At 42.1% G+C, this 72,089-nt stretch overlaps 4 protein-coding genes across 4 annotated transcripts; 3 read left to right on the plus strand and 1 right to left on the minus strand.

The window, feature by feature from the left end:
• Nucleotides 1–932: 932 nt before the first annotated feature.
• Nucleotides 933–29,809, minus strand: myg1 (myg1 exonuclease). The gene is made up of 7 exons (XM_079509865.1): nucleotides 29,448–29,809; nucleotides 28,763–28,875; nucleotides 24,001–24,160; nucleotides 21,218–21,367; nucleotides 16,614–16,736; nucleotides 14,798–14,979; nucleotides 933–1,793 (listed from the first exon to the last, which is right to left on the minus strand). Exons 1-7 carry the CDS (start codon nucleotides 29,709–29,711, stop codon nucleotides 1,604–1,606), a joined length of 1,182 nt encoding a protein of 393 aa, XP_079365991.1. The 5' UTR covers nucleotides 29,712–29,809; the 3' UTR covers nucleotides 933–1,603.
• A 4,359-nt stretch (nucleotides 29,810–34,168) lies between these two features.
• LOC306929669 (uncharacterized protein) lies at nucleotides 34,169–39,966 on the plus strand. The gene is made up of 2 exons (XM_079510293.1): nucleotides 34,169–34,416; nucleotides 37,128–39,966. The coding sequence occupies exons 1-2, from the start codon at nucleotides 34,320–34,322 to the stop codon at nucleotides 38,354–38,356; spliced, it is 1,326 nt and encodes a 441-aa protein (XP_079366419.1). The 5' UTR covers nucleotides 34,169–34,319; the 3' UTR covers nucleotides 38,357–39,966.
• Nucleotides 39,967–43,020: 3,054 nt separating this feature from the next.
• Nucleotides 43,021–47,860, plus strand: LOC306929636 (uncharacterized protein). The gene is made up of 2 exons (XM_079510249.1): nucleotides 43,021–43,377; nucleotides 45,547–47,860. The coding sequence occupies exons 1-2, from the start codon at nucleotides 43,281–43,283 to the stop codon at nucleotides 46,611–46,613; spliced, it is 1,164 nt and encodes a 387-aa protein (XP_079366375.1). The 5' UTR covers nucleotides 43,021–43,280; the 3' UTR covers nucleotides 46,614–47,860.
• A 5,607-nt stretch (nucleotides 47,861–53,467) lies between these two features.
• On the plus strand, nucleotides 53,468–57,123 carry LOC306929298 (uncharacterized protein; the record flags this gene model as incomplete). Its single annotated transcript, XM_079509740.1, has 2 exons — nucleotides 53,468–53,638; nucleotides 56,060–57,123. The coding sequence occupies exons 1-2, from the start codon at nucleotides 53,542–53,544 to the stop codon at nucleotides 57,121–57,123; spliced, it is 1,161 nt and encodes a 386-aa protein (XP_079365866.1). The 5' UTR covers nucleotides 53,468–53,541.
• Between the last annotated feature and the right edge of the window lie 14,966 nt (nucleotides 57,124–72,089).

Consider the following 72,089-nt stretch of genomic DNA (forward strand, 5'->3'; position numbering starts at 1 on the left):
GCTATGGGGTGATCAGCCAATCACAAGCCAATGTTTGTATTCACTCAAACCCGGAAAGCTGGGCATAGGAGGGGCTAGTGCCCCTCAAAAATAACAGTGAGCTAGTACATCCAGTACAGTAGACCTATGCTGATACAGATCAACAGATGTCATCGAAAAAGTAGAATAAAGGTTGATATCGGCAAACAGAGGCTTAAATTAATTTAAAAAATCACACCCGTGTGAACTGAGTGGTGCAAGTTCTTATATAGCCTGATCAGCTGTGGTCTGACGTAATGTCAGTGACCATGGTAACCATGCTCACCTGTGCACGGACACGTACACAGACATACAGACAAAGCTGGTTGTTGGAGTGGTTTGCACCACTCAAAAATAGAGGGTGGGAAAAAAGTGACTACTAAGCCCGATTGCAAAAATAGCCAATCTACAAACTCACAACACATCAAGATGCGTTGTGAGCTTGAACTGTAGATTTTTAAAAAAACCTTTCACCTGTAATGACATGCCCCAAAAAGGGAGGCCTGTGTTAAAAGTGATTAATTAATGCATGTTTGCAGAAAGAAGTGTCAGTTTAAAATCAAATTAATCTGCAAGATAACATTCAAATGTATAGAAAATAAGAACAAAAGACCAGAATGTAGACGCCTCTGCAAACCGATTTCAGCCTGGCTCTACACAGGACCCATTACATCAGGACCACGCTGATTAAACCATTTGCTTTCAACAGACCACACTGCCCAAAACGTTCCTTTTTGTGGACATTTTCTATAGCCTTGGGTTTTCCTTGTCCCTGTGCCCCATAATCCCTATTTTTAGTGTGTCGCCTCAAGGGCAGGTTTACCAGCTGCCAGGCTGACTAAACTGTGGAGGCAATTGTATATAATCCCACTACAAAAAAACTAAAGAAACGAACAAATCACTGGACCCAGCCATATCACCCAAATGGTCTTTTATTATAAAAGGACACAACCACATGTAGAATACATCTATGCATGTGGACAAAATGTCTTGAATTGTTGCCAATCTGCAGTACAAGCTCACAACACGTCACATTTGTTTTCCTCCTACATAACGAATAAACAAAATTATTATCGGATTCTTCGTCTAGTCTCTATTATAATTCTGGTCTGCAGTTGTTGCACCAAAGCACCTACTTTTACTTCTACTCCACTGGTCTCAGAGGCAAAAAAAAATACTTTTACTCCACTACTACTTTATTTGAAAACATTAGTTACTTTGTAGATTTTGATTATTATAACAAAACATACCACTTCAGCCCTATATACATTTTGGCCATGTGAAAATAGCCCATCTACAAGCTCACATTGTGAGCTTGTAGATCTGCAATTTTCACAAGATTTGTATCCATTTGAAAACTTGTGAAAATGGGACATTCTGCATATGAGTAAGTTTACTTTTGGTACTTCAAGTATATTTTGATACCAATACTTTTGTAGTTGTACTCAAGTACATTTTTGAATTACGGACATTTACTAAATTGCGTTATTGATACTTTTACTTAAGTAGGGACATCTGAGTAGTGTTCTTCCAGCCCTGATCGTGTGCTGACTGTGCAGTGCGTTGCGTTGCGGTGAGGTGCTGGTCAGCCGCTACCGTTGGCAGGGGGCTGGGCCGCAGCCTGCAGGGTTCTCCGGGCCATCTCCAGGGCTCCTTCCTGCGTCCCGTTCCCGCCAATGAAGCCTCCGGCGTGGACGAAAATGCAGCCTTTGATCCCGCTGAGCTTGGACAGCTCGTCGTCCCGAACGCCGCGCCACTCCTCCAGCAGGGACAGCCTGGAACAGGGAGAAGGGGGGGGGGGGGGGGGGGGGTGCGGGGGAGGATGACAGATGGGACATGATGATGGTGGTGAGGTCACTTTTGGTCCAGTGTTGATTTTAGTTTTAGTCACAGTCTCTTGAATAGTTTTCATTTACCATAGTTTGTCACATTTTATTCACCTGGAATGTTTTAGTGTTAGTCTAGTTTCAGTCGACTAAACATCATAAGATTTTAGTCGACTAAATCTACAGTTGATTTACTTGACTAAAATGTATTTTGGTGGGCCTTGATGCCCTCGTAATGGCTCATTTTACACTTGCTGAAGTGAAAATAGCCGATCTGCAAGCATGCAACCAAGTGTAAAAGGACTTGTCTTTTAGTTCTACTGGATCTCTTCTCCACTAGTCCCTTCCTAACATTTTAGTCTAGTTTGTATTTGTTGACGAAATTGTCAGTATATTTAGTCTTAGTTTTTTTTAGTCATCATAGCTTAGTTTTCATTTAGTTTTTATCAGTGGAAAAATGTAGTTGACGAACATTTTTCGTTATAGTGTTAGTCAACGATATCAACACTGATGGTGATGATGGTGATGTCACTTTTGGTCTCCCGCGTGCCAACACATATGGCCCTATCATGCTCCAGAGCGGCTGGCCAACGTTGAAGCCGCCCCACTCTACTGGACAAAGCTGGAACTGCAGGCGGTTTAAAGAGCGTGCAGCTGGGGTTTAACACGGAATCGATTCAGGCGCCTTCTGGCGAGTTAGCACTTCCGCATTTTGGACACTAAATATTTGATGTACTCCGGCAGTAAATGTATTAATATATGCACTGTATATCTAGTGTATATATAGTGTTTGTTATCAGACGTTGCTCCTTTCTCTATTCTTATGAATAGTTTTAAATATATTTAATATTTGTGCTTTAAAAATAAATCACCAACTCTTTTGCACCTTTAAACGTGTGATGTGACAATAAACTTGAAATTGTTAAGTCCCCCACCCCTCCAAAAAGAAAATGGTGGATACATTTAGAAGATATTCAGTTTATTTCTCTCTGCTACAGTAGCTTCATGTTCATGCAGTCAGCCCTACACCCACATTTATTGCTGTATATTATATTAATAAAAATGGAATTGCTGCCATTATTCTTCTATAGCAGTGGTTCCCAAGATTTTCTGGACCTGGGCCTACCATAATATTGTGTAACTCATTTGACCACTTCACATTGCAGCTAGTCAAAGAAGGGCGGGCTGCATTTTCAGAGGATGCTTATTTTAACGACCAATCAATGGATTGTGCTCCATCTTGGATCAATGGAACTAATGTTGTATACTTTAAGGCAGTGGTTCTCAAAGTGGGGTGCGTGGACCCCCAGGGGTACTTGGCGGGTTCCAGGGGGACCCCAGCAGAAGTAGTTAACAAAGCTTCAAAATAATTTTAACCACTTTATCCATTAATATGTTGGCTATTATAAATAGCACATCACTTCGTGCTGCGCTGCAATCATCTCTTCTGGGTCAAAACATTTTCAGATGGGGCGGGTCCACAGCCAAATGCATATCAATTTGGGGGTCGTTGACTTGAAAATGTTTGAGAACCGTTTTTACAAAAAAATATACTATAATTTTTTTAATTTGTTATATTATCAACACAATCTTAGTGCTTTGTCAATTATTTGGGGGCCCAATTGCAACATCCTAATGGCCCCGCAGCCCACAGATTGGGAACGGCTGTTCTACTGTATATAGGCTATAGGGTAACCTGACATGGAAAGCAGGAAAGTCCGATAATAATCCCTGTTAACCTTAAAAGAATCCACCGATCGATAGCTTCCCAGTAGGACAATAGAAAACAAGCACCTAGGAAAGGTCAGTGTTAGTGCGGGTAATGAGGGGATTAGGGGAACGTGTGGGAGGGGGGAGGTTCCGTTGTTGTGAAAATGACGACAAGCCGATTCGGCCAATCTCAAAGTAAGCATGCAATTAGTAAACGAGCTTCTCGTTAGCGCAAACGCTGCGAGAACTACTGAGCAACATTTAAATTAGTCCCTCACAGAAAACTGCTTTCACAGTCACTCGTGGAAAGGCATGTTGGCACTGAAATTAAGCTAACGATGCTGTGCATAAGTGGGTCATTGTCGGATGGATTCCGTTCCGTCTTCCTCTCCAATTAAGACAACAATATGAGTCACTTGTGTACAACGTATAAGAGGAAGTTAGTTTTGAGCATTCCACTGGCTTGCTGAATCACAAGCCATGACACCATACAGTATATCTGACCCGAGTGACCTCACAGATGGTCTCTTTCCGATGCTGGCCCTGTAATAAGTGTGTGCCAGCCAACAATATCACAGAGAGCAAAAGAAAAACACACAAGAAACAAGAATGACTCAGTCATAACTACCAGGTGCAGAAAGCTCTCGTTTATGCACATCTACAGTATAAATCAGTGTGTGTGCTGAAGTCTCTGCCTCAGCTCACAGCTTCCTGTGGCGGGCGCTCAGAGGGTTTTATGCCTTTCAGACTATGGGTTTTATGGGTAAGTCTCCCATTGGCTTAGAGGCAGCCTAGAGACGAGGCCGCCAATCATGAAAAAGTGTCGAGTACGGTCGCTACTAGGTAGTAGCAAATGTAGTTCAGGTGCTTTTCAAGCACCTGGCAAAAAAGAAGCTAGGTTTGATGTCCTAGTGTCCTAGTTTGTAGCACACAATCATTTTTTTAATGCATCCTATGTGACCATTCACCCTGCGGTTTGTTCACTAGGGTTCATCATGCTATTTGCTCCTGCACTGGGCAAGTCCCTCTGGGAAAGAGCGTCTGCTGAATGCCTAAGGTCTAATTTGTGAAGTCACAGCAGTGAACCATTGAGAATCAGAAACCAAGGGTGAATATCTGCGGGGGTATAATTTCATGCTTGAGTTGGGCCAACAAACAACATTGGATACGCCTTAGTCAAGAAACAACCCCTACCGTCTCTCCCCTTTCACATTTTCATAGCAATGAAATACCAAAAATATACTGGTTGTCCTCCAGGTGCATTTGAATGGAGCCGGCGCATGCCGTGCTGGGAGTTAGCGAAGCAGGCCGCCTGGAGAAAGAGCCATCTGGACAGCTCCTGCATCTCATTCCGTCAACAAGTGCCCATCATGTGGGGCATCTTTGAAGTGCTTCACAATCCAAACGCGTACCTGTCTATTTTAGCTGGAAGCGAGGTCACCCTAAGCGGCAGACAGCACTTGATGAGATTGCCCAGCGGAGTGGAAAAGGTTGCCAACGAGACAAGAGTGACAGAGGCAGTAAATGCAGGCTACAGTTGGGTGCCACCGATATTGTCCCTTATCATTTGACCCATTTAGGCCCGACCTCAAAATTTTAAAAAATCCTTCTAAATCCTCCAGTTTTTTTAAATAAATATTTTCACGATTTTTCAAAAATAGCAGACCTACAAGCTCGTAGCGCGCCACTCGGTGGCGCGCTATGAGCTTGTAGATCTGCTATTTTTCAATAGCTAAATTATAACATGATGTTTAAAACACCAAAAGGGGTTCCCGCCCAAAATGGGTTAACTGTCCTTTTGCGCAGATCACGCAAACCTCAGCAAAAAGAAAAGGACAATATCGATGGCCTCCAACTGTATGTCGAATTTATACTTGGTTGCGCGCCGGTGTTACACACCGAAAATAGCCGATCTACGAGCTCACAAAGCGTCGCAGTGTGATGCGCTGCAAGCTTGTAGATCAGCTATAGTATTTCCGTTGCACACGACACCGCATGAGGGAGAGATGGTGTGGAAGGTGAGAGGTGGCCGAGAGAGTAGAGAAATGTGAAAGAGTTACGAGATTATGACAAGTGTTACGCCAAGAGCAAAATGGTGAAGTGAGAGAGGGTCGACGGATAGACAGTAAACACTAGGGCTGCAAGTATCAATTATTTTCTTAGCGATTATTCTATTGATGAGACCAGGATTATTGCATGTTTTTTGTGAACGTATATTTGTGTGAGACACGGGGAGAACCAGCAAACTCCACACAGAAATGCCCTTTCGCCAACCACACCTAGGGTATGGGCACTCACTGATGCCGGGGAGGAGAGAACACGCCACCAACGCCCCCAGCGTGAATCGAACCTGGGACCTTCTAGCTGTGAGGCGACATCGCTACAGACTGCGCTACCGTGTTAATATTGAGCATTTTTTATAATCGATTAATTTGATCAGTTCGATGGAGGGAAACAGGGCGGGGCGACGATGTTGATGACATCAGTTTCTCCCCAATCTGGGAACCCATCGGCAAAATTAATAATAATTTTAAAAAACAGCGCCCTCAGCTGTTTGTTTCCTTTGAATTTGCCTCTGGGGGCGTCGCCCAATGTGGATGACAGGATGTTTCCTCTGGGGGCGCCGCCCAATGTGGATGACAGGTTGTTGCCTCTGGGGGCGCCGCCCAATGTGGATGACAGGATGTTTCCTCTGGGGGCGCCGCCCAATGTGGATGACAGGATGTTTCCTCTGGGGGCGCCGCCCAATGTGGATGACAGGATGTTTCCTCTGGGGGCGCCGCCCAATGTGGATGACAGGATGTTTCCTCTGGGGGCGCCGCCCAATGTGGATGACAGGATGTTTCCTCTGGGGGCGTCGCCCAATGTGGATGACAGGATGTTTCCTCTGGGGGCGCCGCCCAATGTGGATGACAGGATGTTTCCTCTGGGGGCGCCGCCCAATGTGGATGACAGGATGTTTCCTCTGGGGGCGCCGCCCAATGTGGATGACAGGATGTTTCCTCTGGGGGCGTCGCCCAATGTGGATGACAGGATGTTTCCTCTGGGGGCGTCGCCCAATGTGGATGACAGGATGTTCCGGTGGGGCGCTTATGTTTTCATGCCACTAATCCCTAATGTACTCACGCTCAAAATATAGGGATTTACTTCCTTGTGCACAAGAAATGAAGCACTGATCACTCCAGGGGTTTGCCACATTAGCACACACACACACACACACACACACACACACACACACACACACACACACACACACACACACACACACACACACACACACACACACACACACACACACACACACACACACACACACACACACACACACACACACACACACACACACACACACACACACACACACACACACACACACACACACACCCCTGGGCAACGTGCCATGCCATATATATATATATATATATATATATATGAAAGAGATGGAACGTAATGCTGATGGGAGTGCAAGCTAGTCGGGAGCGTGGCATGACATGAAATGGAAAGAGAAATCATCTGACAGAGTAGCCACTACTGGTCAGGCGCAAGATTGATTCAATTTGTTCGCCAAGCCTCCCCGCTGAAGTGTATAATGTACCCAAGAGGGCTGTAGCCATCTTCAATCAGCCCATCTCTTCAGCGCACAAGAGACACGTCAATACGAGGATAATCAGAATGGACTGTCACGGACAGAGAGGGAAAGAAGCAGGTACTACCATCAGTACAGCAGTACTGTAGAACAGGGGTTCTCAACCCGTGGGTCGCGACCCCTCGGGGGGTCGCCAAATTATTTTGGGGGGTCCCCAAATTATTTAAAAAAAAAGAAACTTTTTTTTTTTCTTTTCTTTTTTGCAACTGAATGGCTGGAAAGTGGAAATGAAGAGTTTACATATAGTACACATAGTACATGCATACACCTTCCCTAATGATGATTATATCTGGTTTCAGTATTTATTTATGGTGTATTGTCTCTATTATTAAGGTTATTGTAGCAGTCAATTTATATTGGGGGTCGGGAGGGGGCAGGGCGGGGGTCCCGAGACATTGCCAAAGCATTTCCGGGGGTCCCCGGCCAAAAACGTTGAGAACCCCTGCTGTAGAACACGGACAGAGAAGGAAAGAAGCAGGTACCACCATCAGTACAGCAGTACTGTAGAACACAGGACAGAGAGGGAAAGAAGCAGGTACTACCATCAGTACAGCAGTACTGTAGAACACAGGACAGAGAGGGAAAGAAGCAGGTACTACCATCAGTACAGCAGTACTGTAGAGAACACGGACAGAGAGGGAAAGAAGCAGGTACTACCATCAGTACAGCAGTACTGTAGAACACAGGACAGAGAGGGAAAGAAGCAGGTACTACCATCAGTACAGCAGTACTGTAGAACACAGGACAGAGAGGGAAAGAAGCAGGTACTACCATCAGTACAGCAGTACTGTAGAACACAGGACAGAGAGGGAAAGAAGCAGGTACTACCATCAGTACAGCGGTACTGTAGAACACAGGACAGAGAGGGAAAGAAGCAGGTACTACCATCAGTACAGCAGTACTGTAGAACACGGACAGAGAGGGAAAGAAGCAGGTACTACCATCAGTACAGCAGTACTGTAGAATAGGCTTGGGCGATATAGATTTTTTGATATCGATATTGATAACGTGAATAATACCGCGATAATCGGTATTATCGGTTTTATTAATAAAACATTAATATATCACACTGACGGGCTGATTTCCCCTCTCCTCTCCTCTCCTCTCCAGTCAAAATGTCCCCTCCCCTCCCCTCCCCTCTCCTCTCCTCTCCAGTCAAAATTTATTTTTGGTTTCCTACATTTAGTTATTCATTATTATTGTTTCAAAACATTTATTTCAAAAAGCATTCCCAAAAACGTGTATGAATTAAAAACTAAATTCAATGATTTCTTTCAGAAATTTCATGAAGAAATCAACGAAAAATCTACGAAATTCCATAAATAAAATGTTGTAAAATGTTTAATAAGTAGTGAAAATAGCCGATCTACAAACTCACAATGTGGCGCGAAGCGACGTGTTGTGAGCTTGTAGATCTGCTATTTTCACTAGTTTGGGTCCCGGGGAGATAGCAAATTTCTCTTTTGTGAACCACTGCTATAGAGACTTGTATAGCAGATGCTCGCAAGAACGTGGGTTCGATATATATATATATTCGTACACTCCCAGAGTTAAGGGGGGCCTTCAGTAACATTTAAAAGTTTGAAACCCACTGGGATAGAGTGACTCGCTGCATGTGTCATGGCTGCTCCTGGTGAAAGCCCTCACTGTGAGGTGAAAAGAAGTGACGGGTGACTTTGTGACACTGTGTATCGGAGGAGACATGTGGTCGTCTACCTACTCCCTCCGCAGACCAACAAGAGGGCTCAGCAGTGACTGTATACATCGGGGAATAGGCAATGAATAGGCAAAAAAGAAAAAAACTCCTGGGACCTACATTTCTTGTTTGGATAGCACATATTAGAAATTGTTAAAGGATACTTCACTAAAAAAACAACGGATTATTCAATTTCGAAAACTACACAATCGCAATTTCTGTTTTGTGTACCATGTGTCTGTGTTGTGTAGAAGAAGGAAATTACTTCCTGGAAACCATCTGAAAATAAAATAAATAAAACAATAATTACTACTGTGATAATGCATGAGTGAGTACGAGCTGAGAATTGAAGTTGATGCCAATAAGAAAGCAAGCGTGTATAACAATGTTTTCTCTGCGTGACTGTGTGTGACAAAGCAAATCACAAGAAATGCAAATGCCACCAAGATCAACTCAATGCCCCCGCTTTAAAGATATTCCTTCAACCACCCACAACATTCTCTGAACATCCCCTAGGGGGGGTAGTGTGTGACTAGACTAGAAACCCTTCCATAATTGGGACTGTATGAGGGTTTTGTTGACTTGCATATCGACGCTACCCCATTCTCCCACTACCAGAATCAGAATAGGGTCCACGTGGTGTCTGGTTGCCAGGGCAGAGCTTACCAGCACTCCACACTTCCACAGACTACTCATAACGTACTCTGCCTTGGGTCTAGGCTAAATATACCGCCCTCAATGTCTTCACATATTGTACAGTTAATATAAAAGTATGCATTATTCAGGCACATTTGTTTCATCCACCTCTTTTGCCCATTAGGACCACTCTACGCAACGTCGTCAAACAGCGACGCGCACCTGTGGTAACATCATTCCACAGGCCACAGGTTTCTGTGGATGCTGAAATCCACCTCAAGCACAAACCAGGATTGATCTCATTGGTGCCTGTGCTGCTGAACCCATTTTGACCTGAGATCAGATTCTAAAAATGTCTTCTAAATCCTGACGGTTTTCTGAAAAAGCTGTGTTTCTATGTCAGTCGTTCTTCGATTTTTCAAAAATAGCAGACCTACAAGCTCGTAGCGCGCTATGAGCTTGTAGATCTGCTATTTTTCAATAGCTAAAGCATAACATAATGCTAACACCAAAAGGGGTTCCCGCCCAGAATGGGTTAAACAAGCTGACAATATGACAGCTAGGTTCATACCAATGCGTGGTTACCCAGCTAGTGGATTAAAAATCACACCCGTTTGAAGTGAGTGGTGCTGTACTGTACTGTACTGTACTGTACTGTACTGTACTGTACTGTACTGTACTGTACTGTACTGTAAACGCTATTTTCGTGCTCGGACACAGCCAGGGACACAGGGACAGAGCCAGGGACACAGCCACACACATAGCCGTCTATAGGAGTGGTTGCACCACTCACAAAAAGAATACAACATGGAACTTAACAAACCTCAGGAAGACCTTCTCAAAAGAAGTGAGAGAAAGGGATAAAAAACACATCTCATCACTCGTGGCGAAGGCAAAGGGTCGATCTGCCATGCAGAGGAGACCAACACGACCTACTGCCATGCAGAGGAGACGATCTGCCATGCAGAGGAGACGATCACGACCTATTGCTAAACCGCCCTCAAAACCACCTCTTCAATATTGCTTTCCATGGCTGACTCTTTCCACTCTATCCATTGATTTTATTCTTTAGTCTTGTTTTATTTGTTGCTTTCTCTTGCCCCCCATGTAAAGCGTTTTTGGGTACTCAGAAAAGCACTATATAAATTTGAGATATTATTATTATTATTATGATTTTTGTATATTGCATTCATTAAAGACACCTTGCCCTGATTATCTGTATACGGTCATGATTATTAATAATAATGGTTGAATGATGTGGTACATTTGTGATTTTGAGAGCACCTGTCGCCTTAAAAAAGCTTTTATTTTTAAAGGTGCTAATTGTTCTTGGTCCACCATAGATTAGACAGCCTAAAATGATGCTCTCTCTCTGATCAACACTAACAGTTTCCCAACAGTGGGTCGGGACCCATTTGTGGGTCACGGACCGATTTTTATGGGTCACAACTCGAGTAAAAATCAAATTCTATTTTCCTACATTTAAAAAATATATTTCAAAAGATTTTTTTTTTTAATGAAAAAATGAAAAATACATTTAAAACAAACAAACTAAGAAATTCCATAAATAAAAAATATTTTCACTAGTTTGGGTACTGGGCAAATGTCTAATCTCTCTTTTGGGTCTCGGGCTAAAACGTTTGGGAACGGCCTGGGCCGTGGCTCAGCGGTCCAGGCACCTTGGCCGGTAGTCCGAGTCTGGCAGTGTGCCGCGGGTTCGACTCCCGATCCCGATGGCCTTTACTGCATGTCACTCCCCCATCTCTCTCCCCCATTTCCTGTCAGCCTACTGTCTGTCTCTCTATAAAAAAAAAAATATATATATATATATATATATATATAAAAAAAAAAGGTGAAAGCCGCAAAAAAAAAACATTTAAAAAAAACAAGAAAAAATAAAAAGAATTTGGGAACCAACTGGTCTAGGAGACTGAAAAGTTGCTTTTGCTTCCCATTAAAACTGCTTCTTTTTGAACAGCCACAGTGCATAAATACAGGTGAAATCGTTAAACTGACTGTGATGCTAAATTGAGTCCATTTGCTGGGGGACACCCCCTGGAACCCCTTGAGACCTACTGATATAAACAAACATTCACCATCCATCCACTGGGATGCACAGGGATGGGATTTACATCAGCCATCAACACAGCTAACACCACCACAATGACTACAGGGCTCCAGGGGGGATGACACTGATGAGGCATGAACGGGGACACACAAGAAACAATGTCCCTATGGAAGACGCGACGGAGAGGGACGGGTGTAACCAACAGTCCCTATGGAAGACGCGACGGAGAGGGACGGGTGTAACCAACAGTGACACGAAGATAGGTGATGGCAATCAACTCATGAGTCACTGCTGTCTTTTGTTGTTCTTGTCAAACCCCTCCATTGTGCGAAAAGACAGCTTCTTTAATATGGTTTAATGAGTTTGGGTAAAAAGCGAGAATAAATGACTTCTTTAGGGTTATGGAGGACTTGTTTATGAAGGCGATGAATGAAAACGCTCTACTGAGATGCTCATCTGAAAGAAGGAGAAGAAAAACAGTGATGTGTGCCATTTGTGCTGGAGAGAAAATAAGTAATGCATGAGTGAGTGCGAGCTTAGAATGGAAGCTACACAGTGAGTGCGAGCTTAGAATGGAAGCTACAGAGTGCCGATGAGTATTTAAATGGAACTGAGGGCTATTTGGGAAAATATTCTTGGCCGTGAATGAGTCAACAGTCTTTGTACTGTAAACCCTGTACAAATGACAAATTATTAATAAAGCAACTATTTGATGATAATAATAAAGAAAACGTATTGCTTAGTTGGGTGTCGAATCCACCGCGGTGCAGTCGGCATTGTCGGGCGTCTGTAGCAGTGGTTCCAAAACTTTTTAGCCCGTAACCCCTAACCAGAAATTAGACCTTCTCCCAGGACCCAAAATAGTGAAAATATTTTCACTACTTCCTTTTTTCTAATTTATGGAATTTCTTAGATTTTTATTTTATTTCTTCATGAAGTTACTGAAGAAGAAAAGAAATCATAGAATTAATAAAATAAATAATTATTGTTTAATCCATGTAAAGTTTAGGTTTTTTTGGGAATGTTTTTTTTTTATGTTTTGAAATTAGAGCTGGGACTCGATTAAAAAAATTAATCTAATTAATCAGAGGCTTTGTAGTTAATTAATCTCGATTAATCGCATTTTAATCGCAATATTCAACCCGAGAACAGTGAGAAACCTTTTTTTTTCAAATGTTTTTTGGTATCCCAGTGAATACTGACTACGGGATTCCACTCATTTTCAACATTTTACTGTCATTAATATACCTTAGAGTTGTTGTGTGGATATAATAAGAAAGTCCCCCCCATTCTGTGTTGCCTAGAACTGGAGGTCTGAAAAAGATCTGTCTGAAATAAACAGTAACATTATGAAGTACATTTTTGTGATGTCACTGAGATGTGTTACTGTTTATTTCAGACCTCCAGTTCTATAGGCAACACATAATGGGGGGACTTTATTATTTCCAGTGCACACAACTCCATAGAAAAATGTTGAAAATGAGTGGTATTTAAGCAATACAACTTTTTTATCCCAACAGATAAACAAGAGCAGCAAGTGCCTATATAGTGTCTTCAGTGTGTATATGAATACTCAAATGTGCTTTACATGGCGGGGCATGAGAACAAATAAAAACAACTTTATTATGGGGGAAACATTTCACATGAGGTTGGGGCTGACCCACGCTTGTCGCTTGCTACTTCAGTATGTTTCGCATCGAGGACAGCTTGACAGCTTCGTGCTGTGGTGAAATCACCGTGCGTCTCCGGTGGTCTGTGAGACATGTTAAACTGAAGCAGCTAGCAAGCCTAGCATATAAGCTAACGTTGGTCATAAATGGATCCTTTCCCTCTGACATTGCACACAGCCATGCCGCTATCCACGCGTCCATCCGATAGCTTTTACATCTAAATGTCCCATCCATGGAGCAAAAGCGATATAAGCGGCTTCTTCATTCGATTAATTTGGGTTTGGATTTTGGGCTTTCTGACGGAGCTGTAGCCTGTAGTGTAGAGTGAACAACAGCTGCTGCTGCTGCTGCAGCTCGCGTGCCGCAGCCAATTCAGTACTACTAGAAACACAGTGAGAAACGTTCCGCGGTGAAAAAAAAAGTGCGATTAAATGCGTTAATTTTTTTTAACGCGTTAATTTTTCTGTAGTTAATTAATCTCAATTAACGCGGTAAAGTCCCGGCCCTATTTGAAATAAACCAAATTTAGACCCAGTGTTTGGGAACCAGTGGTGTAAGGTATACGAACGAACACACAATTGGCTTGTGTTCCGCGGAGGGAAGCCGGGCGGGGAGGATTGGACTTGAAACACAAGTCAACTGTTTGTGAATAAACAGAAAGGAAACAAAAATAAATGTCACAATACTCAAAGAAATGGGGTTACGTCCGTAACCTTTCAACCAAAACCATGCGTCAATTCATTTCATGATAACAATTATGTTCACCATAGGCTTAAGTTGCAACGAATGTTCCAGATCCACGCAACACACACGCAACGTGAATGTTAATGAATGGAGTGAGTCCGTCTAACCGAGTAGATCAGCTCTTAATTAGTTTCCAAACAAAACAATAAACAAAATAAGCGCTTGAAATAAAAAGAGGTGAAATACCACCGCTCCGTGTGTGACAGCTGACGGACAGAAACAGGTCAGGATGCAGGGATCGTTGTTTGTGATATTTTTGTACTATCTTTCCTACATCTGTGTATTTATAGCCTGTATATTTATAGTCTCAATGCACTTTAACTTTCATCTGGATAATTCCTCACTTGTATGTTCCACGTGAAAAACATGTATGAACTAATGATTGCTGGCTGTGTGACATTGGTTAATTAAGGGCCTGCCCCCTGCACCCTGTGTGTACTTAAGCCTTACTGTGTTGCCCCCTCGGGCTATGACCTGACGAAGATGTAACTTACACATCAAAACGTTGTCGCTTTTTATTTGCACCCTGTTATAATAAATCAAGGGCCTAAATCGTCTGAGCTGCTCCAGTGCCTTCTTGTTCGCATGTTATCTGTCCTGCTTCTGAGATGCACCAGACTGGCCTGTTATAGGCTAGAGGCGCGGTTGGAACTCCCTTCTCCATTTAAACCATGTTAGGCTGCAGCTAAAATGAATATCAAATATTAAAATATCTAAATTCAAGCAACCCAACACTTCAACAAGATTGCAATATCTCGAGTCAACGCCGTTAGCGTACTCTACCTGTTCTGGAAGGTGTTGGGCCCGGCGGGGACACACTGGACCCTCCACTGTCCATTCTGGTCTGGATAGAGGACAAACTTGATGGGGGTCTCCACAATGAGCTCCTTCTCCAGGGCAAACAGGTGCTCCTTCCAGGGACAGCCTCCCTGGGAGAACACCACCACCTCTCCACTGGGATCCACCTGGAGAGGAGTAAAGTAACCAAGTACACTTACTTCTACTTTGCAGTACCGATACTTTTGTACAGTAAAAAATGCGAGTACTTTTTCCTCACAATTTCAATTCAATTCAATTCAATTCAATTCAAAGGGCTTTATTGGCATGAGAAAACATACGTTTACATTGCCAAAAATATGTACATTTGAACGTCAGAATCTTCAATAGATCAATTTCTATGTTGTACCAAGATCACTGGATGCAGGTATAGTGCAGGAATATACACAATGATTAGTCTTTAGGGTGGTTGTGTTCCGTTTGATATCCTTCTCCTATCACAGCAACTCACGAATCTTGCTGCTGTGTTTGCACATTGTTGTACTTCGCCCAGCAGATATGGGAGTTTTTTGTCATTGGTCATGTTTTCAAAATCTCCGTGTGTGGTTGTAATCTGTGGGAAGTATGTGTCTCTGATGTCTTGGTACAATGGACAGATGGTTAGGAAGTGTAGCTCGGTTTCCACATGGTATATCAATGTCAACACAGTGAACACACTATATCAATGACAACCAATTTATACTTTGTTGCGCGTCGGTGAAGCAAAGCCTGGCAATATTAATACATAATCAGCTGATTGCAAATGTTTGAGCTAAGCGGGATTGTTTTTGCACAATCATTAGAACTAGACCTGTACGTGCCCGTTGGCCACCGGCCTACTTGGGAACGATTCAACTTGGGAACCTAATAACCGTTGTCATAGCACCCGTTTTAACCATCTGTCTGTCCCTTTTGTGCCCATACTGTAAATAGAGATCTCTGTAGTATGCAATACCCGTTGTCATACCACCCATTTTAACTGCCTGTCTGTGTCCCACATGGAGATCAAATCAAATCAATTTTATTTGTATAGCACATTTAAAAACGACTCATCGTACAAAAGTGCTTCACAGGTCAAAGAAAAACAATACGATACAGTGCAATACAGTACATCAGTGAAACAATAAAATAAAATGATAAACAATGCATAGTTATGGTACAGTAGTCAAGAGAGACGTTAAGAGCAGTTAAAAGGCAGTACGAAAAACGTATCCTATGTATAAAGTGCAAGAGTATTAGGGGGACTGGAAGGCTTGAGAGTAGAGGAACGTTTTGAGCCTAGACTTAAAACTCTCAGTGGAGAGATCTCTGTATCTGTCTGCCTGTATCTGAAGATTGCAAACTGACTGAAAAGTGGACTGGTTAAGTAATCAATTGTGTGTGTGTGTGTGTGTGTGTGTGTGTGTGTGTGTGTGTGTCATTTTTATGTGGTTAACACCCCATCAAGTTTTTATTAATCACAGCATATAATGTGATGGTTCATGAAGTATTATGATTGTGTTTACGGTCATGTTTAGATTTATATCACACACCATATGCACTCATGCAAAGTCACCAAAATAAAGCATTTGTTCGTGATTACGTATGCCACAAATAACTTGTTATAAATCTAAAACTGTAAACACATTTGGAATGACTAAGACTGCATGATCATGGAGATTAATTCAATAATTCATCATTCCAAATGTGTTTACAGTTTTAGATTTATAACAAGTTATAACATTAACATTATACATGTTGATAAATCATGTGCTTAATGTTTGCACTGTGTCCTGTCCAGTACCTGATGTCTCTTCTTCATGGCCTCCTCCACCACGGTGCGGGCCGGAAGCCAACCGTTCTGGTAGAAATCCACACGGTCCAGAAACTCCTCCCCGACCAGCGCCATGGCCTTCTTGAAGCCCTCCTATGGAGACCATATGTGACATGGAACACACCCACAGAAGCAAAGTAGTGTTGATCTTGACGGCAAATCTGTATTTTAGTTTGGTCATGGTCTTTTGAATGAAATATTTATTTAGATCATTTAGTCACATTTTAGTCATCTGAAATGTTTAATGTCTAGTTTTAGTCGACTAACTATCATACAATTTGTCGACTAAAATGTATTGATGACGCCATCAATACGCCAAAATACATTTTTGGCAGATTTTACACTTGGTTGCATGCTGAAAATAGCCGATCTACAAGCTCACAAGGCGACATTTTTCGTCACAGTTTTAGTCGACGAAAATCACGAAATCAACACTGAAGCAAAGACACACATGCATATCACAATGGGTGCATGGGAAGTGCCATATTACAAAATGATACATTTACATTCAAGTATTACTGCGCCGACAACATAGATAGTACATTGTTGCATTCATATAAAACTGAGGTAGAGCTTTTAAGTTATGGGTAAATTTGAACCCAAATCCATTTGTACCCTACTGTATGTCTTATGTATTTCTCTGTGACATGTTGGTGTCTCAAAGTGAAAGGGATGATGCCAAGCTCATTGTTTTACACCGACTTTGATCCCCTCCCTTCAGAACAATGGGATTTAGGCTGAAAATCGATGAAATCTGTGTTCTTTTAGCCCTCCATTTACATGCATCTCCATTTTTAACACAAAATCTACACATACTGGCATAACAGAAATAGTAGGTCTACTGAAATATTATTATTCCCAGCGTGCAGCAGTCTAGTCTTCAGCAGATGTGTGATTGAAGCGACGTGGCAGCAGTCATGGATGCGGGAGATGAAATGCCATTATTCAATTACCACAAACCTAGCAGCGCTGGAGTTCGCCGGGTCAGTTTTGCCACCAAGCAGATCTAGATGTGCCTCCATCAACATATTAAAAAGGAAACCCTTTACCCTCTGCCACGCAATCTAGCATGGCGGAAGCTAGGCCTGTCCCAATTATTACATAATAGCCTAATCGCAATTATTTGAGATGATCACAATTATTTTTGCAATCGTTTCTATGTAGAAAAATGTCCATACATTTCAAAAACAAATAGCAGAAATAGCACTTTGGGGCGTGTTGTAAGCTTCTAGATCTGCTATTTTGATTTGTTTTTGGAAAGAAAACAATATTAAACATTAAAGGACAACTTTTGTTTTTTTTCAACCAAGGTTCATGTTTTAGGTTGTTATTAGAGAAAGTAAAAGATGAATGTTGTTTTTTTTTTTCATTTGCTGCTTTCTTTCGTTTTAGGAATTTTAGCTGTTTTTGACAGGGGGGGCGGGGGCATTCGAGCATGGGGCTAAATATGTATTTTTTTACAAAATATTATGCCGATTTCTTTTTTTATTATTTACTATAGTCCTAATAAACCCCAGGAAATTACATCTGGCCTAAAAAAAAAAATCACAGGATCTACTGAATGTGAAGGTAGCCTACTGGGGGGAAGCCACACTGTGTGTCATAGGCTCAATATGTCAGTTTGACATATTCAGTATACATCGTGATCTTTTGTGGCCAGATGACATTTCCTGGGGTTTATTAGGACTATAGTAAATAATAAAAAAATAAATCGCCATAATATTTTGTAAAAAAATACATATTTAGCCCCATGCTCGAATGCCCCCGCCCCCTGTCAAAAACAGCTAAAATCCCTAAAACGAAAGAAAGCAGCAAATGAAAAAAAAATAACACTCATCTTTTACTTTCTCTAATAACAACCTTGGTTGAAAAAAACGAAAGTTGTCCTTTAAATGTGTCAGTTATTTATTTGTATACTGATGAATTGTGTGCAATGTACATAATCTTGACTGTAATACCTGTACTTTTAACAACCAGAATCGTGTTAAAAGTATTCAATCAATCAAAGCAGCTATTTACAAATACTACCACACCCCATTTGAAATGTCAGGAAGATATTATGGTATGAAAAAATAGATACTGCCCAAGCCTTCTTTAAATATAATTATGAGAAGTAAAGAGTAGTAAGGTAAAGACAGAGGGACGACATGCGACACTGCTGGCAAGGCTGGACTCCTATCAATAGTAATAATATAGCCCAGGCGGTGGCGTAACCGTCTGGGCACCCGACTGGTAATCCAGTCGCAGTGTGCCGCGGGTTCGACTCCCGAGCCCGACACGGCCTTTACTGCATGTCTTCCCCCATCTCTCTCCCGTTTACTGTCAGCCTACTGTCTGTCCCTTCAAGAACCAATAAAAGGCGTAAGCCGCAAAAAAATATCTTAAAAAAAACAAAAAACAAAAACAAAATAGTAATAATATAATAATAATCCTGTCTATAGGCCTATTTACCATTCTTGCAGCTCTCATGCGGTTGACACATGTTGCACACCCCTCCCACCCTCCTCCAACACAACACAACACAACACAACACAATTATATGACAGCAAAGACAAACATCCGAGTTAAAACGCCTGGGGTTTCCGAGGCTATGCAACTATAGACAAATCCACAGAGGGGTGCCCTTGGCACAGCCATAGCTGAGGTGCAGCATTAAGCACAGCATGACACCTCAGTATTGTTTGCAGGCCAATGCTCCGTGGATACATCTATAAATGAATGACAGACAGACAGACAGGTTTTAATGTTCCAGACAGACAGGTTTTAATGGCGCAGTCAATAAACATTAATAGCTTGTCTGTTGCCTACAGCTGCCAGCTGTGTATCAAACCCTCTTTATGCGTCCCCTCTTGATTCGTATTGACTATGGATGAGCTGATTCAACCAGGCAATATGTAGTGTGTGTCACACCTATATAGCTCTGAATTGTCCTACAACACCAACGCTAGCTCCAGTGTGAAGCGCGCGCGCACCCCGCGCGCACCACACACACACACACACACACACACACACACACACACACACACACACACACACACACACACACACACACACACACACACACACACACACACACACACACACACACACACACACACACACACACACACACACACACACACACACACACACACACACACTCTCTCTCAAGTAATGCAGTGGCCTCCTCAAGGGTAAATTTATATGGGAGAAAAAGCTACATTCCCCTTCCCCAACATACACACACATGGCTGATGGCCATCAGAATGTTCAAACCATTCTGCAACAACATTTACATAACCATGAAGGATGGGAGGAAAATGCACTACATTTCCTTTAAAAGTAATAAAACATAGAAGATTATAATTGCAATGAGTTTTTTGAGGTTTGTGTTGAGTTTCCAAGAGGTTTTGCTTATATATAGTTGTGGCGTTCCCCTAACACGTTGGATGCCTAAAATGTACACGTCTTAGCAAATAAAACCTTGTGGTAGATAATGGTGGTTATAGGGGCCGATACTACCCTCAAGTACTCGTACTCGGTACTCGGAACCTGCCCCGATACGGGTCGGGTCGAACCAGCCCCGACCAGAGTACCAAAACATCCAATTGACACTAGGCTGAACGAATGCAACGGGAGCAAGTCTGACACAACACTGCAGCAAATCGCCAAAAATAGCCGATCTACAAGCATAAATGACAACTGACAAGTATAGATCGAAGATCCATCTGCAACTATGAGAAAAAGGGGGTAAAATAAGTGGTTACTCAACAAAAATAAAGTACTCATATCGGTACTCTGTGTCGGCAAGTACAAAAAATTAAGTACTTGTCTGAAAAAAATGGTATGGGGACAAATCTACCGCGGGGTGCCTAAGACGTCTGGACACGTCTTAAGGTAATTATAATCGATTCAGGATGGTCTCGCCAATATCCTATGACTAGTTGTGTCAGTTACAAAAACATTGTTTAGTCACTCACTGCCCACATCCCTGACATAAACAATAAACTCACAGCCCGCTTTCCACGCCCACTTCCGGTAAATAGTGGTGTCTTTAACATGAGCATTTACACGTTTTTTTCTCTGGAGAATCTAAGTACATTTTCTAATGTAAAAATGTGACAGACCAATATTATTATGAAGCAAACAAGATGGTAAATCAGGTCGAACAGATAGAACAAACCTTACCTTGAGAAAACAAAAGTTGTAGACTTCTTAAATTACCTCTGTTAACATGGAGCGTCTATGGAGTGACGTCACGCTAACACCACTAACACCGAAAGGGGGCGTATTTAGGGGGGCGGGGAAATTCTGTGAGATAGGCTTATTGCAATGTGAGGCCTTTTGTTACTAAAAGATCCCCATGTCATCTCAATCATTCAGATGTCAATCGTGTCATTTTGATAAATATTTAATAACACACACACACACACACACACACACACACACACACACACACACACACACACACACACACACACACACACACACACACACACACACACACACACACACACACACACACACACACACACACACACACACACACACACACACACACACACACACACACACACACACACACACACACACACCTCTGTGTCTTGACTCTTGCTGTTCCAGCGTGGGTTCAGGTGGCCGACACGTGAGCTCATGGTGGTGGAGACAGCAAAGCGGGCCTCTCCGTCATACTGTGAGATGCCGTTGTCTATGGCATCCACCTCCTCAACAAAGTTCTCATACAGCTGTACAACACGGAAGGAAAGATGGGGGGAAAGACGGGTTAAGAGACTCTAAGGGTGCATGCTCGGGTTGGCGCAGTGGTAAAATGCCTTTAGATCCACCATGGTACTGTACAACCGGCTTTGTCGAGCGTCTACACTACATGAACACAACTAACTGACCCGTGTTCGGGGTAGGGAAGGGAAGATGGGGGAAAGGCGGGTTAAGAGACTCTAAGGGTGCATGCTCGGGTTGGCGCAGTGGTAAAATGCCTTTAGATCCACCATGGTACTGTACAACCGGCTTTGTCGAGCGTCTACACTACATGAACACAACTAACTGACCCGTGTTCGGGGTAGGGAAGGGAAGGGTGATTGTCACTGATTGTCACTGCATGTCATCACATGCCATTATGAATAATGAGTACCACCACCACCAACAGTGGTAGTACCCCTAAAATATTGGAAATGAGACCCCCTGCCAGATGCAGTCTTCAGGGGGAACATACTGAATATACGTGAAGAGACTAGTAGCTTTTTAATTATTGCCTCCGAATAAAATACAGTGTATAACGAACATCATTTCTTCAAGGCAATGGTGCAACACACAAGACATGGTAAGTGCAACATAGTGCAACATCTATTGCATCCTGTGCCGTTTATGGAAGGCGGGCAGAGGGCCCTGGTGCAGTCAGAGAGACTGGATTTGTTTTAAGAGCATTTTAAGAGCATTTTCATTCATTGTTGCTGTCAGAATAAAATCGAAAAATCGAATAATTTGAAGTTTGAACACAAAAATGTTACAAGTTGACATGTTTGATACTTAATTTTACAGCGGAAATAGCCATTCAAGTTAAAGTTATACTGTGTAACTTTTTTTTCTTTCTGTCACTGGTAGGCAATATTTTTTTTACAACGGACCTGCAATACTGACCATTTTCTAAAATCAGATTTATTTCTTTATGTTTGCACGGTGTACGGTTATATGGAATTGGTACAATATATGTTCAGGAGGAAGACCACGCCTTCAATGATAAATCGTTGACTAAAGGCTCATACATAGTCTGGATTTTCGGTGGTTAGGTGACCACCAAATTACAACATGACGTCTCGAGCCGCGGTGAAGAGCAAACCACCGCCACTGCTCCAGCACTTCTCTGTTTTTACTCACCACCGCTCAACGTTATTTCGGCTCCGGTGGTCAGCTCACCACCGGAGCGGTGGTCACCTCACCACCGAAAATCTAGACTATGAATAGGCCTTAACACTGCTCCTCCTCAATCTACCCTAAGCTCCATCCTCGTCCAACTTCCCGCAATACTCTGTGATCAATCACCATGGTAACCAATCCAGTACCTCCCCTCGACTTATCTACCATGGTAACTGATAGCCTTCCACCCAAACAATTTACAATTTAGGCATTTAGCAGACGCTCTTAATCCAGAGTGACTTACATTAAGCAATAACAAAAGCATGGCATACATCACATATATAAAAAGTAGTTATCATGAATCATGCGTAAACTAAGAACGTAACAGTGGAGTATCTATGTAAACTATACATACTATAGTATATAATATATTATACATGTGTACTATAAAGTGCTATGACTACATAAAGTGCAGTTCTAGAGCTGTCTACGTAACAAGCTATAAGTCTGTTTAAAATACTATCTAAGTCTACATAGTGTGCTATCTAAGGGGCTAGGCTAGGGCAAGTGCTACGGGCCATGGCGGAGTCTGAAGAGGTGGGTTTTCAGACTACGGCGGAAGATTGGGAGTGAGGCTGCAGTTCTGACTGTGATGGGAAGTGCATTCCATAGTTTTGGAGCCCCTTTCTCCACGTATTTATACCTGCACGTCTACCTGCCGTTTCGTGCTTTGTTCTTCGTATCCCTCCCTCCCTCCCTTTTCCAGACCTTGAGTCTGGTCAGTCTGACTTTTCTTCCGCCGCCAAGGGGAAGTTTTTATCACCACTTTCAGAAATTGCTTGCGCCCCGTCGCAATTGCCTACTCAGGATAGGACAACATCGGGTCTCCACAAGAGTGCACCGAGACAACTTCCCGTGTTCCACACCATAACCAGTTTAATCGCAACCATATCCTCATTTTTAGGTTCCAGATGGGGGTCCTGAAATGACAGAGTGCGCCGTCTCAGATGTCAGCCAAGACGGACGCCTCTCTCTTCGGACCCAAGGCCAATACTCAGGGTCCAATACCCCCATTGGAGCCCACACAGTCATCCCCTCTCTCGTCGTTCCCTCCTCTCAGGGCCATGCCCTTCATCCTCTGCCCTCATGGCTACGACCTCCCCTTCCCCCGGGCTTCGCCCAACATCCCACCCCAAGGGCGGCTCCGCCCTTCCTCCTCCACCTCCCTCCAGGGGCCTAGTCTTCACCATCATTGATTGAATGTGTGGTCTGTACTAGTGAACTCATGTTTATGTGTAAATTGGTAGACTTTTGAGTTTGTTTATTATTGATCTGCTCCCCCCCCCTCTTCCCTTTCTCTTCTGTGGAAAAAGTGACACAATGGGAACAGTGCACAAAAACAAATGTCACCTACTCTTTTACTCTGTACATCTGTGATGTGACAATAAAGCTGATTCTGAACCCTTGAACTAGGCCTTCGTGTGCCCTCCCTGTCTGTTCTGTTCACCTTGTTGTAGAGCGCTTCAAGGTGCCTGTCATCCTCCTTCAGCTGCGTCAACTGGGCGAGCACCCGTTGGCCAAAGTGCACGTAGATGAGACCTGCTGAGCTTAGCTTGGTCACCCAGCGTTTCTCTGGAAATAGACTGTGGAAGCTCTCTGCAAATGTCCTGGAGGAGAGAATAAAATGTGCCATTAAACTGTTCACACACCGAGACAACAGCAACAACAACAAGCTATTCATTACAGGTTGTAAGCCTGCAGTTTGTTGCAATCAAATTTAACAGCTGAAATTGTGTACAGAATACAAATCACTGAGTGGGGCCGTGAGGGTGTTGTGTCCTTGTATTTTGTCTAATCTATAGTTAACCTGGCTGTTGCATTGTGTCAAAGAAAGGGGCGATCTACGTCAGCAGTCAGACTGAGCTATGTCCGTAAGTCATTGAGAAGGCATTGACCACAATCAACTCCATCGACAATTAGCTTGGGAAGACCAAGCACGGCAGATTGACGACCATAATAAACTGTGGCCTGACTGTGTACGCAGCACGGTTTATTGAAGAATATTTCATTTGTGTTCCAGGAACAGAATATAATGTACTAGAGAGGGCAAATAATTTATGATGTAATCACTTTTTCCATTAAAATAACGTTTTAATGTAAGTCATTATGTTGATTTACTGGGTCAGGGTACGGGGTCATATCAGCATTGTGGTCTGGACCATACTTCAGCTTTGTTGTCAAAAATGGCAACGGGGACGGCCGATTTAAAGTGGTTAGAGAGCAAATACACTGAAATGTGTGAAACATTTGTATTGACACCCTAGAGGTCCGGAGCAATGCAAAATAGACACTGGCCTATCAAACACCCATTACAAATGTCATGCTGACATTTTTCTCCATTAGCTTTATCCAAAAGGACTTTCACTCGAATCTCAGAGACATGTAGATATGGGCAGCATGTAGGCATGTCACAATTATTAATTAATCACCTAATCAGTGGCGTATCCAGGAATTACGTTTTGGCCAGGCAAGATATGTTAATTGTCGTCTCCCCGCGCACAATCGTAGGTTTTCAAAGAGATATACCTGCCAGACGAGTAGGATACAAAGGCTGAAAGGCATGCATTTACATTCCAATGGGTGATTGAGGGTCACGCTCTACCGCAATCAGCTGTTCATTTTAATAGTTCTCAACTTCTCATGTCTTGTTTTTGTCCTCTTTTTTTTCTCATTGTATGGATTTTGGCCAGGCAAGAAATGGATTTGGACAGGCGGCCGCCTGCCCTCGCCTTATTGTAGATACGCCTCTGCACCTAATCACAATTATTTGAGATAATCGCAATTATTTTTGCATAATCGTCAATCGTTTCCATATAACAGAGTATTTTCTACATTTGCATTTAAGTAAAAAAATCACACCCGTGTGAACTGAGTGGTGTAAGGTCTTATATAGACTGATCAGCTGTGGTCTGACGTAATGTCTGACGTAATGAAATCACACCCGTGTGAACTGGGTGACCATAGCAACCGTGCTCATTTTTTGAGCACAGACAGACAGACACGTAAACTAACAAAGCCAGTTGTAGGAGTGGTTTACACCACTCGAGTACTTTTTCCACCACTGGACTGCACGTTTGTGAGCGTGGCCTGACAGCAACAAAAGGCAGTGACCCTGGGAGGAGACAGAGATAGGTGGGTGGGCCCCAAACACAGCACGGCTGCTGCTCATTTAATCACGCTTTAATTGAGCTGCTTTGGGCTGCCACGCAGTGGAAAAATTACAATCAAAACCAATGAGTAGCATGCTGGAGGGGGAGATTGATTAGATTACAAGTCACAACCCAGAGCTCTAAATTGAATAAGCTGAGCATCTCCGCACTGATTAGCAGGAGATGGGTCAAAGAGGGAGTGAAAAATGAGAAGCTGATTGGTATTGGGTAAACCGGACGAAGAGTGATCATCAAACTGTCTCTGCTTGCAAAGATGGTGACACTTTCTGCAAGCATACTAAACAGTATGCCAGTAGGGCCACCACGATTACAAATTTAAGTTGAGGATTAATTGTCACACGCTATTTTTGTGCTCGGACAGACCCAAGTACACACATAGCTGTTTTTTGAATGGTTCAACCACTCAAAACATGTGTGGGTCCCACACACACACACAGGCCAGGGAGGGCTTGTACAGTACAGTACAGTACAGTACAGTACAGTACAGTACAGTACAGTACAGTACAGTACAGTACCACTCACTTCAGACGGGTCTGATTTATTTAGTAAAATAAATAATTGTCACAGGCCTAAATGCCAGTTTTGTGGCATATTATCATTAGTCTTTATATTGATAACGAGTACACACACAGTACAATCCGGAATGTTAGGCTGATTGAACTCTGAGTCTGCAGTCTGCATGCTCTTCAAAGCAAAACCCTGGCACTAACATGCATGTCTTTTTGTCGTGGGAGGGAACCCACGTCAACACAGAGGGGGGGAGACATGGAAACTCCACAAAGAAAAGGCCCCAGGTGGATTCAACCCCAAGGACATTCTGCTGTGAGGCAACCGTTCTAATCACTGAGCCACCATGCCATATTAAAACAACTCAACATGAACAGCACTCGTAAAAGGTTACAGTGAATAAACGGTGGTACTGCCCAGCCCAGGAACCACAGAATGCTAGTCATCATATTGTACCTGCTTGTTTACTTTGGTAGTCCCATTTTGCACCATAAAAACATAGTTATTCTCAGAGATTTGTAGAATCACGTTTTATAGTATTTATACAGACTATTTAAATTCCCAATATGTCCATTTTGAAAACGCCAATGGTCTATGAATATGTGTGATCAACCCAAGGATAAAAATGGATGCGGACTGACCAACCGTTTTTTGTTCATTTCACACAAGGACGTCAAGCTCTAAATGAGTCATAAATCCCTTCAAATAACCGATGATCTGCTCTGAAGAAGGCTGTCGCCGAAACCCGTTAGCGTTCAATCAAATATGAGAAATTGCATCTGAGCCAGTCTTGCATCTTTTATTTCAGAGTGCCGCTTTTTCCACTTTGGTGGTTTAGGAATTCAATCCCTTCAAATGTCAGCTCCTTTAATTATATCTATTATCACAGTCCAATCTCCTTGCCTGCAGGTGCACACACACACACACGCACGCACGCACACCTCCCAGCACATGTGTGTTCTCCCGTGGCCCCTAACACAGTAGTGGCAGCCTCTGTGCCTCGTGAGCCAAACAGCATGGTGTCGGTCGATTGATGGAGCAATAATTACCACCGACCACCCGCTAGGGAGAGAGATCTGGCATGTCCTCCTCACCACGGTCATAAAAGCCATCTCTGCTTATCATCAATACATTAACGATTAAGGCCACAAGACACCTGGAATGGACTGCTCGACGTGAGGAGTCTTTCTTCCAAATGCACGTGGTTGGAAGGAACTTCAGCAAGTAATGTTATCAGAGAATACAAATACATTGTTCTTGGGTTCAGTACTCTCGTGTTAAGATCAGGAGTTCTTGTACTCTTGAAAATAACTACTCTTGTGACATGGGACTCTGGGAGGGCAAAAGACATCAAACCCGTTATGTGTCCAATCCATGATTAGGGCTGTCACTATTACAAATTTAGGTTTTAACGATTAATTGTCACACAAATAATTGTGATTAATAATTGAATTGTGTTTTTGGAACATGACAAATAACTGAAATATTACAAAGAAATTATTGACATGTTCATTATCTTTGTGACGCATTGTAAGCTTGTAGATGTGCCATTTCAGGGTTTTTGAGTGGTGCAAACCACTCCAACAACCAGCTTTGTCTGTACCCGTGTATGTACCCGTGTACCTGTACGTGTGTGTACCTGTACGTGGGTGTACCTGTACGTGGGACCCCAGAAAATGAGCATGGTTACTATGGTCACTGACATTACGTCAGACCACAGCTGATCAGGCTATATAAGACCTTGCACCACTCAGTTCACACGGGTGCGATTTTTTTTTAATGCATGACCATTTTTCAACATAGAAACGAATCAAACGATTATGCTGATTATGACAAAATAATTGCAATTATCTCAAATAATTGTGATTAGACAATTATGTATTAATTGTGACAGGCCTATCCATGATTTAAGAAGTCTTTGTTTTTACACATTTTTTTTTAAAAACGTGTAATTTCATTTTTGACTAGACCTTAATTTTTTAACACATTTTTATCCCACGATTTGTGTAACCCATTTTTTCACCCAGTGTCAATCTAATGTAATCCTGGGCGCTACACTCCCTCTGCCAACCTGGGGAGAGCAACAGACCGACCTCATGCTTCCTTAAATGCATGAGGAGTCCAAGGTTCTTTTCACTTGACAGGGGGGAGTTTCCCCAGTTGGACGTAGCATGTGGAAGGAACACGTTATTCCAACCAGTTCCTATCCCCTCCATCAGGCACCCCGGCTGGTCAGGAGGAGGCTGGATAGAGACCAGGATTACTGCATGTTTTTTGTGAGGGCACCTACCCTAGGGGACACGGAAGGCCCTTTCACAAACCCCAACTAGGGTATGGGCAGTGGGCACTGATGACACGGAGGAGAGAACACGATCCCAGCGGGAATCAAACCCAGGACCTTCTACCGAATGCGCCACCATACCCCCGACTAGACATAAAATTTTAAAATGGGTCAGGCGACGTTTTTTCTCCCTGAAATAAAAACGTCTGGGTTTCCGAGGCTAGGCGAACGTTGTCCTCCCATACTCTTACCTCTGGTGATGATCATAGCGATGCTTCTTTGGGTCAAACTCTCCTCCCACATCCACCACTATGTCACACTTGGCCAATTGTGCTGGGTCTCTGGTGCGGATTATTTCAGCATCCTGTGCAATGAATATCAAGATTTTTACAGTAACATTCGTCACTATGGTGCTATACAAATAAATATTATTATTATTATAGTATAGGAATAGTAGAAATTATTTTTAAATGAGAAATGACCTACCTACCAATAGGCTAACCTTAATGTAAGCTTCATAATGAACAGAAAACAGGCATGTGACACATTTTTATATTCCCATATTTATGAAAGCCATCCTGGAAGTTGGGGATTTACAACCAGCTGCTTCATACTCAAATATAAAATATCGATATGCTTTAGCTCTGCACTTTAGTGACCCGACAGCACCACCTTCTGGTATGTTAAAAGCACTACAGAGATCTTGGAGATCACTCACAACAAAAAATGGAAATACTCCAGTAAAGCAAAAGTACCTACATTTTTTACTTTTTGTACTTTAAGCACATTTTGAAGGCAATACTTTTGTACTTTTACTCAAGTAAGCTTTGAATTCCGGACTTTTACTTGTAACAGAGTATTTCTACAATGCAGTATTCATACAACGTGAGTACTTTCCCCACCACTTATCTGTGTACAAACTATAAACAAAATCACCTTATACTCTGGCAGTTGACGCAGGAACCAACACGCCAGAACCTCGTCGCAGTGAAACGTTCCATTGTGGGTGCCGATCTTAACGGGCATGTTGTCGGTGCGGAGTCGCTTAGGTTCGCTGGACATGTATCGTATTTGTGACCGACTTGCTGCGGCTACAGACGGGGGACCTTTACTAGCGTGCACGTTTGAAAGTAGCAACACGCTCGCAAATTTACGTCTGCTCAAAAGTGACGAGAGCTTTGTGAAATTGGATGCAATCATGTATCATATACAGTCACATACATAAACGACACACACCGCAAGTTGCAACGCTGTGGAAGAGGACAGTATTTTCAGTCGGACCGGAAATTGTAATCTTCTTCTGCTATGGATTTTGTGTTGCATTACTGCCATCTGCTGGAGTTATTTAACTCCTACATCTTCCCACTAATCAACAGTAGACCTGGCTCTTTCTTTCTTTTTTTATTTAATTGAGCTAATGGGTCGTTCCTAGTATTCAGTGGCATTTGTGTCCCCAGGTTAGTGCAGCATACCTATCTTGTGTAAATTTGTGGCAGCGGTGGCCGAACGGATTGCGGAGCGTTCTTGATACCGGAAGGTCGCCAGTTCGTATCAGCGGTCCGACACGTTAAAATTACCACCGCTGAAGTGCCCTTGAACAAGGCATTGAACCACTACGATGAAATGTTCTATGAGCAGGGCCTGGCTGGAAACAAGTTCTTGAGCTTAGCCCAGATACCCTGGGTAAATATAGTAATCATTTCATTTCATTTCAAAATAAGCAAAAACACTAATTCCAAAAATCTTACTTAAAATCTTAATAAACATGTAGGCCAATATACAGTACGTAAATCACACAATATATTTATTTTTTACAAAACAATTACATGGAAACCAAAACGTGACGTGTTATTGGAGGAAGGAGACAAAAAACAAACAGAATATATCAATCTCAAGTGTATCCCAAAGGTCAAATTAGCCTCCGTGATTTTTGGGGATAAACAATTACCTCAAGAACAGATATAGCTACAATTAGTATAGCACTAGTTATTCATTATTAGTATAGCACTAGTTAAGTATAGTAGTATCTCATTTGTCTGACCATTTGACCACACTTTTAAACCCATTTATCAGTAATTATTTCCCCCGTGGTTACTACACTTTGGCTTTGTAGGGCAGCATTATAGACCATGGTGCTTATCAGTGTCTGGACAAGCTTGACCTGAGATCAGCTTGCCTGTTAGTAGAAGTAGAATAGCAGAACTAATAGAAAACGTACACTGTCATACTGTATGATAAAACTGTGTTGAAAGTAGTGGCCCAGGCTACACGTATATGGATCTTTTGCAAAACGCACATTTCTCTGTGCGTTTGGGCCTTTCAGCCACACGCAAACGGCGTTTTCGGCCACTCAAACGGAGGTTTTTTTAAACGGATAAATAAGTGAAGATTTTCGAAAATATCCGGATCAGTGGAGCGGTGTAGTCATGCGAAACGGAGCTTTTGAGAAACGATGATGTCACCGCCCCCGCCCACATGCAGCTTGTCAAGCAGGAATACGAGACGGCTCGCCCCTTTTCCAACTCGCCCAAAGCGGCGAAGATCGGTCGCCTCAACGGGAAGAGCGGTCGCCCCAACGGGAAGAGCGGTCGCCCCAACGCGCGGAGAATTCGCCCCCGAAAGTCCGGAGAATTCGCCCAAAAGTCCGGAGAAGTCGCCCCAACAAAGAGAGAGAGAGATTTTTTACATGTAGCTGTTATGTCTCACTGACAGCTGTTTGATTGTGCTGCGCTCTTGCATATTCCTGTGTTGTTTGTGATGATTGGGGGGATTATCTGGGATCGACTACTTCAGTCTTGACATACAACATGATGTGATGATGTTGCTTTGCCTTATTATTGACTCTGAGTTTTGAAAGTAAAGAAGAGTTGTGTTTAAGCTGTCATGGTCCACTGATTCACAATAGTAGCCTACTTTTAAACAGAGAGAGAGAGAGATTTTTACCTGTACTATATTTGTACATGTACTTTGAGATTTTCCTGTACTTTTAAACAGAGAGAGGGGGGGGGGGGGGGGGGTATGTGTCTAGTTATAGTGAGAGTGGAGGGGGCCCAAGGGGGGTCATCAGCCTCTTGTGTGCTGGGTCGTTACTACAACAAGAACAACAACAACAGATCAACTGTAGGAATGTGAGTGTGCTGGGTCGTTACTACAACAAGAACAACAACAACAGATCAACTGTAGGAATGTAACCATTTATTTGAGAGAAATAATATATACAGATGCCACTTTAAAAAATAGTTGAACAAAAAAATATATACAACGCTTCTTCAATACTAGAAGAAAAAAAGTTGAACAAAAATATATATACACAACGCTACTTCAATGCTAGCAGCAAAAAAAGTTGAACAAAGATTCTTCCAGATTCTTCCAGATTCCTCCAGATTTTTACGCTCTCAATAGTTACATTAATTGATTGAACTTGTAATAACTTGTTGTTTGTAAATGCTATGGGCTATAGTAAATCCTTGAAATACATTGAAATAACCTGATATTTATGCTGCATTGATTTATATTTGTATTGATTTATATTGATATTTATAAATAAATAATAATTTATAAGTAAGCCATTCCATGCATTGACCAACAACAAACGAACGGGTTCTAACTGGTTCTAAATGTTCTCCTTTGACAAACAATGTTCTAATATGATAAATAAGGTAAAATAAACATGAAATAAACACGGGCGAGATATCCGTGCGTTGGGGCGAGATATCCACGCTGTGGGGCGAGAATATCCATGGGTGTAAATTAACCCAGACACACTAGTTCATTATTGGATGGCAGAATATCCATGGGTGTAACCCAGACACACTAGTTCCTTATTGGATGGTAGAATAGCCATGGGTGTAACCCAGACACACTAGTTCCTTATTGGATGGTAGAATAGCCATGGGTGTAACCCAGACACACTAGTTCATTATTGGATGGCAGAATAGCCATGGGTGTAACCCAGACACACTAGTTCATTATTGGATGGCAGAATAGCCATGGGTGTAACCCAGACACACTAGTTCATTATTGGATGGCAGAATAGCCATGGGTGTAACCCAGACACACTAGTTCATTATTGGATGGCAGAATAGCCATGGGTGTAACCCAGACACACTAGTTCATTATTGGATGGCAGAATAGCCATGGGTGTAACCCAGACACACTAGTTCATTATTGGATGGCAGAATAGCCATGGGTGTAACCCAGACACACTAGTTCATTATTGGATGGCAGAATAGCCATGGGTGTAACCCAGACACACTAGTTCATTATTGGATGGCAGAATAGCCATGGGTGTAACCCAGACACACTAGTTCATTATTGGATGGCAGAATAGCCATGGGTGTAACCCAGACACACTAGTTCCTTATTGGATGGCAGAATAGCCATGGGTGTAACCCAGACACACTAGTTCATTATTGGATGGTAGAATAGCCATGGGTGTAACCCAGACACACTAGTTCAAGCAGTGGTGGAAAAACTACTCAATTGTTTTACTTAAGTACTTACTGCAATGTAGAACTACTTTGTTAAAAGTAAAAGTCCGGAATTCATAATGTACTTGAGTAAAGGTACAAATGTATTGGCATCAACATGTACTTGTAGAAAGTACTCACTATATGCAGAATGTCCCGTTTTCAGGTTTTCAAATGTACAAAGATCTTTTGAAAATAGATTGTGAGCTTGTAGATCGGCTATTCTAGTTTTATAATAATCCAAATATATAAAGTAACTAGTAACTAACTACTTTGAAATGATCGTAGTGGATTAAAAGTACAATACTTGCCTCTGAGATGGAGTAGAAGTAAAAGTACAATACTTGCCTCTGAGATGGAGTAGAAGTAAAAGTACAGGACATTGGAAATACTCAACTAAAGTAGGCCTACAAATAACTCAAAATTGTACTTAAAGGACCACTTCACCACTTTTCAACCTATCCTCATGTATTTGTATTTAGTTCATAAAGTCCATGTAACTATAATTAAAGGCATTTGAAATGAATAAAAATGTAACTTTTCAATTCAATTCTACAAGCTCAAATCGCGTTGCGTGTAGATCGGCTATTTTTGCTACGACAGTAATATGCAATGTGGCCCTCGATCTGAAGTGAGTGTGGAAATATAGTGGCCCTCTCCATGGTAAATGTACTAGAGGAACACTAGCTCCATTTGGAACCTCACTCTACGCTTCAGCTCCGAGAAGAGGTTCCGTCCGTGTCAGGATATCCCTGCTTCGGTGGAATGGGGGTTGAGCCGTCCAAAAACAGTGGCCAAAACCCTTTTTCGCAGTATCGCTTCCAAAAAGTATAGATATGTCTGGCTAGCTACTGAATGATAAACTTAGGACACGCACATACATTTTTGAGACAACTGCTTAAATAAGGCTTAAATTGCAGATTTGCCGATTGCATTGGGAAAACATGGTACTGGCTGACTTCATTGATTTCACTCCTATGCCACCAAAAAGTGGAATGCCCTACCAACAGTCATTAAGACATGCAAATCCCTTGAATCCTTCCAAACCGCTCTCAAAGGGCACCTACAGTATACGGACGGCTGCAATTCGAATGTCCTTGACATGAAAAAGTTTGGGAACCACTGCTTTCCACCACTATGTTATTTCCGCCCATATGTGTCTCTGTGAGCGCTACAGCAGCAGTGGGTGGAGAGAGTGAGTGGGTTGGTCCTGCATGTAAGCACCGTTCTGTCCCGTGTTGATCTGGGGGAGAGTTTAAGCAGGAAGCAGAGCAGACGTGGACCATCAGAGTGGACCGAAGAAGGAGATATTAAACTATTTGGGCTTTTTAAAAGAGAGATGTCGTCCGACAGCTTTCCAGCTGCTGCGTCAGAGAAGCAACAGATGGACCAGGGAGCCATGCTGAAGCAGCCTGTGATAGAGTTACACAGAATAGGTGTGTACATGTTTTTATATGTCTGTACAAATTTATTTCAGCTTCAACAGAAAGCAGATGCACAGAAATGTTGTCGGTACTCGGTGGAGACTAGTAATGCTTCCTCCCAGCACGAACACACTGTGCGTGCGTGCGTGCGTGTGTGTGTGTGTGTGTGTGTGTGTGTGTGTGTGTGTGCGTGTGCGTGTGTGTGTGTGCGTGCGTGCGCGTTGATAGGGATAGGGAACGTCACTTTAATTCTATGCTACTTTTAAACTCTGTAATTTCTCTTTTACTCAATCCACTGATATGCAAGAGTGGACATTGTGTAAGTGTTAGAGTTAGTTTCAATTTATTGAAGCTGTCATATATAGTGTTTGTGTAAAGCCTTAAGTGCCTAGCAGTGTCACCCAGTGCCTAGCTGTATCACATTCCTTCTACTGCTCCTCCTTGACCTCAAGGTCACTGCAGGCACCAGTGGTTCCTTGTTTATGCCCTGTTTATCTCTATGTGAGCAACCCCTCCCATTCTATGATCCTCTCTCCTGGTAATATAAGATCCTGATTTAAAGAAGTAAAACAAAAAAAAGCTAGTTATCTTCATTCTAATGCAGGTATTTTAGCTTCAAACCTTTTTCTTTTCATGAAACGTCTATTAATATAAGTAAGTAAGTAAGTAAGTAAGTAAGTAAGTAAGTAAGTAAGTAGAGTTTATTTATAGAGCACCAGTCACAAAGTGCTTTAACAACAATAAAATTAAAACAAGTCAATAGTCAATAAAACAAGTCAAGAACTAAATCACTAATAAAGTAAGACAAAATAGACAAAATAAAGCAATCAACATTTAACCAGGCCGGCTATGGAAAGGCCTGTTTAAAAAGGTGAGTTTTCAACAGTCCTTTAAAAATGTCCACAGAATCCACAGTTCTTAGGTGGAGTGGGAGCTCATTCCATAGACTAGGGGCAAAACCTGCAAAGGCTCCATCACCTTTAGTTACTAGTTTTGTCTGAGGAACAACCAGCAAAGCCTGGGATGTGGATCTCAGTGACCTTCTGGGCACATACGGTTGGAGCAGGTGACAGGTCAGACAGATAAGGAGGTGCCTGGCCATGGAGGGCTCGGTGTGTAATGACTAGAATCTTAAAATGTATTCTGTAATTAACTGGGAGCCAGTGTAGGGAGGCAAGGACGGGTGTTATGAACCAGTTGCAGGTGATCTAATGCGGTTTTAGACAGATAGGTAAACAGAGAATTACAATAATCAAGACGTGACACAAATGCATGGATAATAGTTTCTAACTCCGGGTGTGAAACAACTGATCTTAGTTTGGCAATGTTACGAAGGTGATAAAAGCAGGTGCGCGATACAGAATTAACGTGTTTGTCTAAAAGCATGGACTGATCTAAAATAATGCCAAGGTTTCTGGGGTTGGTGCATATATTCTGTTTTAATGACCCAAGGCGATCGGCAACGTCTGCAGCAACCCTACTTGGGCCAACAATTAAAACTTCTGTTTTGTCTGGATCCAGTTGCAAAAAGTTGCTAGCCATCCAATTCTTGATAGAAGTAATACATTCATGGAGTTTGGTGATCATATTATCCATCTTATCCGGTTTGAAAGAACAGTATAATTGAATATCGTGGAATAATGCTTGGAATGGATTCAGAATCATGAAAACCCCCTAGTTTGACATGTCCAACCTATCTTCATATAATAGGTCCTCACTAATAATCATGATAAAATGGAACGATTTTTTTCTACTCAGTCTGTGTCTCATAGGAGGGCTGTGGGCAGTTTAGAAACCGTCCTCCAGTGACATCATCATTAGGCAGATTTTCATTATCGTGAGAACGATGGCTTCCATTTTCGCATTGCAACTTTTCAGGACTAGAAAGCCTGCAGTTTCTATTAGCTTGTATTCCCCATCGATGATGTCACTGGAGGACGGTTTCTGAACTGCCCAAAGCCCTCCTATGAGACACAGACCGAGTAGAAAAGAATTGCGCCATTTTTTCATGATTATTAGTGAGGACCAATTATATGAAGATAGGTTGAAAAGTGGTGAAGTGGTCCTTTAATGGTAGGGTCACATATAAACCCCTATATAAAAAGCTCAATGCTGACAGCCGGTCAGCAAGTGGATTCATGAATGTATGTATATAGACAATATTTTAGGCCAATAAAAAAGACTATATACAGAATTTTGCACTTCAAAAAAAAGAAGCCTGTTGGCTGCCGGACTAAAGGTTGTCAATACTGGAATGAGCTCCCTGTCACACTGAGGGAGATCCCCACTTTCACAGCTTTTAAAGGGCAATTGAAACAGTGGTTAAACAACCAGTCGTGATCACATATGACTCTCACTCGACAATAGAGTAGGCCTATTCTAGTAATAGTTTTAATCTTTTCTTATTCTTCTTATTTTCTCTTTTTCCTGTGTTTGAAATGTACTGTATTTGTATGCTGTCCACTCGTGTATTATTATGTACTGTAAGTACTGTTTAGTGTTAAATGTCTGGGGACTACGGATGGAAATTAGCATCGCTGCTAAATCCGAAAGGTGTATGTACACTACATTTGTATGTAATGTTCATTCAAAGCTCTGACCCGTCCAAATAAACAACTAAAGTAAACTAATTTAGATCATTATCAGTTGGTAATACAACACAGCTTGCATGTTATTTCAAAACATTTTATGTATTTTTTCTCTGTCCTCATTCTCCATCCCAGATGTCTTTCCTGCCCAACTCAAACATATCCACAGCAGAAATAGACATCTCAAACATCCCCAGAGAACTCAGCCCTACACCTGTGACCAGTGTGGGATAAGCTTCAGACGGAGCTGTCATCTACAAAATCACCAGAGAATTCATACGGGTCAGAAGCCCTACACCTGTGACCAGTGTGGGATAAGCTTCAGCCACAGCAGTACTCTCAAACAACACCAGAGAATTCATACAGGACATAAGCCCTACATCTGTGAGTGTGGGATAAGCTTCAGCCGGAGCAGTAGTCTCAAACGACACCAGATAATTCATACAGGACAGAAACCCTACATCTGTGAGTGTGGGATAAGCTTCAGCCGGAGCAGTAGTCTCAAACAACACCAGAAAATCCATACAGGACAGAAGCCCTACACCTGTGACCAGTGTGGCAAACGGTTCAGCCTGAGCAGTAATCTCGAACGACACCAGAGAATCCATACAGGACATAAGCCATACACCTGTGAGTGTGGAATAAGCTTCAGCCATAGCAGTAGTCTCAAACGACACCAGATAATTCATACAGGACAGAAGCCCTACACCTGTGACCAGTGTGGCAAACGGTTCAGCCTGAGCAGTAATCTCGAACGACACCAGAGAATCCATACAGGACATAAGCCATACACCTGTGAGTGTGGAATAAGCTTCAGCCAGAGCAGTAGTCTCAAACGACACCAGATAATTCATACAGGACAGAAACCCTACTACTGTGACCAGTGTGGCAAACGGTTCAGCCGGAGCTGGGATCTCAAACAACACCAGAGAATCCATACAGGACATAAGCCCTACAGCTGTGAGTGTGGGATAAGCTTCAGCCTGAGCAGTACTCTCAAACAACACCAGAGAATCCATACAGGACATAAGCCCTACACCTGTGAGTGTGGGATAAGCTTCAGCCACAGCAGTACTCTTAAAAATCACCAGAGAATTCATACAGGACATAAGCCCTACTCCTGTGACCAGTGTGGCAAACAGTTCAGCCAGAGCAGTCATCTCAAACAACACCAGAAAATCCATACAGGACAGAAGCCCTACACCTGTGACCAGTGTGGCAAACGGTTCAGCCGGAGCAGTACTCTCAAAGATCACCAGATAATCCATACAGGACAGAAGCCCTACACCTGTGACCAGTGTGGCAAACGGTTCAGCCTGAGCAGTAATCTCGAACGACACCAGAGAATTCATACAAGAGAGTAGCCCTACACCTGTGACCAGTGTGGGAAATGGTTCAGCACAAGCAGTGAGTTAAAAAACAACATGGCTGCAGTTATGGTTGTACTGCCACCCCAATCAGCTGCAGGGGTCAATGGGTCGTACAGACAGACAGACAGACAGACAGACAGACAGACAGACACGGCCAGTCATTGGAGCGGTTAGACACCGCTCAAAAACTGGCAAACTTTGTGAACCTTTTGTTCTGCAAATTGTTAAACAACACATTTGTTTGTTTCTATTAGTTACTGTGAGAGTGATGCCAACACTAACTCAGGACTCCTGGATCACAGCCCTCCACACTTTCCTATATCTAACATCGGGCTCTTGTGTACTGTATGTGTATGCTGTCCTCTCATGTCTTGTTATGTAAAACTGTTTAGTATTAAATGTCTGGGGACTACGGATGGAAATTAGCATCGCTTCTAAATCCGAAAGGTGTATTTAGGCTACATTTGTATACGTAATGTTCATTAATATGCTCTGACCCGTCCAAATAAACAAAAATTGCCCGTCAATGTGTTGCCCGTTAAAGTATGCACAGCCTCTGTTCAAACAATCAATGATATCCTTATTATCCTGCACTTCAACTTTATCTTTATCTTAATGTCCCATGAAATGTTGATGTAGGACAGTAAGTACACTCACTGCATTTATCTATGTCATCATTTAATGTTCTCTCGTGTAGCCTAGACTATTGTACACAATTATAAAGGACAGGGAGAATATGAATTGTCACCATCAAATAACAACATTAAATAATAGACTAGAAATATTGTTCCTGAAGAAACAATGTGGGGTCGATGCAAGCCAAAAGATTGTACTATAAATAATAGTACAAATGCAGTCAAGGTCCCCAAACAATTATTATTACTCAACATTATATTTAGGCCAATTAATGTGATTTCAGTGATTCTACAAGGATCAACAGGCTCTTGATGATCTCCACTGCTCTCAGCTGGTTCCTCAAACACCCGTTTTTTGTACTTGTGTTCTCCCCTGGTGTAATTGATGTTGGCAATTGGCAATAGCACAGTAAAGATGATAATAATCTAATATGATGTGTGTGGTTATTTATAGAGCTAGCCTCTTAATTTTGATCTCAAAGTGCACCAGATTGAAGCATTTTCTTCGCAGATTTACTTTATTTTATTTCTAATACCATAATCATCATCATAGGTCAAATGTAATTAACAATTACTACAAGGACATTGAAGAGGCTTTGGATGTATAGGTTAACTTGAGTTGTCAGCTGTTGGGTGGGGGTAAGGAACTGTGATGTACATTTGTTTATATTTAATTGTATGTAATGTGTTTTTGTATGCATGGACATATCCTGTTGTTTCTTTGAAGATTTAGTTTTAGTGTTTGTGCTGCCATTTGGGCGTATGAAAAAATATATGTGAATAATTGTTTTAAGAATACTATGTCGTAATGGAAAATCAATAAACATACTGTATGTTGTTTTTTTAAAGAAACAATTACTACAACTATTACCACCGATACCTGCACCATATATCATTGCTATCATTCTCACTACTGTCCTATACACTCATAATTTAATGTACTAATTATCCTGTGATATACTGTATTTAGACAAGACGCTTGAGCAGTAATTTAAATTGAGAGATATATCTGCTGTGTTTGACATCCTCTGACAAGCGATCGATCAATAAAAAGCCTATACCCTTTTCTGAATGAGTAAAAAAAATGAGTACACAAATTAAATGTAGAAAAATATAAAGTTTATTTTTACATCATATTTGATTTGGTTTATGTTCTAGACTAGAGGTACTAGACAATTTTGATTACATTTTTATTTTTTCTTAATTCTTTGCTGCTGAAAACCGATTAAATAACCGGGATACCGATATGGCATTTTTATGGCCGATATGGACAATTCCGATTATGATACCGATTATATCATGCATCCCTAATCTTAACTCATATGCACCTTGCATTATTGGATGGTAGAATAGCCATGGGTGTAACCCAGACACACTAGTTCATTATTGGATGGCAGAATAGCCATGGGTGTAACCCAGACACACTAGTTCATTATTGGATGGCAGAATAGCCATGGGTGTAACCCAGACACACTAGTTCATTATTGGATGGCAGAATAGCCATGGGTGTAACCCAGACACACTAGTTCATTATTGGATGGCAGAATAGCCATGGGTGTAACCCAGACACACTAGTTCATTATTGGATGGCAGAATAGCCATGGGTGTAACCCAGACACACTAGTTCATTATTGGATGGCAGAATAGCCATGGGTGTAACCCAGACACACTAGTTCATTATTGGATGGCAGAATAGCCATGGGTGTAACCCAGACACACTAGTTCATTATTGGATGGTAGAATAGCCATGGGTGTAACCCAGACACACTAGTTCATTATTGGATGGTAGAATAGCCATGGGTGTAACCCAGACACACTAGTTCATTATTGGATGGCAGAATAGCCATGGGTGTAACCCAGACACACTAGTTCATTATTGGATGGTAGAATAGCCATGGGTGTAACCCAGACACACTAGTTCATTATTGGATGGTAGAATAGCCATGGGTGTAACCCAGACACACTAGTTCATTATTGGATGGCAGAATAGCCATGGGTGTAACCCAGACACACTAGTTCATTATTGGATGGTAGAATAGCCATGGGTGTAACCCAGACACACTAGTTCATTATTGGATGGCAGAATAGCCATGGGTGTAACCCAGACACACTAGTTCATTATTGGATGGTAGAATAGCCATGGGTGTAACCCAGACACACTAGTTCATTATTGGATGGTAGAATAGCCATGGGTGTAACCCAGACACACTAGTTCAAGCAGTGGTGGAAAAACTACTCAATTGTTTTACTTAAGTACTTACTGCAATGTAGAACTACTTTGTTAAAAGTAAAAGTCCGGAATTCATAATGTACTTGAGTAAAGGTACAAATGTATTGGCATCAACATGTACTTGTAGAAAGTACTCACTATATGCAGAATGTCCCGTTTCAGGTTTTCAAATGTACAAAATACAAAAATCTTTTGAAAATAGCAGACCTACGAGCTCACAATGCGTCACATCGCGACGCATTGTGAGCTTGTAGATCGGCTATTCTCAAATGGCAGATATGTATATAGGGCTGGAGTGGTTAATGTATGTTTTATAATAATCCAAATCTATAAAGTAACTAGTAACTAACTACTTTGAAATGATCGTAGTGTTTGCCTCTGAGATTGAGTAGAAGTAAAAGTACAGAAAATTGGAAATATTCAACTAAAGTATGCCTACAAATAACTTGTACTTAAAGGACCACTTCACCACTTTTCAACCTATCTTAATATAGGTCCTCATGTGTTTGTATTTAGTTCATAAACTCAACGCAACTATAATTAAAGGCATTTGAAATTAAATAAAAATGTTACTTTTCAGTACTTTTCCAATTAAAAAAAAATCAGGATTTCAATTCAATTCTACAAGCTCAAATCGCGTTGCGTGAGCTTGTAGATCGGCTATTTTTGCTACGACAGTAATATGCAATGTGGCCCTCTGGAGTGAGTGTGTAAATATAGTGTCCCTCTGGAGTGAGTGTGGTAATATGGTGGCCCTCTGGAGTGAGTGTGGAAATATAGTGGCCCTCTGGAGTGAGTGTGGAAATATAGTGGCCCTCTGGAGTGAGTGTGGTAATATAGTGGCCCTCTGGAGTGAGTGTGGAAATATAGTGGCCCTCTGGAGTGAGTGTGTAAATATAGTGTCCCTCTGGAGTGAGTGTGTAAATATAGTGTCCCTCTGGAGTGAGTGTGGAAATATAGTGTCCCTCTGGAGTGAGTGTGGAAATATAGTGGCCCTCTGGAGTGAGTGTGGTAATATAGTGTCCCTCTGGAGTGAGTGTGTAAATATAGTGTCCCTCTGGAGTGAGTGTGGTAATATAGTGGCCCTCTGGAGTGAGTGTGGAAATATAGTGGCCCTCTGGAGTGAGTGTGGTAATATAGTGGCCCTCTGGAGTGAGTGTGGAAATATAGTGGCCCTCTGGAGTGAGTGTGTAAATATAGTGTCCCTCTGGAGTGAGTGTGGTAATATAGTGTCCCTCTGGAGTGAGTGTGTAAATATAGTGTCCCTCTGGAGTGAGTGTGGTAATATAGTGGCCCTCTGGAGTGAGTGTGTAAATATAGTGTCCCTCTGGAGTGAGTGTGGTAATATAGTGTCCCTCTCCATCGTCAATGTTTCCCACCTCTGGTCTAAAGGAACACTAGCTCCATTTGGAACCTCACTCTACGCTTCAGTTCCGGGAAGAGGTTCCGTCCGTGTCAGGATATCCCTGCATCGGTAGAACAGGGGTTGAGCCGTCCAAAAACAGTGGCCAAAACCCTTTTTCGCAGTATCGTTTCCAAAAAGTATAGATATTTATGGCTAGCTACTGAATGATAAACTTAGGACACGCACGTACATTTTTGAGACAACTGCTTAAATAAGGCTTAAATTGCACATTTGCCGATTGCATTGGGAAAACATGGTACTGGCTGACTTCATTGATTTCGCTCCTATGGCACCAAAAAGTGGAATGCCCTACCAACAGTCATTAAGACATGCAAATCCCTTGAATCCTTCCAAAACGCTCTCAAAGGGCACCTACAGTATACGGACGGCTGCAATTCGAATGTCCTTGACATGAAAAAGTTTGGGAACCACTGCTTTCCACCACTATGTTATTTCCGCCCATATGTGTCTCTGTGAGCGCTACAGCAGCAGTGGGTGGAGAGAGTGAGTGGGTTGGTCCTGCATGTAAGCACCGTTCTGTCCCGTGTTGATCTGGGGGAGAGTTTAAGCAGGAAGCAGAGCAGACGTGGACCATCAGAGTGGACCGAAGAAGGAGATATTAAACTATTTGGGCTTTTTAAAAGAGAGATGTCGTCCGACAGCTTTCCAGCTGCTGCGTCAGAGAAGCAACAGATGGACCAGGGAGCCATGCTGAAGCAGCCTGTGATAGAGTTACACAGAATAGGTGTGTATGTTGTCGGTACTCGGTGGAGACTAGTAATGCTTCCTCCCAGCATGAACACACTGTGCGTGTGTGTGTGTGCGTTTGCGTGCGCGTTGATAGGGATAGGGAACGTCACTTTAATTCTATGCAACTTTTAAACACTGTAATTTCTTACTTTTACTCAATCCACTGATATGCAAGAGTGGACATTGTGTGAGTGTTAGTTAGTTTCAATGTATTGAAGCTGTCATATATAGTGTTTGTGTAAAGCCTTCTAAGTGCCTAGCAGCGTCACCCAGTGCCTAGCCTAGCTGTATCAGATTCCTTCTACTGCTCCTCCTTAACCTCAAGGCCACTGCAGGCACCAGTGGTTCCTTGTTTATGCCCTGTTTATCTCTATGTGGGCAACCCCTCCCATTCTATGATCCTCTCTCCTGTTACTAGTTTTGTCTGAGGAACAACCAGCAAAGCCTGGGATGTGGATCTCAGTGACCTTCTGGGCACATACGGTTGGAGCAGGTGACAGGTCAGACAGATAAGGAGGTGCCTGGCCATGGAGGGCTCGGTGTGTAATGACTAGAATCTTAAAATGTATTCTGTAATTAACTGGGAGCCAGTGTAGGGAGGCAAGGACGGGTGTAATATGACAGGATCTCTTGGACCTGGTCAGCAACCTAGCAGCTGTATTCTGAACCAGTTGCAGGCGATCTAATGCGGTTTTAGACAGACAGGTAAACAGAGAATTACAATAATCAAGACGTGACACAAATGCATGGATAATAGTTTCTAACTCCGGGTGTGAAACAACTGATCTTAGTTTGGCAATGTTACGAAGGTGATAAAAGCAGGTGCGCGATACAGAATTAACATGTTTGTCTAAAAGCATGGACTGATCTAAAATAATGCCAAGGTTTCTGGGGTTGGTGCATATGTTCTGTTTTAATGACCCAAGGCGATCGGCAACGTCTGCAGCAACCCTACTTGGGCCAACAATTAAAACTTCTGTTTTGTCTGGATCCAGTTGCAAAAAGTTGCTAGCCATCCAATTCTTGATGGCAGTAATACATTCATGGAGTTTGGTGATCATATTATCCATCTTATCCGGTTTGAAAGAACAGTATAATTGAATATCGTGGAATAATGCTTGGAATGGATTCAGAATCATGAAAACCCCCTAGTTTGACATGTCACATGCTACTTAAAGCATGAGGAAAGTTGGACATTACATTTTTGCCTTAGGATGTTAAAGGACCACTTCACCACTTTTCAACCTATCTTCATATAATAGGTCCTCACTAATAATCATGATAAAATGGAAAGATTTTTTTCTACTCAGTCTGTGTCTCATAGGAGGGCTGTGGGCAGTTTAGAAACCGTCCTCCAGTGACATCATCATTAGGCAGATTTTCTACGAAAATGTTTAGATTTTCATTATCGTGAGAACGATGGCTTCTATTTTCGCATTGCAACTTTTCAGGACTAGAAAGCCTGCAGTTTCTATTAGCTTGTATTCCCCATCGATGATGTCACTGGAGGACGGTTTCTGAACTGCCCACAGCCCTCCAATGAGACACAGACTGAGTAGAAAAGAATTGCGCCATTTTTTCATGATTATTAGTGAGGACCAATTATATGAAGATAGGTTGAAAAGTGGTGAAGTGGTCCTTTAATGGTAGGGTCAAATATAAACAAACCCCTATATAAAAAGCTCAATGCTGACAGCCGGTCAGCAAGTGGATTCATGAATGTATGTATATAGACAATATTTTAGGCCAATAAAAAAGACTATAGGCCTATACAGAATTTTGCACTTTAAACAAAAGAAGCCTGTTGGCTGCCTGACTAAAGGTTGTCAATACTGGAATGAGCTCCCTGTCACACTGAGGGAGATCCCCACTTTCACAGCTTTTAAAGGGCAATTGAAACAGTGGTTAAACAGCCAGTCGTGATCACATATGACTCTCACTCGACAATAGAGTAGGCCTATCCTAGTAATAGTTTTAATATTTTCTTATTCTTCTTATTTTCTCTTTTTACTGTTTTTGAAATGTACTGTGTTTGTATGCTGTCCACTCGTGTATTATTATTATTATTATTATTTAGATCATTATCAGTTGGTAATACAAGACAGCTTGCATGTTATTTCAAAACATTTTATGTTTTTTTCTCTGTCCTCATTCTCCATCCCAGATGTCTTTCCTGCCCAACTCAAACATATCTACAGCAGAAATGGACATCTCAAACATCATCAGAGAACTCAGCCCTACACCTGTGACCAGTGTGGGATAAGCTTCAGCCAGAGAAGTACTCTCAAACGACACCAGAGAATCCATACAGGACAGAAGCCCTACACCTGTGACCAGTGTGGGATAAGCTTCAGCCGGAGCAGTCATCTCAAACGACACCAGACAATCCATACAGGACAGAAGCCCTACACCTGTGACCAGTGTGGGATAAGCTTCAGACAAAGCAGTAATCTCAAAGATCACCAGAGAATTCATACAGGACAGAAACCCTACACCTGTGACCAGTGTGGGATAAGCTTCAGGCACAGCAGTAGTCTCAAACAACACCAGAGAATCCATACAGGACATAAGCCCTACACCTGTGAGTGTGGGATAAGCTTCAGCCAGAGCAGTGCTCTCAAACAACACCAGAGAATCCATACAGGACATAAGCCCTACACCTGTGACCAGTGTGGGATAAGCTTCAGGCACAGCAGTAGTCTCAAACAACACCAGAGAATCCATACAGGACATAAGCCCTACACCTGTGAGTGTGGGATAAGCTTCAGCCAGAGCAGTGCTCTCAAACAACACCAGAGAATCCATACAGGACATAAGCCCTACACCTGTGAGTGTGGGATAAGCTTCAGCCAGAGCAGTGCTCTCAAACAACACCAGAGAATCCATACAGGACATAAGCCCTACACCTGTGAGTGTGGGATAAGCTTCAGCCAGAGCAGTGCTCTCAAACAACACCAGAGAATCCATACAGGAGAGAAACCCTACTACTGTGACCAGTGTGGGATAAGCTTCAGCCAGAGCAGTAATCTCAAAGTTCACCAGAGAATTCATACAGGACAGAAACCCTACACCTGTGACCAGTGTGGGATAAGATTCAGATGGAGCAGTAATCTCAAACAACACCAGAGAATCCATACAGGAGAGAAACCCTACACCTGTGACCAGTGTGGAAAACTGTTCAGCCGGGACAGTCATCTCAAACAACACCAGAGAATCCATACAGGAGAGTAACAACATGGCTGCAGTTATGGTTGTACTGCCACCCCAATCAGCTGCAGGGGTCGTACCCCAGATAGACAGACAGACAGACACAGCCAGTCATTGGAGCGGTTAGACACAAAACTGGCAAACTTTGTGAACCTGTTGATCTGCAAAGTTACTGCGAGAGTGAGGTCGGGCCAACACTAACTCAGGACTCCTGGATCGCAGCCCTCCACACTTTCCTATATCTAACATCAGGTTCTTGAGCTCTACAGTGTTGTTAGCTAAGCTGTCGATCCACAGTGCGTCTACGTAGGTGGTGTGCTTCTTTCCCCTCCTGGCTTTGCCCTGGGTTGGCTCCCATAGAGTCAGTTTACTTGCCTCTAGTTCTGGATGCCTGACACAGTGCCCTGCCAGCCTCATTCTTCTCTCTCTGTGACCCGTGGTAGGTCCCCATAGAGGTCCACATTTCTGATGCGGCCAGTCCATGTGACACCTAGTGCCATTCGTATCATTCTTGTGTTTCTATTAATACAATAGAAATACATTTTCATTTGCCTGTATGCTGTTTTATGTTAAATTGTTTAGAAGATATTGACATACTGGTCAATATGGTAGTGTTAAAGTGGAAGAAAAGCATTCAGCTAGCCTACCTTCCTTCCATCTCCTATTCTAGGACAGGGAGAATATGAATTGTCACCCTCAAATAACAACATTAAATAATAGAGTACAGATGCAGACATGGTCGCCTAAAAAATATTAATCAACATTAATTTAGGCCAATTAATGTAAATTCAGTGATTCTACAAGGATCAACAGGCTCTTGATGATCTCCACTGCTCTCAGCTGGTTCCTCAAACACCTGTGTTTTGTACTTGTGTTCTCCCCTGGTGTAATTGATGTTGGCAATTGACAATAGCACAGTAAAGATGATAATAATCTAATATGATGTGTGTAGTTCTTTATAGAGCTAGCCTCTTAATTTTTATCTCAAAGTGCACCAGATTGAAGCAAATGTATATACCATACCATTATCATCATCAAATTGAATTAACAATTACGACATTGAAGAGGCTTTGGATGTATAGTGGTTAACTTGAGTTGTCAGCTGTTGGGTGGGGGTAAGGAACTGTGATGTGCATTTGTTTATATTTAATTGTATGTAATGTGTTTTTTTCAGTTTTGTTTGTTTTGTATTCATGGACATATCCTGTTGTTTCTTTGAAGATTTAGTTTTAGTGTTTGCTGCCATTTGGGTGAATGAAAAAATATATGTGAATAATTGTTTTAAGAATACTATGTCGTAAAGAAAAATCAATAAACATATGTTTTAAAAAAGGAAACAATTACTACAACTATTACCACCGATACCACCATATATCATTGCTATCATTCTCACTACTGTCCTACCCTCATAATTTAAAGATGGAGTACCATGATATTTTCCCACCCTAAAACATGATCATCAGGTGTTACGACTCACCGAGTCTAGGACGGTTATTGTTGGAATAAGGCAAGTGGTAAAATGCCAAAGTTGTTTTATTGTGGCGTACAGGTTAGTGGAATACAATATACGTGCTATACAAGTGCAATTTACAGGGCGAGCAGAGCTGTGCAGGCCCTAAATCAAAGAACGGATCAAAACATCCTAACTCTTAGTCCTAACCGAAACACTTCTCGAATCAGACTAACTATTAATGAAAACAAGAGAGCCTAACTGACTACTCTATTCTTATCCTAACTCAAACAAAAGTACATTGGTGAGGAGCCTGCTTTAGCTAACTAAGTGAACTAACATGAAATACTATAGGAATACTACCTGCTCTTGCTCATGACACAGTGTTATGCACTTTAACATTAGATGTAGCAACGGACGGGGTTTCACTCAATAGATTAATGCAACTCTTGCAAACTGGTGTTACTCCGTGAGTTCTCTCTCTCTACACGGAGGGCGCACTGCCTCTAGCTTACTCCACTCTGGAGATCAGCTGACGGGCAGCGGCCTGGAGTGAAGGCTTCAGGACGCCTTTATGCTGTCAGGTGGACTCAGGTGTAGATGCCGGTTGGAGCAGCGGGATGCAGAGCGAGCGACCAACGGTGGAGCAACGGGAACGCTCCCCACCAATGGCTGCGCTGACGGATCATTCTGCAGGGAGGGGTTTAGGCAACGGGGCGCACGCTGCGCGCACCAACACAGACCCAGACAGACTACAGGCCTGCGGCCGTAACAGACAATAAAAAACAAAATGCATTACATTTTCAATTTATTTTAGATCACACAGACTACATAATCTATCCTCCTCAACCGTGCCTATACATATCTACCTGAGTACCTATATGCAGACCTAATGTATCAGTATGCCAGATCTAATTATTCTAATTATCCATAATGTATAAATCATAGATAAGTGGTCAGGAGTAGATATGGCTTTGAATAGGTGTGAAAGGCTTCAGTCATTAGGATATTAATAGCATATGAAAGCCTTTTCAAATGTTTCAAAGACAGAGAGAGAGAGAGAGAGAGAGAGGGGGTGGAGAGAAGAGAAGGAGAGAGACAGAGGGGTGGAGAGAGAGAGGAGCACGTAAAGCCTTTCCCATTTCAAAGAATTAAAACGGCTGTAGCGCACGGCCGCACTATTCGCACTACCTAAAAGGCGGCCCTTAGACAGAGGGAGGGAGAGAGAGAGAGAGAGAGAGAGAGAGAGGGAGATAAGAGAAGGAGAGAGACAGAGGGGAGAGAGAGAGAGAGAGGGAGAGGGAGAGAAGAGAAGAGAAGGAGAGAGACAGAGGGGGGAGAGAGAGAGAGAGAGAGAGAGAGAGAGGTGGAGAGAAGCGAAAGGAGAGAGACAGAGGGGAGAGAGAGAGAGAGAGAGAGAGAGAGAGGTGGTGGTGTGAGAGAGAATTTAAAGGGATATTTCACTTTCAAAAAAGCTTTTTGTAATTTCATCATCTACTCAGGCTTATGTAAACACCCCAGACAGTTTTTAAGTTGCTCGATTCAGTATTTAGATATTTGATATTCATTTCAGCTGCCCCGCCCCCTTCCTATACAAACCCATTGTAACTTCTAACTCCATTTTAACCATGATAGATTCATCGAAAACACCCATCCTTTTTTCTGGTGACTGATGTTGTCCTACTAATATGTGAGGGGGCATACTTTATCATTTACTGTTTATATTTATTTTTAAATATTGTTTTTGATGTTTTAGTCTCCTCAGTCCCGCAGCAGCTCCTCCTCGGTCCTCCTCCTTTTCCAAAAACAATATTTAAAAATAAATGAAAACAGTAAATGATAAAGCACGGCCCCCTCACGTATTAGTAGGACAACATCAGTCACCAGAAAAAAGCACGGGTGTTTTCGATTAATCTATCATGCTTAAAATGGAGTTAGAAGTTCCATGGGTTTGAGTAGGAAGGTGGCGGGGCAGCTGAAATTAATATCAAATATCTAAATACTGAATCGAGCAACTTAAGAACTGTCTGGGGTGTTTACATAAGCCTGAGTAGACGATGAAATGACCGAAAGTTTTTTTGAAAGTGAAATATCCCTTTAACTGAGTGCACAGCCACCCGCACGCATTTTATGGCCCAAGCAACAGCTGGATTCACATTCGTCTATAGTCTTATAGGGACTCAGCGAAGCCACAAATAATATGAAATATTAACAAATATTAGGCTATTATAGACTATATATTATAGGCTATATATATATATATATTCGGAATGCCAGGGTGTTATAGAAAAAAGGGAAACCCTGCCATTTCGAAGAAATGGAAGTCAATCTTCGAAAAGGCGATGCATTTTGATTTCGGAATGCCGGAGTCTATATAAAATTTGGAAACATTTCGAATAATGGAAGTCAATCTTCGGAAAAGCGGTGTTTAGGAGTGCCGGGGTGTACCCGTGCCTCCTTTGTTTTTAGAAACAATCTGTTTGTGTAGGCTTTACTTTCTGTGACAAGAATGCAATTAATTTGTTTTGAATTGCACAGCTTAAATAATTCCCTTTTCTTTTTTTTATTAAGCAACTCCTGCAATATTGAATCATATCGAGCCAACAGCTCTATGACTGATAAAAGGTTCCCACTATTGAGCTCACCAACTGTGGGTTCTCAAAATGCATTTTGTGCTCAAACACGCAGATTTGTATATTTCCACACAGTAATGAGCAGGATAATATGTCTATACAGGTATATGCTACTTAGAATAGATGTAGGCCTAGACCTATTTGACAGTGCATAAACATCATTGCTTTGACATCAACGAGCACCAGCTGGACACTCAAGGTTATAATAGTTAACTAAAACTAACTAAAAAACGAAAACTAGAATTCAAAAAACATTTCAGTTAACTGAAACTAAATAAAATAAAAATAAATAGAAAAACGATAACTAAACTGAAACTGTATTGTGTGTTCACAAAACTAACTAAAACTAACTGAAATTATAGACAAAATACCCTTCGTTTTAGTTTTTTATCAACATGTATATGCCTTTCGGTCATTTATAATATAAATTGGTATTCACCCTTTGCTTGAGTTGCTTAGTGGATTGGATGATTGCACTCTCACACAGTAATAAAGGGGAAAAAACATATTTGTCAATTTTACACTCTGTGTTAGGGAACTCAGCTTGGTATGGTATGGGTCAGTATCTCTCTTACAGGCAAGACAGAACTGTCATCATTAAAGGCAATGGGCCTCATGCGCCAATAAGTTCCTAACTTTTCCTCTTACATTTCTTCCTAAGTGAATTCCTAAGAGAAGTCCAGTCAGATTCATGAAACGTTCTTAAGTAGGCAGAATTGTTCGTAAGCATGTTCTTATGATGATGAATCCAAATCCTCGTAACTTGAAGGGGTGTGCCAGTTCATTCAAATGATCATAGGTAGACGCCCCACATATCCTAATTAACATCCTAATTACCATAGGGAACCGCCCCTCCAATCCCATATAAGGCATTGGGAATTCACTTTCCTACCTGTGTTCACCCAGGTGGGTGTGGTTTTGCATGACTCCATGGCCTTGCCTGCAGTCACACCTGTGTGTGATTGCAGCACACAGAAATCACAGGACCTCACACATAGAAATAAAGTTGAGTGAAGTCAAGAATACCTAAACTAAAGTCTAAATATGGTGGAACACCAGACTCCAATAATACTGTGGAGGTACTGAAGTGAACAGAAAATTTCAATATTTCAATATTTTCAATAATCATGAATGTATTTCATGATTTTTTTATCTCACAATAGTCAACTTGGGGGGGGGGGGGGATGATGGTGGGTGCATGGGGTGGGGGTTATGTGGTGGGTATGGTGCGTTGGGTTGGGTTGTGAACTCTAAACCAGTGGTTCTCAAACATTTTCATGTCAAGGACCCCCAAATTGACATGCATTCTGCAGACCCCAATATGAAAATATTTTCTGCTAGGGAAATGTTTTGAAGATTTATCAAAATGTTTCGAAAATAGCCGATCTACAAACTCAAAATGGGCAGTAATGGGACGCGTTTGTGAGCTTGTAGATTGGCTATTTTCAAAGTATAAAATGGGATTAAAGTGGTAAAATGTTCCATATTTTGCTGTGGACTGCCTGGAACTTCCTCAAGGACCCCTTGAGGTCCTCAGACCAAACTTTGAGCATCATGCAGATGGCGCTGTTTTTCCTTTATGTTTTCAGATTGCACTTAAGAACGAAAAAGGCACCCTAAGAGTGCTCCACAGTGTGCGTAGATTCTGTTCTTACCTACGAACAAATCACAGCTAAGAAAAGATTGAGGGATCCCAAAACCTTCTTAAAAACTTCCTAAGGGGGTCTAAGAACAAATTTCCTCTTAAGATCTTCTTAAGAACGGTTGGCGCATGAGGCCCAAATGTCTGGAGCCAGTGGCGATAACTAGTAACTAACTACTTTGAAATGATCGTAGTGGAGTAAAAGTACAATACTTGCCTCTGAGATGGAGTAGAAGTAAAAGTACAGGACATTGGAAATACTCAACTAAAGTAGGCCTACAAATAACTCAAAATTGTACTTAAAGGACCACTTCACCACTTTTCAACCTATCTTCATATAGGTCCTCATGTATTTGTATTTAGTTCATAAAGTCCATGTAACTATAATTAAAGGCATTTGAAATTAATAAAAATGTAACTTTTCAGTATTCCAATTCAAAAATTGCAATTTTTTTTTCAGGATTTCAATTCTATTCTATTTTTGCTACGACAGTAATATGCAATGTGGCCCTCGATCTGAAGTGAGTGGAAATATAGTGGCCCTCTCCATGGTAAATGTACTAGAGGAACACTAGCTCCATTTGGAACCTCACTCTACGCTTCAGCTCCGAGAAGAGGTTCCGTCCGTGTCAGGATATCCCTGCTTCGGTAGAACAGGGGTTGAGCAGTCCAAAAACAGTGGCCAAAACCCTTTTTCGCAGTATCGTTTCCAAAAAGTATAGATATGTCTGGCTAGCTACAGAATGATAAACTTAGGACACGCACGTACATCTTTGAGACAACTGCTTAAATAAGGCTTAAATTGCACATTTGCCGATTGCATTGGGAAAACATGGTACTGGCTGACTTCATTGATTTCGCTCCTATGGCACCAAAATGTGGAACGCCCTACCAACAGTCATTAAGACATGCAAATCCCTTGACTCCTTCAAAACCGCTCTCAAAGGGCACCTACAGAGTACGGACGGCTGCAATTCGAATGTCCTTGACATGAAAAAGTTTGGGAACCACTGCTTTCCACCACTATGTTATTTCCGCCCATATGTGTCTCTGTGAGCGCTACAGCAGCAGTGGGTGGAGAGAGTGAGTGGGTTGGTCCTGCATGTAAGCACCGTTCTGTCCCGTGTTGATCTGGGGGAGAGTTTAACCGGGAAGCAGAGCAGACGTGGACCATCAGAGTGGACCGAAGAAGGAGATATTAAACTATTTGGGCTTTTTAAAAGAGAGATGTCGTCCGACAGCTTTCCAGCTGCTGCGTCAGAGAAGCAACAGATGGACCAGGGAGCCATGCTGAAGCAGCCTGTGATAGAGTTACACAGAATAGGTGTGTACATGTTTTTATGTCTCTGTACACATTTCTTTCAGCTTCAACAGAAAGCAGATGCACAGAAATGTTGTCTGTACTCGGTGGAGACTAGTAATGCTTCCTCCCAGCACGAAATCAACTATGTGTGTGTGTGTGTGTGTGTGTGTGTGTGTGTGTGTGTGTGTGTGTGTGTGTGTGTGTGTGTGTGCGTTTGCATGCGCGTTGATAGGGATAGGGAACGTCACTTTAATTCTATGCAACTTTTAAACACTGTAATTTCTCTTTTACTCAATCCACTGATATGCAAGAGTGGACATTGTGTGAGTGTTAGTTAGTTTCAATGTATTGAAGCTGTCATATATAGTGTTTGTGTTAAGCCTTCTAAGTGCCTACCAGCGTCACCCAGGGCCTAGCCTAGCTGTATCAGATTCCTTCTACTGCTCCTCCTTAACCTCAAGGTCACTGCAGGCACCAGTGGTTCCTTGTTTATGCCCTGTTTATCTCTATGTGAGCAACCCCTCCCATTCTATGATCCTCTCTCCTGTTACTAGTTTTGTCTGAGGAACAACGAGCAAAGCCTGGGATGTGGATCTCAGTGACCTTCTGGGCACATACGGTTGGAGCAGGTGACAGGTCAGACAGATAAGGAGGTGCCTGGCCATGGAGGGCTCGGTGTGTAATGACTAGAATCTTAAAATGTATTCTGTAATTAACTGGGAGCCAGTGTAGGGAGGCAAGGACGGGTGTAATATGACAGGATCTCTTGGACCTGGTCAGCAACCTAGCAGCTGTATTCTGAACCAGTTGCAGGCGATCTAATGCGGTTTTAGACAGACAGGTAAACAGAGAATTACAATAATCAAGACGTGACACAAATGCATGGATAATAGTTTCTAACTCCGGGTGTGAAACAACTGATCTTAGTTTGGCAATGTTACGAAGGTGATAAAAGCAGGTGCGCGATACAGAATTAACATGTTTGTCTAAAAGCATGGACTGATCTAAAATAATGCCAAGGTTTCTGGGGTTGGTGCATATGTTCTGTTTTAATGACCCAAGGCGATCGGCAACGTCTGCAGCAACCCTACTTGGGCCAACAATTAAAACTTCTGTTTTGTCTGGATCCAGTTGCAAAAAGTTGCTAGCCATCCAATTCTTGATGGCAGTAATACATTCATGGAGTTTGGTGATCATATTATCCATCTTATCCGGTTTGAAAGAACAGTATAATTGAATATCGTGGAATAATGCTTGGAATGGATTCAGAATCATGAAAACCCCCTAGTTTGACATGTCACATGCTACTTAAAGCATGAGGAAAGTTGGACATTACATTTTTGCCTTAGGATGTTAAAGGACCACTTCACCACTTTTCAACCTATCTTCATATAATAGGTCCTCACTAATAATCATGATAAAATGGAACGATTTTTTTCTACTCAGTCTGTGTCTCATAGGAGGGCTGTGGGCAGTTTAGAAACCGTCCTCCAGTGACATCATCATTAGGCAGATTTTTTCTACGAAAATGTTTAGATTTTCATTATCGTGAGAACGATGGCTTCTATTTTCGCATTGCAACTTTTCAGGACTAGAAAGCCTGCAGTTTCTATTAGCTTGTATTCCCCATCGATGATGTCACTGGAGGACGGTTTCTGAACTGCCCACAGCCCTCCAATGAGACACAGACTGAGTAGAAAAGAATTGCGCCATTTTTTCATGATTATTAGTGAGGACCAATTATATGAAGATAGGTTGAAAAGTGGTGAAGTGGTCCTTTAATGGTAGGGTCAAATATAAACAAACCCCTATATAAAAAGCTCAATGCTGACAGCCAGTCAGCAAGTGGATTCATGAATGTAATGTATATAGACAATATTTTAGGCCAATAAAAAAGACTATAGGCCTATACAGAATTTTGCACTTTAAACAAAAGAAGCCTGTTGGCTGCCTGACTAAAGGTTGTCAATACTGGAATGAGCTCCCTGTCACACTGAGGGAGATCCCCACTTTCACAGCTTTTAAAGGGCAATTGAAACAGTGGTTAAACAGCCAGTCGTGATCACATATGACTCTCACTCGACAACAGAGTAGGCCTATCCTAGTAATAGTTTTAATATTTTCTTATTCTTCTTATTTTCTCTTTTTACTGTTTTTGAAATGTACTGTATTTGTATGCTGTCCACTCGTGTATTATTATGTAAATACTGTTTAGTGTTAAATGTCTGGGGACTACGGATGGAAATTAGCATCGCTGCTAAATCCGAAAAAGGTGTATTTAGGCTACATTTGTATGTAATGTTTATTAATAAGCTCTGACCCGTCTAAATAAACAACTAAAGTAAAGTAATTTAGATCATTATCAGTTGGTAATACAAGACAGCTTGCATGTTATTTCAAAACATTTTATGTTTTTTTCTCTGTCCTCATTCTCCATCCCAGATGTCTTTCCTGCCCAACTCAAACATATCTACAGCAGAAATGGACATCTCAAACATCATCAGAGAACTCAGCCCTACACCTGTGACCAGTGTGGGATAAGCTTCAGCCAGAGAAGTACTCTCAAACGACACCAGAGAATCCATACAGGACAGAAGCCCTACACCTGTGACCAGTGTGGGATAAGCTTCAGCCGGAGCAGTCATCTCAAACGACACCAGATAATCCATACAGGACAGAAGCCCTACACCTGTGACCAGTGTGGGATAAGCTTCAGACAAAGCAGTAATCTCAAAGATCACCAGAGAATTCATACAGGACAGAAACCCTACACCTGTGAGTGTGGGATAAGCTTCAGCCAGAGCAGTGCTCTCAAACAACACCAGATAATCCATACAGGACATAAGCCCTACACCTGTGAGTGTGGGATAAGCTTCAGCCGGAGCAGTAGTCTCAAACAACACCAGAGAATCCATACAGGACATAAGCCCTACACCTGTGAGTGTGGGATAAGCTTCAGCCAGAGCAGTGCTCTCAAACAACACCAGAGAATCCATACAGGACATAAGCCCTACACCTGTGAGTGTGGGATAAGCTTCAGCCGGAGCTGGAATCTCAAACAACACCAGATAATTCATACAGGACAGAAGCCCTACTACTGTGACCAGTGTGGGATAAGCTTCAGCCAGAGCAGTACTCTCAAACAACACCAGAGAATTCATACAGGACAGAAGCCCTACACCTGTGAGTGTGGGATAAGCTTCAGCCAGAGCAGTGCTCTCAAACAACACCAGAGAATCCATACAGGAGAGAAACCCTACTACTGTGACCAGTGTGGGATAAGCTTCAGCCAGAGCAGTAATCTCAAAGTTCACCAGAGAATTCATACAGGACAGAAACCCTACACCTGTGACCAGTGTGGGATAAGATTCAGATGGAGCAGTAATCTCAAACAACACCAGATAATCCATACAGGAGAGAAACCCTACACCTGTGACCAGTGTGGAAAACTGTTCAGCCGGGACAGTCATCTCAAACAACACCAGATAATCCATACAGGAGAGTAACAACATGGCTGCAGTTATGGTTGTACTGCCACCCCAATCAGCTGCAGGGGTCGTACCCCAGACAGACAGACAGACAGACAGACAGACACAGCCAGTCATTGGAGCGGTTAGACACAAAACTGGCAAACTTTGTGAACCTGTTGATCTGCAAAGTTACTGCGAGAGTGAGGTCAGGCCAACACTAACTCAGGACTCCTGGATCGCAGCCCTCCACACTTTCCTATATCTAACATCAGGTTCTTGAGCTCTACAGTGTTGTTAGCTAAGCTGTCGCTCCACAGTGCGTCTACGTAGGTGGTGTGCTTCTTTCCCCTCCTGGCTTTGCCCTGGGTTGGCTCCCATAGTCAGTTTACTTGCCTCTAGTTCTGGATGCCTGACACAGTGCCCTGCCAGCCTCATTCTTCTCTCTCTGTGACCCGTGGTAGGTCCCCATAGAGATCCACAATTCTGATGCGGCCAGTCCATGTGACACCTAGTGCCATTCGTATCATTCTTGTGTTTCTATTAATACAATAGAAATACATTTTCATTTGCCTGTATGCTGTTTTATGTTAAATTGTTTAGAAGATATTGACATACTGGTCAATATGGTAGTGTTAAAGTGGAAAAAAAGCATTCAGGTAGCCTACCTTCCTTCCATCTCCTATTCTAGGACAGGGAGAATATGAATTGTCACCCTCAAATAACAACATTAAATAATAGAGTACAGATGCAGACATGGTCGCCTAAAAAATATTAATCAACATTAATTTAGGCCAATTAATGTAAATTCAGTGATTCTACAAGGATCAACAGGCTCTTGATGATCTCCACTGCTCTCAGCTGGTTCCTCAAACACCTGTGTTTTGTACTTGTGTTCTCCCCTGGTGTAATTGATGTTGGCAATTGGCAATAGCACAGTAAAGATGATAATAATCTAATATGATGTGTGTAGTTCTTTATAGAGCTAGCCTCTTAATTTTTATCTCAAAGTGCACCAGATTGAAGCAAATTTATATACCATACCATTATCATCATCATCAAATTTAATTAACAATTACGACATTGAAGAGGCTTTGGATGTATAGTGGTTAACTTGAGTTGTCAGCTGTTGGGTGGGGGTATGGAACTGTGATGTGCATTTGTTTATATTTAATTGTATGTAATGTGTTTTTTTCAGTTTTGTGTTTGTTTTGTATTCATGGACATATCCTGTTGTTTCTTTGAAGATTTAGTTTTAGTGTTTGCTGCCATTTGGGTGAATGAAAAAATATATGTGAATAATTGTTTTAAGAATACTATGTCGTAAAGAAAAATCAATAAACATATGTTTTAAAAAAAGGAAACAATTACTACAACTATTACCACCGATACCACCATATATCATTGCTATCATTCTCACTACTGTCCTACCCTCATAATTTAAAGATGGAGTACCATGATATTTTCCCACCCTAAAACATGATCAGGTGTTACGACTCACCGAGTCTAGGACGGTTATTGTTGGAATAAGGCAAGGTGGTAAAATGCCAAAGTTGTTTTATTACTCTTTGTGTGGCGTACAGGTTAGTGGAATACAATATACGTGCTCTACAAGTGCAATTTACAGGGCGAGCAGAGCTGTGCAGGCCCTCAAAGTTGAGGTCCGGAGGAGGGACTTCCGGCAGTCTTCCGGGTGCTTCAAAACGCCACTGAGCAACTTCCACTGACATGAATAGCTGGGGGGGGGAGGAGCTTCGCGCCAGTTCAGTCTCTATCCTTTTATATACTCTATGCGGTGAGCCCATCCAGTTATCTATAAAAAAAACCCTCTTCGTAGGACGTTTCCACAGGAACTAAAATAGCCGCGCTATCGGGGAAAACTACAGGGATTGAGTGTGTAAAACTCTGACGATCATTTCATAGTGGGACCTGAACACATTAAGTACTAATCACAACAACAGGGGACATTCTAAACCACACGATTGGATGCACAATCACTGGATAGCCAAATACATGACAACTGGATGGGAGGGACGGTCAGATACATGACCACTGAGGGACACATGTCCCATGTCTTCTGTCATTATGCCCTCCCCAGCACACGACAGAAAATGAACAAAAAGGCCACAGAACACACCAAATCATCTCAAAACGAACGAATCCTAATTAAACGCTCATATTTGCATACTAGCCCATAGTGGCACTGTTTTTCTGGCAAATCTAAGCTAGCAAATATAAGACTTCCGGGGGACGATCTCTTCAAAATAAGAGTACCCTCTAGAGTATTGAAAAAAAGATTAATTTGCACATTAAAACGATTAATTAAGCATTTAAACGATGCTATAGGACACACATTATGTTTCTGTATAAAAATAAGTATTCTAAAACGGTTAGTCCCAATACTTGATTCTGATTGGCTGGTTACCGTCACGTGACTGGTGTAAATTTCACCGATAACCCACACCTTCAATCACTTTATATCATTCCCACCTGATTCCTCATCTCTGTAGCTGTACTGGGGAAGGGGAGCGCTTGATTACCTTACAAACCCATGCCGTGCGGGCGTCTAACCACCGCCCGGCTAATATGACTGTGAATGTGTGGCTCCAGGCAGCCCCGTAAAGACATCAAGCGCTATTCTCCCGTCACATAGCCTACTTGCCGAGCAAAACAAGGAAGTGATGTGGCTCGCTCTGGTGGCACAAAGCGTAGCTACTTTTGTGAATTTAATAGTTGTATTAGGTTAATATTGCTATATGTTTGTAACCATTTTAGAAAAGCAATAAGCCACTCGAGGCCCCAGCTTACCGGGTATTTTACAATGGCTGGGGGGGTAGAAGACCCTCCGCTCCGCGTCGGGTCTGCCTACGCCCCCAGCCATTGTAAAATACCCGGTAACCTGAGACCTCTCGTGGCTTATTGCTTAAATAAGTAATGTTTCTGTGTAAAGATAAGTAATTAGCCCCGCATAGTCATTCTAATGAGCCGAATACACAAGATTGACTGGTTGTTAACGAAACAAAACGCCCACGCAGGAGCTTTGCATTAGCCATAAGTTCAAACACATTCACATTTTGGTCAACAGATTTCTTGACAGAACGAAATCTAAGTCTGTAATCTTTCACTCAAAAAAAAGGACAGGCTATACCAAAACGTCACATTACTTAAGTTACTAGTATTAACTGAATCATACTACAGATTTAAAGCCTGTATACCCCCAAACTGTCATGTACTGTAGAGAAAGAATAGCAACAACCTCCCACATACGGCCTCGAATTATGCACTATAGCAGCAGCGCATCTTTTGGCCACTTGAGCGCAGAGGAACCCAAGCAAAATAGCAACCCACCTCAGACTCGATCCCCAAAGTTAGCATTAAAGAAATGAAATGAAATGAAATCTATATTTACCCAGGGTATCTGGGCTAAGCTCAAGAACTTGTTTCCAGCCAGGCCCTGCTCATAGAACACATTTCATCGTAGTGGTTCAATGCCTTGTTCAAGGGCACTTCAGCGGTGGTAATTTTAACGTGTCGGACGGCTGATTCGAACTAGGAACCTTCCGGTATCAAGACCGCGCCGCTATCCGTTCGGCCACCGCTGCCACACGAAAGCAAGATGATTAGATACATCAAAAATGACTGGAGTAGTAGTTGAAAGTTGAAACACCCGCCGACATACCTGAATTTGATGCGGTGTGAGCCCCTCGTTGAGCACATTTCCATCCGTTTCCCACGGCAGTGTTGCCTCATTCTCCAGTTTCTCTACCTGGAGCTAGTGCTCAAGCTCAGCTTGTCATATTTGCAGTTGCATCCGTGCAATACGGATTTCAGCGTCCTCCTTTGACCTTGGCTCCATCTGGATCGGGCAGTGGCTGACCACCCCCATGTACTTGTATACCTGTGGCTGGATCGGTGCCTCGGCACCCTCCCTCATTCTGAGCATCGACTCGAGCGCCACAATTCGTCTCGCCTTGGGACATACTCACCAGTCAGTACCACATCGCCATGCAGACAACACCAGCAGGATATTCTTAATTACCAAACCAGACAAACGAGCGTCTTTAGCACTTCCTTACCTGCAACCCTAGGAGCGGAAATCTTTAATGGCAAGCTATTTCACTTAAATCCTCTTTGCACAAGCGCCAACTAAGCCAACGTCGGGCTTTTACGAAATTTGTTGAGGTCAAAAACGGAGCACTCTCTCTACAACAACGTTTCCACAACCGTATGCCACTTGAATAAACGGGAACAATATAACCAGGTCCAATTAAGTTCACGAGCCCCCACTCTGTTACGACTCACCGAGTCTAGGACGGTTATTGTTGGAATAAGGCAAGGTGGTAAAATGCCAAAGTTGTTTTATTACTCTGTGTGCCGTACAGGTTAGTGGAATACAATATACGTGCTATACAAGTGCAATTTACAGGGCGAGCAGAGCTGTGCAGGTCCTAAATCAAAGAACGGATCAAAACATCCTATAACTCTTAGTCCTAACCGAAACACTTCCCGAATCTGACTAACTATTAATGAAAACAAGAGAGCCTAACTGACCACTCTATTCTTATCCTAACTCAAACAAAAGTACATGTCTAAGTGAAGTAACATGAAATACTATATGAATACTACCTGCTCTTGCTCGTGACACAAGTTATGCACTTTAACATTAGATGTAGCAACGGACGGGGTTTCACTCAATAGATTAATGCAACTCTTGCAAACTGGTGTTACTCCGTGAGTTCTCTCTCTCTACACGGAGGGCGCACTGCCTCTAGCTTACTCCACTCTGGAGATCACCTGACGGGCAGCGGCCTGGAGTGAAGGCTTCAGGACGCCTTTATGCTGTCAGGTGGACTCAGGTGTAGATGCCGGTTGGAGCAGCGGGATGCGGAGCGAGCGACCAACGGTGGAGCGACGGGAACGCTCCCCACCAATGGCTGCGCTGACGGATCATTCTGCAGGGAGGGGTTTAGGCAACGGGGCGCACGCTGCGCGCACCAACACAGACCCAGACAGACTACAGGCCTGCGGCCGTAACAGACAATAAAAAACAAAATGCATTACATTTTCAATTTATTTTAGATCACACTACATAATCTATCCTCCTCAACCGTGCCTATACATATCTACCTGAGTACCTGTCTCAATATGCAGACCTAATGTATCAGTATGCCAGATCTAATTATCCTAATTATCCATGTATAAATCATAGATAAGTGGTCAGGAGTAGATATGGCTTTGAATAGGTGTGAAAGGCTTCAGTCATTAGGATATTAATAGCATATGAAAGCCTTTTCAAATGTTTCAAAGACAGAGAGAGAGAGAGAGAGAGGGGGGGGGGTGGAGAGAAGAGAAGGAGAGAGACAGAGGGGTGGAGAGAGAGAGGAGCACGTAAAGCCTTTCCCATTTCAAAGAATTAAAACGGCTGTAGCGCACGGCCGCACTATTCGCACTACCTAAAAGGCGGCCCTTAGACAGAGGGAGGGAGAGAGAGAGAGAGGGAGATAAGAGAAGGAGAGAGACAGAGGGGAGAGAGAGAGAGAGAGAGAGAGAGAGAGAGAGGGAGAGAAGAGAAGAGAAGAGAAGAGAAGAGAAGGAGAGAGACAGAGGGGGGAGAGAGAGAGAGAGAGAGAGAGAGAGGTGGAGAGAAGCGAAAGGAGAGAGACAGAGGGGAGAGAGAGAGAGAGGTGGTGGTGTGAGAGAGAATTTAAAGGGATATTTCACTTTCAAAAAAGCTTTTGGTAATCTCATCATCTACTCAGGCTTATGTAAACACCCCAGACAGTTTTTAAGTTGCTCGATTCAGTATTTAGATATTTGATATTAATTTCAGCTGCCCCGCCCCCTTCCTATACAAACCCATTGTAACTTCTAACTCCATTTTAACCATGATAGATTCATCGAAAACACCTGTCCTTTTTTCTGGTGACTGATGTTGTCCTACTAATATGTGAGCGGGCGCATACTTTATCATTTACTGTTTATATTTATTTTTAAATATTGTTTTTGATGTTTTAGTCTCCTCAGTCCCGCAGCAGCTCCTCCTCGGTCTTCCTCCTTTTCCAAAAACAATATTTAAAAATAAATGAAAACAGTAAATGATAAAACACGGCCCCCTCACGTATTAGTAGGACAACATCAGTCACCAGAAAAAAGCACGGGTGTTTTCGATTAATCTATCATGCTTAAAATGGAGTTAGAAGTTCCATGGGTTTGAGTAGGAAGGTGGCGGGGCAGCTGAAATTAATCAAATATCTAAATACTGAATCGAGCAACTTAAGAACTGTCTGGGGTGTTTACATAAGCCTGAGTAGACGATGAAATGACAAAGTTTTTTTGAAAGTGAAATATCCCTTTAACTGAGTGCACAGCCACCCGCACGCATTTTATGGCCCAAGCAACAGCTGGATTCACATTTGTCTATAGTCTTATAGGGACTCAGCGAAGCCACAAATAATATGAAATATTAACAAATATTAGGCTATTATAGACTATATATTATAGGCTATATATATATATTCGGAATGCCAGGGTGTTATAGAAAAAAGGGAAACCCTGCCATTCAGTTAACTGAAACTAAATAAAATAAAAATAAATAGAAAAACGATAACTAAACTGAAACTGTATTGTGTGTTCACAAAACTAACTAAAACTAACTGAAATTATAGACAAAATACCCTTCGTTTTAGTTTTTTATCAACATGTATATGCCTTTCGGTCATTTATAATATAAATTGGTATTCACCCTTTGCTTGAGTTGCTTAGTGGATTGGATGATTGCACTCTCACACAGTAATAAAGGGGAAAAAAACATATTTGTCAATTTTACACTCTGTGTTAGGGAACTCAGCTTGGTATGGTATGGGTCAGTATCTCTCTTACAGGCAAGACAGAACTGTCATCATTAGGCAATGGGCCTCATGCGCCAATAAGTTCCTAACTTTTCCTCTTACATTTCTTCCTAAGTGAATTCCTAAGAGAAGTCCAGTCAGATTCATGAAACGTTCTTAAGTAGGCAGAATTGTTCGTAAGCATGTTCTTATGATGATGAATCCAAATCCTCGTAACTTGAAGGGGTGTGCCAGTTCATTCAAATGATCATAGGTAGACGCCCCACATATCCTAATTAACATCCTAATTACCATAGGGAACCGCCCCTCCAATCCCATATAAGGCATTGGGAATTCACTTTCCTACCTGTGTTCACCCAGGTGGGTGTGGTTTTGCATGACTCCATGGCCTTGCCTGCAGTCACACCTGTGTGTGATTGCAGCACACAGAAATCACAGGACCTCACACATAGAAATAAAGTTGAGTGAAGTCAAGAATACCTAAACTAAAGTCTAAATATGGTGGAACACCAGACTCCAATAATACTGTGGAGGTACTGAAGTGAACAGAAAATGTCAATATTTTCAATAATCATGAATGTATTTCATGATTTTTTTATCTCACAATAGTCAACTTGGGGGGGGGGTGATGGTGGGTGCATGGGGTGGGGGTTATGTGGTGGGTATGGTGCGTTGGGTTGGGTTGTGAACTCTAAACCAGTGGTTCTCAAACATTTTCATGTCAAGGACCCCCAAATTGACATGCATTCTGCAGACCCCCATATGAAAATATTTTCTGCTAGGGAAATGTTTTGAAGATTTATCAAAATGTTTCGAAAATAGCCGATCTACATACTCAAAATGGGCAGTAATGGGACGCGTTTGTGAGCTTGTAGATTGGCTATTTTCAAAGTATAAAATGGGATTAAAGTGGTAAAATGTTCCATATTTTGCTGTGGACTGCCTGGAACTTCCTCAAGGACCCCTTGAGGTCCTCAGACCAAACTTTGAGCATCATGCAGATGGCGCTGTTTTTCCTTTATGTTTTCAGATTGCACTTAAGAACGAAAAAGGCACCCTAAGAGTGCTCCACAGTGTGCGTAGATTCTGTTATTACCTACGAACAAATCACAGCTAAGAAAAGATTGAGGGATCCCAAAACCTTCTTAAAAACTTCCTAAGGGGGTCTAAGAACAAATTTCCTCTTAAGATCTTCTTAAGAACGGTTGGCGCATGAGGCCCAAATGTCTGGAGCCAGTGGCGATCCCATCTTCAGAATCAGGGACCTAACGCCATCCTCCAGGATGACAACGCTCGCCCCCCCACAGAGCCAGGATCATCACAGATTACCTCCAGAATTTGGGAGTGGAGAGGATGGAATGGCTTGCCGTGAGTCCAGACCTCAACCCATTTGAACACTTGTAGTGCAGGAACAAACACTCAATAAGAGCCTTTGTTGTTTAGATATATACCCTACCCGGGGTAGAACAAAACAGGACATAGTTTTTTCATATCTTTAGGTTGTCCCCTTCATGAAATGGATGGTCCCAAGTTTTACTTTTACTCCAAAAGTCATGAAATGGATCCATGCCCAAAGCCCAAAGGTTATACCCCTGCTCGGGGTAGAACTAAACGAGACATTTTTTTCATATCTTTAACATGTCCTCTTCATGAAATGGATGGTCACTCTCATTGTAAAATATTATTACAATATTAAGTTCTATTGTGAATCAGCAGCCTTTTAAATAATAATAATATAAGGCCTTATCAGACATAGCAAAAAGTATCCAACTACAGTATATCTTCAAACTATTTACTTTGACTGCAAAAGTCATGCAATTCTTCAATAAACGTTCTGCACCAACAAAGTGTAGACATGTTCCTGCGCCACCTTCCCTGAAAAAGCGAGTGCCAAATTAATCCTGCACCGTTTTCCAACTTGAGATTTAAATCATATTTGAGTGTCTACAGGTATGGAGCCCTATACACAAAGCAACCAGAAAAATATGATAAAATAGGCCTCTTAGGCCTTTAGGCTATGGTACAAACCAGAAACTCCAGTTTGTGAGCAGTGGCTGAACATTGTGGAGGAAATATTTGTAATGGAGAAACTAACTCAGACTACAAGAGGAGTTATTCACTGAAAAATGGGAGAAATGGACTGAATATAGAAATCAACAGGACAACACTGATGATAACAATGCACTCATGAATGGACTGGAATACGTTGCTTATTAATGATGTATACGAACATCATACGAACTGTGACTGTACTTTTGTTTACCTGCAAAAAAAAAGTAAAAAAAAAAAAAAAAGCAGAAATATCAAGTTTTTGTTTTTTTCTGAGTCACTTCTAATTCTGATCTATAAATACTGTAAAATGCTTACAAATACAACAAAATTACTGCTTAACTAGAAAAAAGTGCTCCTCAGAGCACAGGTCTCTGTCAGATCAGGTACAGGTTATTTTGAGCTGGAAGCCAATCTTAGCCAATCAGGATGGAATATGAAAAATCTGAAAGACCCGTTTCGTTTAATGACTATAGAACGACCGCAACAATGGATGACAGACGGACGGATGGACAGACGGACGGACAGGTTCCAAACCTAGTCTCGGCCATGCCTTTTGGCCTGGTGGAGACAATAAGGGAATACTTATTTGATATCATGTTTTTACCCAGGGACATCATATTCATGTGGAATCTATGATTCTCAGGCAGGCCTAATATCTCTACTCCTCAAAGCATCAGGAATGACAAATATTGTTATTGTATTCTATAGGCCCATACAGTCTAAAATAAATGCAGTAATGCTGCAGAATACACAACAATTTGTGTGCTGTTCTTAATGAATAACCATCAATCAGAAGCTATATGGAAAACAATTTGGCTCCAGTCAGTCAAAATCGCCACACACACTGTTCAAAAAAGTAAATAAATATATGAAATTGAGAATAAGCTGTTTTGATTCATTAATTGATTCATTAAGTATTGATTTAGAATGTCACACAGTAGTGTATTGTAGCTACTTACCATAGAAGGCTTATAGAACAATATTTTGTCATTCCAGCTGTTTTGAGCCATAGAGAAAAGGAGATCCACTCATAATTCTGATGCCACATGGGTCAGACACGTGGCATTGCGTGCGGTTAGGGTTGGGGACAAATTGGACAATGTTAGTAATGGAGCGAGTGAGCAAGCTTGCGTCAGTGGCACATCTACATATAGCTCTGAGTGCATTTCCTCTATTACAAACTATCAAGTTTTAGCTATTTCTGGGTCTTGGCTTTCTTGAGAGGATGTTGTTCATCCATGCATCCATTAGCTAGATGAATTAGCATTAGGTGTTATTCACCTAATGCATCCATTAGCTCGTATGTTTTAGTTTTTTTCTTCTCCATCTTCATATCATCCAAAAACAGCTACTGGATGGGTGCTCAAAACACCTTAGTGGTCAGGTCACCTTACTCTGAGCTTTTTGAATCGTATACCTGACAAATAAACCAAAGTACGAAAAAAGAAAACTAAAACTAAACTAAAACTAAGCATTTTCACCAAAATAAAAACTAAATAAAAACTAGCAAACCCGCTCTAAAAACGAACTAAAACGAACTAATTTAGAAAATAAAATGTCAAAACTAAAACTAAAACTAAACTATAATGAAAAACCCAAAACTATTATAACCTGGACACACACACACACACACACACACACACACACACACACACACACACACACACACACACACGATAGCTGTTTTTTCACGGCACAAACTAATCGTATTGAATTGCATTGTAGTGACTGACTTGAGGAGGGGGACTCGGTGGGGGAAGAGTCCCGAGTCAATTGGACTACAAATGTCACGCCCCCAAATGAGACAGCGGCCCCACTTCTGGTCCGTTAGAACGGTGTACTGCAGGCCAGCCCATAGAAGTCCATTGAAATTCTCACACACACACACACACACACACACACACACACACACACACACACACACACACACACACACACACACACACACACACACACACACACACACACACACACACACACACACACACACACCTAAATGTATCTTTAATCATCTCTGTTATAGTCAGTCTACAACAGCCCACACTTCCTGGACAAGAGCTGACCAGTCATAGTGGTTATTTAAGCAACATTACACGAGAGGGGGAGGTTTAACATCATTCATGCATTTAAGCAACATTACACGAGAGGGGGAGGTTTAACGTCATTAATGCATTTAAGCAACATTACACGAGAGGGGGAGGTTTAACGTCATTAATGCATTTAAGCAACATTACACGAGAGGGGGAGGTTTAACGTCATTAATGCATTTAAGCAACATTACACGAGAGGGGGTGGTTTAACGTCATTAATGCATTTAAGCAACATTACACGAGAGGGGGTGGTTTAACGTCAATGCATTTAAGCAACATTACACGAGAGGGGGAGGTTTAACGTCATTAATGCATTTAAGCAACATTACACGAGAGGGGGTGGTTTAACGTCATTAATGCATTTAAGCAACATTACACGAGAGGGGGTGGTTTAACGTCAATGCATTTAAGCAACATTACACGAGAGGGGGTGGTTTAACGTCATTAATGCATTTAAGCAACATTACACGAGAGGGGGTGGTTTAACGTCATTAATGCATTTAAGCAACATTACACGAGAGGGGGAGGTTTAACGTCAATGCATTTAAGCAACATTACACGAGAGGGGGAGGTTTAACGTCATTAATTGCATTAGCTTAAGTTATGGCAAATCTGGAAAAAAAATGCTTACCACTAGCTTTCTTCACAGATGTGTTCATAAAGGTGTCTACTATCACAGACAAATTTGTTCCAACCCAACTCCCTTGGGAAACTTTGTGACAGCTGCTGAAAGTTGGGGTACCATTATCAACCAATATAAGGAAAAGAAAATCCAAATTTCATTATACTTTAAGTAGCATGTGACATGTCAAACTAGGGGGTTTTCATGATGCTGAATCCATTGCAAGCATTAGCTTTGCACAAAAAACACTCCTTTGCCTAAAAATGCCCATAGCCGTCATCACAAATGTGATAAGGTCAGCACATTTGGGCAAGTCACAAGTGGCTATGGCCAAATTTAACCCAAGGAGTGTTTTTCGTGCAAAACTAATGCTTGGAATGGATTCAGCATCATGAAAACCCCCTAGTTTGATATGTCACATGCTACTTAAAGTATAATGAAATTTGGAATTATTTGCCTTATATTGGTTGATAATGGTACCCCAACTTTCAGCAGCTGTCACAAAGTTTCCCAAGGGAGTTGGGTTGGAACATTTTAGGCTTGAGTGGGGGGAATTTTTTTTTAGTTCAGGCATAATAGAACTGACCAGCCTGTATACCTAATTTTGAGCTTTTCAAAAATCAGTAAAAATAAACTCGGCAACAAAAGTACACACACACACACACACACACACACACACACACACACACACACACAGAGAGAGAGAGAGAGAGAGAGAGAGAGAGAGAGCGAGATTCCAGCTAGGACAGCTAGAGCAGAAGGAGAGCAAATTAATGGATGAGGAGAACGGATCCTAATTTTGCGAGGCTCCCATGATGATAATTAGAGTCTGGTTTATGGTTTTGAAATGTTTCATTTTTACTGTTACTGTTCGGTCTCTTGCACAGCTGCCAATTCCTCTCTCACGTTGCACAATTAACGTGACACACATGCGATTGACATTGATGTCAACTCATGCACAGCAGAGAAATCCAGCGACAAAGGCAATTCAATTATTGCATAAAATTTAGCCCCAGCCACCCATTAACTCTAGTGACAAGCAGCCACGACAGGCATGCTGTGTTAATGGCTGTGCGAATATGTTTAAGGCTTTAGCGGACCGCATTGACCCCCTAGTCAAGATTATTCACTGTAAGTGACGCATAGTAGCACAGAGCGCACAGCAGCTCACAGACAGACAGGGGCCGAACATATCTAAATATATGCCCCCTCTACTTATGCATAGTGTATGCATCTGATATTCCACGCAACGGCGGGGGTGAAGGCTCACGTCCAACCCCTAACACAGCTGCTCTACCATTGGTGGGAAATAACTCCTCCTCTGAAAAAAAAAGAATATAAATAAAATAACATTCTTTGCCACTCATTCTTGTGGGAATATTCTCTGTAGCACCGACATGCCGTGCAACAATGACACAAGCGATAACCTAGATGAGCGTGAATGTGGTTTTTGGGACATTTTCGTAAATATTGTACGTCTAACAGTCTTCCTCATCAGTTATGGGAGTTTGTGCACGTTCTCTGTTGCAATAAATTTCTGCCTGCTTTATTTGGCATTAAGAAACAGATATCACAGGCATCCTCAGGACATAATTGTGGCAAATCTAGCGGTATGTGATATTTTAATAGCCATTATTCCATCCGTACATCTGCTGCCCAGTGTGGTGCAGGGGAAAACTGTAATATTAAGTAAATGGTGCATAAGTTTCGTACCTGTATTTGGCAATTTCATGATAGCGTGCCAGCTGACTTTGACCTTACTGGCAGCTGAACGTTACACTTTCATCTGCCAGGGAATCCACTACACCCGGATCGTCACGACACGTCACATTTGCTGGGCATTGGCAGTGATCTGGACCATAATTTATCTTTTGAACATCTACCATCAAGTGGTCATTCACTGCAAGTACGAGTTTGCTGAGAGGCCCTTGGACACGCTGATGTGTGACCCTTTGACGTTGAAGCAAATCACAGAGCTGACCTACACAGACTTGTGGCTTCTTCGTGGTCCGCCTGGAAGCATCCTTCTTTTGGCCGTCATCAGCATCTTCACCTGCTATTTTCGGATCTTTGGAGCGGCGAGGAAGGTGGCACTGGATCTGCGTCAGAGCTACCATAGAGCAGCATTGCACACGTCCTGCTACCTCGGCATGTTCCTGGTGCAGTTGTTACCTCTGTTTTCGTGGATGGTAATGTCTGTATTCGATTCGATTCACCCGGGAGTGATCCCTCAAACTCATAGCCAACTTGTGCTGTTAATTATGATGATGCTCACTCCGTCAGCTAACGTGCTCACCGTGATCTATTGCAACAAAGTGTTAAGGGAAGCATTGCTCCCTCTCTGCTGTCTCAGGGTTATGTGTAGAGTGGGTGCAGAGGAACATGAGATGAGGGAGCTGCAGCCGCCACAGATACAAGGACGGGCTTGTGAGTCAAACGAACAATAGGTATTATTGTGGTTGTCATTGTTATTATTATAGATTTCTTGGTTATTGTGTGTTGTGTGTGATTTAATGAATTCAATTCAATTCAAAAGAGCTTTATTGGCACGAGAAAATGTACATTTAACATTGCCAAAGCAAAAGTGGACCAAAACAATCAAAACAATATAGCTGCAAGCAGAAGACAATATGCAATAAGAACAATATGCATAAATACGACTGACAAGCTGAGTTGACAGTACCCGGATTTGAACACAAAACCTTGTGGTCCGAAGGCAAGAGCTCTACTGATGTTGCGGTCATATGTTGCGACCGAATGTCGCAACATATGTAAGTACAGTGCAAGGAATGAGTGCATTCGCCATGTATTTGAAGGAAGCCTGATCTAACCACTCTTAGATTTTCTCCAGTTTAGCCCTGAGTTTAAGTTTACCCTATTGTTTTAGGATTTTTGGTTTATTTAGCCTTATTGGGCTTTGTTTAGGGTTAATTCACCCCATGGCTCCTCAATTAGCCAGTGGCAGGTTTTATGACTAGCTCGTGGCTTCCTGTGAGGTTTAGGTTTAGCGTTGGAATTTAGGTTTACATATTTGGTCTATTCTTAAAAACTACTACTAGATATATTTTTTTGTTATTTGAGTTTTTACTGTTTCCATTTAAAAAAGAAAATACCCCAGGCTCTTCTAATTAACATTTATATTTCAAGGTGTCCCCGTCATGCGTTTCTCTTTTGTTTCCTGGGCCTGACTTGGCCCGACTAGGCCATGACTTACAGCATGTTGAAATTGAAACTTTGTGGGTTGAATTAATTTTCAAAAATGCGAAATCAGTACTAGTTGGCACAGTCTACAGACCTCCTGACCAGCAAGGCTTTTATGATATTCTTGAGGGATGCTTAGCTGAGGAAGAGGGTGCAGAGAAAATCCTAATGGGCGATCTGAATACAGACGTA

This window comes from Electrona antarctica (genome assembly GCF_951216825.1).
Source record: "Electrona antarctica genome assembly, chromosome: 9".
NCBI lineage: Eukaryota > Metazoa > Chordata > Actinopteri > Myctophiformes > Myctophidae > Electrona > Electrona antarctica.

Bases quoted from the DNA above. Each gene is read 5' to 3' on its own strand.
- myg1 (XM_079509865.1), bottom strand. From the start codon at position 29,711: ATGATTGCATCCAATTTCACAAAGCTCTCGTCACTTTTGAGCAGACGT. The intron at 24,161-28,762 runs GTAAGAGTATGG...TCTCTCCTCCAG, and splicing joins CGCTATGATCATCACCAGAG to GACATTTGCAGAGAGCTTCC. The intron at 16,737-21,217 runs GTGTGTGTGTGT...TGGTCTCCATAG, and splicing joins GCAAGAGTCAAGACACAGAG to GAGGGCTTCAAGAAGGCCAT.
- LOC306929669 (XM_079510293.1), top strand. From the start codon at position 34,320: ATGTCGTCCGACAGCTTTCCAGCTGCTGCGTCAGAGAAGCAACAGATG. The intron at 34,417-37,127 runs GTGTGTACATGT...TCTCCATCCCAG, and splicing joins GATAGAGTTACACAGAATAG to ATGTCTTTCCTGCCCAACTC.
- LOC306929636 (XM_079510249.1), top strand. From the start codon at position 43,281: ATGTCGTCCGACAGCTTTCCAGCTGCTGCGTCAGAGAAGCAACAGATG. The intron at 43,378-45,546 runs GTGTGTATGTTG...TCTCCATCCCAG, and splicing joins GATAGAGTTACACAGAATAG to ATGTCTTTCCTGCCCAACTC.